The sequence below is a fragment of the Camelus bactrianus genome, chromosome 22, assembly GCF_048773025.1.
Source record: "Camelus bactrianus isolate YW-2024 breed Bactrian camel chromosome 22, ASM4877302v1, whole genome shotgun sequence".
In the NCBI taxonomy this organism is placed as follows: domain Eukaryota; kingdom Metazoa; phylum Chordata; class Mammalia; order Artiodactyla; family Camelidae; genus Camelus; species Camelus bactrianus.
Genome location: NC_133560.1, coordinates 442,229 through 503,176, shown reverse-complemented (window position 1 = coordinate 503,176; position 60,948 = coordinate 442,229). Strand labels below are relative to the sequence as shown.

Sequence of the window (60,948 nt, the reverse complement as noted above, 5' to 3'; positions counted from 1 at the left end):
GTTACCCAGGTGGTGGCATACTGCATACACCGTATCCTGTTTTTTTCTCATAACACTGCAATTTAGTGAAACTTCTGGATTCATACAAGAAGAACTTCTTTATCATTTTTCATGGCCTCATGCTGTTCCAGTGCATGGAGATGCCATGTGTATGTAAACACTTGCACTGTTTAGGTGTTGGTCCTGTTACCTGATATATTTATTTTCCCTTCCATCTTAGTGTCTTCTGCACATTTCTTGTGTTTTCTGTGTACACCTGAGTCAGGGTCCTGTGTAAGCTGAAGTGTGTTGGAGACAGGTGCTGGTGACTGAAGTCTTCATTTTATGACAAGTCATATGTATACTCCATAAGTATTTGGAGATACTCATTACAGCTGCTTTCGTAGACTTGGTTCTCCATCATGTTCACAAGGGCTCTTTGGTCCACAGCTTGCTTTTCATAGGTGTCAACAAAAGATTTTGGGTATAAGCTCTATATACCCTTATTCACTTTCATGGCTTTAGGTGCTTCCACATAACAGTTAACAGAATGTATGCACTTTGTTGTTGTTATTTCTAAGGGGCATGAAAACACAGGTCTACTATGATTTGGGGTCAGAGTACTTGTATCTACCTTTTGGGAAAGATGAGATTGATTTTGTTATCATTTAAATTTTTGAGCATGGTAGTTTCATTCTCACTAAATTAGCACTTTTTCTTTAAGGTGGTGATTTTTTTCTTTTGAGTAGAAATATTGCCCTCAAATTCTTGGTGAACTTGAGTAAAGTCATGAATTGAAGAACCTTTTTGCCTTTGTCTCTTGATAGTCTTTCATGTTCTCTTGGCAGTTTAATGCTAAATCCATGCATAATTAAGTTTGATCTTGCACAGAGGATGGAGTCTGGAACTTGCACTGATAGACTGGAACTTGCACTGACAGACTGTGTGAGGATTTTTTTTTAATTTCAATTTTTTAATTTGATATTTCCAAATATATAAAACATCAAGAATCTTACACCAGTTATCTCAAATGAGACCATACAAAGCAATTTTAAAGTGTATACAACAATCATTCCCCCCTTCAGTTTTGCTACTTTATACAACTATGGGATAGACAGAAAATTGAATGGCATGTGCCTAGTTGGAAAATTTCACCTGTTTACAAAAAAAAAAAGGAAGAAATTAAGAAAACTCAAAATCAAACATGTAGGATACTTGCTACTTTGTGTCTGCAAGTCAATTTACAAACTTTTTTTTTAAATTTAGTAGGCACTTGGGACTGAAAATTTTAGCTGCCCAGTTTTATCCAACTACCCAACAGAAAGCAGCACAAATGAAAGTCCCAACACTCTGTAAACTTTGAGGGACTGAGAGAGTAGACACTATTTTTTATCTGTAGTAGATTCAATTGTTGAGCCTGCAAATGTAGGCTTTTTTCTCTTAACAGAAATAAATATCCTCAGGGCCTTTCCTCTAGCTTCAGTGGGCTGAGTTCAAGAATAGTGAAGAACCCCTCATGTGAAATTTAAATTGTGACAACTCTGAAGTATTCTGATGCATTATACAAAATTTTGCTAGTTGCATAGACCAAAGACAGATGTTTTGCTAAATGGCACTAAAGAAAATCCTGACCCAAGTGGCACTACTTGGTCCAAATGTTACTGACCAAAGAAAATGATACAAAAATATTTATAGGCTCACCTTTAAGAAATGGTTGACATTAATACTGTACATATGTTACACATCAAATACATAGTCCAAGAGTTTATAAAAGAAATTCATGCATTATTACCTTTAAGAATATCAATGTACAACATACCCCAGTAATGTGACATTTCAGGTGGACACAGTGTTATGTACAAAAACAATTCAAAATATCTTCTGTGTTAAGTATATAATTTAAAGAAATTTCAGAGATTACTGAGGAAAAAACTTAGTCCACTGAAGATTGATAACAAGTGTCAATCTGTGGGATTTTTAAGTATTTCCTTTAAAAAAAAAAAACACCCAGAAAACATAACCTCTGTACAAAGAAAAATATAAAAATTCTTGAAGATCATGTCTTATCACACTACATAATTTAGAATGAAATGTCAGTGGTTTAAAGTTTTTCTGTCTTATTCCTTTGGCAGCCTTAATTTGTGAACTAATACTCGTATTTAGCTCAGCTGCTTTTATGGCACAAGAGCCCAGTTTCAAAATGGTGGCACTGATTTTCCTTATAACAGCACTATTTTCAGCAGCAATTATATTTTTAAAGGTTAACAATTTGTACAACAAATTTCTAACTATGCTTCTTCCTACTTTATACTCAACAGTTATGATCTTTACAAAAAGCTAATATCTACATAGAGAACCACCTTTTACTTGCCCCATCTCATCTCTGACTTGGTTGAGGAAGTACAGGCATTTCAGATTAGGTATTTATGTGTTTTAGATGGGATTCTTGGATTTATGTGAATATAAATATAAGACAAAATAATTCTTAGGTACATTCCAGTGTCCCAGTAATTAGTTACATGGTAAATAGTACCTACCTGCTGACCACCTATAAAAGATGAGACATTCCGAGGCACCCTAAAAACCTAGGTCAGTAACAGGTGAACAAGAAGGCCATTTTACTCAATTCTGATGCAATCACCACTGACTGGTATTTAAGGTGTTTACTGGTAACCAGCAAGTTTAACTGAAGAGATGTCACTAAATTCAAACTGAAAATATATATTTAAAAGCAGCAATTTACATTGAGGGATATATGGTTCTTGTGTGTTCTGTGTAAAGAGAGATTATGAATAAAGGGAATTGGCAACTGAGCACCCTAATTCAATTCCATGAATACAGGTTCCATGATAAGATATCTACTACATGCATTTTGCTTACAGTAACTGCCTAAAACTCACCAGCTCTACAGAGTTAAACTCTGTATTAAAGGACTATTGAGTTACAGGGGAATTGGCCATATCAGGTAGCTAGTGACATAGTACCAGTTGTGAAAATTGAGATAAATGAGTTGACAAATGGATTCATTGAATATGTTAATATTGTGAATGAGAAGACAATTCACCAGGATAATATACCCACATGTATGTTGATCTGACAAAAACCACAGACTGACATCAAATGGATAAAAAATACTGGGGAAAAAGTGAAAATGCCAACCAAAATAACAAGGTGGGTGGGCTGGGTGGGAGAGCACATTTAATGCATCTAAAAAAAAATTCCACATGGCTTTGGCTTATTAAAATATTTTACACTATCTTTTTTCTTTTTAAAGAAGATTTGAAAGCACCTAAAAATCAAGCAGATTGTTAAAAAAATCCCGCATGGCAAATTCAGTTTGTAAGCGTCATTCAGATATTTGTCAAGGAAAATAAAGAAGCCTCTGCCCATGAGATTGCACATGGTGGAAGAGGTCCTTCCAACCCTGTCTATCTTATGCTGGATGGCAGCCCAGAGGTTCGCTGTGCAGCAGCTACAAACAAGGAGTTACTCTCTGGAAGGGAAGGGACTGTGGAATTTCCACTGGTTGGCGAGCAACCCAGCTTTAATTTTTCCAGATACTCTGCATGTACAGGCTTATGACACTGGAGAACTTTGATGGCATCCTTTACTTTGAACCACTCTGTCTTCCTTCCTGTATTAACAGAATCTTCCCAGTCTTCTAATATTTCAGTGACAGTAAGGACATAGACATATGCCCTGTGCTTTCTGTCTTGGTTCTCAAATATGCCCAGGAGTCTGCCTGACTTTCCTTTGACTCCAGCCTCTTGGTAAGCCTCCCTCACGGCAGCACCGGCAGGCTCCTTCTGGGGCTCCAGTCCTCCTCCTGGGCCAGTCCACTGGTCAGGGACCGAAGCCTGCCCACCTGCAGCACCTCGTCCTCCTGCTCGCTCCGGAAGCACAGGGACGCCGCCCGCTTCTTGAAGCCCTCGCTGTCCTAGGTCCGCGGCCTAGGGGGGCTTGGACCTCATCGCAGAGGCGGGCTCTCGCTGCCGCGGCCCCTGCGGAGGCCGCCACCCCGCCGGGGCGCGGGGGCGAGGGCGAGTCGGGGCCCAGGGCGACGCGGCCGGTCAGTTCCGGAGCCGGCGGCCGCTCCGACGCGGGGCGGGGCGCGAGCGCAGGTCCCTGCAGCCCGGGCGCCGCGGAGGGAGCGCGGCCTCCGCCCGGGCGTCTGTGGCTTTACCCGGAGCCCGCCGCCCGCTCGCCCCGGTTCCCGCCGCTGCCGCCGCCGCCCAGGGCGGAGCGGGGCGCGAGGTGAGGGGAGACGGCTGCAGGGGCTCCCGCCGGCCCGGCAGCAGAGCCGCGGCCGCGCGAGGCGTTTGGTGTCGGCTGCGGGCCGTCCTGTCAGGGACCTCTGACGTGCTGCGTGTGCACAGGTGGCTGCGCGGTGCCCGTCAGTGCGCCGCCCGTGGCGGGGTCTGTGTTCGGGGACGGGTGTGTTTGTGGCTGCAGTTGCCGCAGTTCGTCCCGGCCCTCCAGACCTCCCCAGCCCCACTCTCGGCCTCGTGGTCCTGGCATGCCCGCTGCTTCTGCCCCGGATGCTTCCTCTGGGCTCCGCCCCCAGCACGTCCACTTCACGCCTGCTGCCTTAGTCCTGCAGAAATCCTGCGCTTTGGATTTGTGCCACCTTCTGTAATTTGAAAGCTTCTGGACCAAGTGCGGCAGTGAGATGGAGTCAGAAGAGGAGGTGAGCAAAGTGATTTCTGTCCTGTACCTCTTTTTTTTTCCCTACCTTTTCAAGCTATTATTTCAAGATGCCTTTCTGAGGGCAAGGTTTAAAATTCACTCCCTTAGCTTTGCTGTTATTCTTCATTTCTAATAAATTGGGAACTACAAATACTCTACTTTTAAAAATGGTTGTATATGTTTACTCATTTGTTTTGGAATAAATTTGATGAAGATGAGTTTATGGGAAAGCAAAGTGTGACCAGGGGTTAGGAATTTAAGTGGAAAATTGAATCTTCATGAAGCTTTCCACATTTCATTAGATGTTAAATTCTACAGTGAAGTTTCATATGATTATTAACTATAAGTATATTCCTAAATATCGTGGTTAAACTGTTATTAAAATAATATATCATAAAGCCATTAATATTTTTACATAATACAGTTGTTTGATTATTGAATTTTTCTTGTGAGATATTAGTCAGCAACCTCAGTTTTTTCTTTTAGTGATTTTGTAACAAGAATAAAAATATATTTTAAATCTGTGTGACACAGTTTTATTAAAATGACTTGAGAGTGTATGAGCATTTTTCAGTTTATTTTCTTCTTTCACATTATATTTTTAATTTTGTGTCCTTCTACATTGTATTCTAAAATTTGGAACCGATTGATATGTGCTTTTCACTTCACTATCATGAGGGATGTTTTTTCACATGAAACTGAAAAATTTAGTAATTCATCTTTTGTCAGTATTAAAAGCAGACCAGCTAGGCTCCTTTGTGCCGCACTAAAAATAATACCAGAACATAAGAAAGGTTTCTGTATTACTTTATGTGCTCTGTGATAGCGTCTATTCTGTGAACGCTCTCAATTCCAAATAAGACCCTGACATTGAAAATTTACTTGTACGTACACAGGGGTTATATTATGCTTCCTTGACCCTTGAAATGAGTATGGATGCAGACAGAAATCTTTGCGTTGTTCTCCCTAAGGTATTGCCATCAGAGAGTCAGCAAAAGTGGTTGACCAAGCCCAAAGGAGGGTGCTGAAGGGAGTTGATGACCTGGACTTTTTCATAGGGGATGAAGCCATAGATAAACCCACGTATGCCACAAAGGTAAACTCCCCACCGGGATTTGCTTCTGTAAGTGTATCACCAAGAACAGAGAATAGGATGAATCATGCAAAATGGTAGATTTCATAGCAATTGTACTTGTGAGCTGTGTATTTTATTCTTGTGTTGGAAAAGAGGTTTCGTTGTTGTTGGTTTTGAATGGGGTATTTTTCAAAATTGAAATATAGTTGATTTACAGTGTTGTGTTAGTTGAACAAGGTATTTTTCATGTGGGGAATCAAGTGAATTTAAGAAACCCCAGAATGCAGGATTGACTCTGGGAATGCTGGGCTTCATGTGAGAGCAAGATCTGCTTCTGTGGAAAATTGCAGGTTGACTCACTGACCTGTCCGATGTAGAAGAGCTGTAGACTGATTAATTAAAAAGAAGCACTAAAATTGTTTAACTAGGTATTTGTTCTAAAAACCTCCAAACTCCAAATGGAATGGTATGGCGGATTAGCTGTACTTTTGCATCTATTACTTCACTGTTAAGATGATACTTTGTACTTAGAGATGTGAAGTAGAATATAAATGATAATATAACTTAATATTTCTGGTAAAGTGCCTGTTATTTCTTTACATAAATTAACATTCACCCAGTGCAAAGGACCTGTTTTCTCTAATAACTCAGTCTCTCCTGGGCCAGTGTTTTTAAAACTGTTGCTCTTACTGACATGGACTGAAGCTTGACATAGTTTGATTTCTCTTGCTTTAGTGGCCAATAATACATGGAATAATTGAAGACTGGGATCTAATGGAGAGGTTCATGGAACAAGTTATTTTTAATTTTCCCTGAGCTGAACCTGAGGGCCATCACTTTTTGATGGTGAGTAACTGGGACTGAGAGAAGAGCCCTGTGGATTCTGGGTTGCTTAGATTTTAAACCCAGGATATTCTTCCCTGGGGAGTTTTTAATTCCCACTAAAGCTCTTTGTATGAGTTGGAGTGCTTTTTGGGCAAATAACAGAAGGCTCAACCAAAATGTCCAAAACCAAAGAGGGCTTATTATCCCACAAAACAGGATGCCAGTGTCAGGCCACTCAGGACTGGTTACTTGAGCAGCTCAGAGATGGAGGTGAGAACCCAGCCTAATTCATCTGTTTGGCCTCTTGTGCTGGTCCCCTCAGGCCCCAGGGTGGCTGCCCGAGTTCCTGTACTGACTTTTGGTGTATTTACTTTCAGAGTTTTAGAATTAAGACTCTCATCCTCAGAAACCTTCCTAGCAGATTTGCCCTGTCTGTCCGTGCCCAGTGTGGGCCTTAGAGGGGAACAAAATTACTTTGGCACATTTTGATGGGTCAAGATTCTCTCCTGTTGCTGGTGAGGGGACCACATCTCATCACTTGGCCCCAAGAGGTAAGTACCTAAACCGGCCTCCAGCAGCAAGGAATGAGGAGGGAGGAATGGGTTTGTGTAGGAAACCACCTGTGTAGTTAGGTGTCCTCCTGAAATAACTGGTTGGCTCTGACCTTTGCTTCTTACAGCAGAGGGAGCTGAGTCAAGGTGCTGTTTTGCCAAGGTTAAATCTCACACTAACACTGAGCTGAGTTACAGGCCCTGATATTGTGGATGTAATTGATCTTGTTCAGATGAAATAAAACAATACAGAGAAATGAAGAGAAGTGTATCTTGGTTGTGGAGCCTGTTTTCATTGTTTTATGTTCTTTTTAAGTTAAAATTAATTACATGTATAAAACACTTTAAGGAGAGCAATTGCATGTAACATAAGCTGCACATTAAAACCTACATAATTTAGCTTTGCATTTTTTCCATGCTAGTGCATTGTCAAATGGTCCCTGATCCAATTATATAATTCTTCCTAATGTTAAATATGGAATATTCTTTAGAATTATCTGGCTTAAAATATGTTAAGTACAAGGCTGTTATGGTAGTTAGTGGAATCTATATAATTTGTGTCAATTAAATCAAGTCCTTGAAAGTGCTCTAAGCTTTTTCCTGGCTGTATCTTTACAACTAGGAATTGCCACGTCCAAGTACTGTGTTTTACAGGCCACTGTGTATTTTCTCTCCTGTGTATCTACGATGGTTTATGTAAAATACATGGAGCCAGGAAACTGACAGTATGTCTGAGTGGCTTTCTCTTTACAGCAAAAACAGATTACAGACTCCCACCTGCCATGCTTGGCATGTTCCCTTCTCTCATACGTCACATAACTACCTGTTGATAGGACTCCAGGCATGGGCCTGGGGCCCAGCTTCCTCTCCCTGCCTGCCCCATCCCGCTCTGCTCAGAGGGAGTCTGGGTCTTAGGCCCGTGGAGCAAATGCAATCACCAGGACACAGCCCACAGGAAATTTTTCCTACCAGGAATTTTTCTGCTCTAGCTGGCATATACACCGCAGTACAATAAAACCAATTGCTGGGAACGAACTGGAGGTTTTTGGTATGAATATGGAAAAGCTTAAGTCCTTTGCCAAAAATGAGTATCTGAAGAGAATTTTCAAAAATAATTGTTTATTACATTAAACGTAAGAAAATATTGTGTTACATTTATTGTACTTTGAAGTTAGCAGGTGTGTTTGCTGCATGATGTGACAGAGGAAGTTATGAGAAGGGTGGTTTTATCTCAGGCTTATGTCCTTCCTCATCAGTTAATGGGATAATTGAAGGGGATTGAAGCAGGTACAGGGATTTGTGGCCATGTCCAGAAATTCATTGAAGACATTTACTGAATCACTACATCAGCTAATGGCTTCTTGGTGTAAAAGAGTCTAAAAGTTTTAAATTAAAGTTCCCTCAGTAGCCTATGAAATTGTCCCTTCTGACTGCCATGACAGACATCTGCACATCCATGGTGGGAATGAGCTCAGTAGGGCTCATGTTTTTCAAGAAGTTTCAGAGACTCAACTCATGTTGGTCACGTGGACTATACAGATAGCAAATGCGAACCACACTCTTTTCTCTAATACTGAATTGCCCAGAGTTCAAGACAGAATCATATATTCTAAAGAACTGCAGTGCTCTTGAAGGGAAATTGAATTGTAACTGTAGAGGAGATTTGCAAACCTTTTTGAATATGAATCAGGGGAGAAAGAGCAAGCAGCAGTGCTGCCCAAGGATGCTGGGAACCAGGAGCTTTGCCATCCACCTGAGAGCAGGAAAGATGTGTGTCCCAGCTCAGGGATGGAGGATCACCCTTCCTTCATCCTTTTGTTCCAATAAAGTCCTCAGTAGCCTGTGTGCTGCCCTCTCACATTGGCAAGGGCAAGTCTCCTTACTCAGTCTGCTGCATGCTAAGCTCTTCCAGAGACACCCTCTCAGGCACACCCCAGAAAGAATGGTTTACCAGCTCTCGGGGTACCCCTTAGCCCAGTCAAGCTGACACATAATAATCACCATGACATGTGGCTTGTCCTGGCTTACCGCAGTAACTCCCTTCCTGGTTCATGAGGGTGGCTCAGACCTGCTCTGTCCTGTACACTAGCACTGGCCGGTGTGGAGCTGGACATCCTTGGCGCTGCTGAGTCTGTTACTGCTGGCCCGTGTTCTTCCCATTTTCAGTATATTGTCATCTCCACTCCTACTTGCCCTTCATTGAGGATTTAGGTTTTTAAAAATGTTTCTTTACTGCAGTTATGGAGAGGTTTGGGACTGGAGCAATATTAGTTGCATGTGTTCAGCTTGCTTTCTTTATCCAGAAATATGGATTGATTTTTATAGTACTAATTATTCATTTTTGAATTAATACTTGATGACATTTTATCATTATTATGAATAAAATGCTTATGTAACTTGCATTCATGTGAAGTTTTAATCACATACTTCAGTATTTAAAAAATAAGAAAAACTTGATATCTCCAATTTAGATCTCGTTATATATAAATAATGGTTTTTGGAAGGTTTTATTTAAATTAGTCCTCTAAAAGAACAATCACTGGTGGTAAACATAGGAGAAAAGGAGGATTGAGGAAAACATAGATTTATGATTATGGTTCTGAGAACCCAGAAGAATGTGTCTTTAATAATGCTGAATTTGATTCAGGAGCCAGGAGAACCTAATTTTATTGTAAACATTCTCTTAATGGAAGTGTATAGATTTTAGTGTTAGTTCTTCACAGATGGTGAATTGTTTGGCAGCAAGTACTAAAGTGTAAAAATCAGTGATTTAAGCAAGTTAAAGGTTTTATTTTTCTTAAAGTCATTTGTAGCAGGGAGGGCAGTGCTGGTATGTCAGGTTTCTGGTGTCATTAGGGATCTGTGTGCTCTAGTATATTTAGCATATGGCTTCCATTCTAAGATTGCCTTAGATCACAAGTTAGCTGCTGCAGCTCCAGTCATCACCTCCATATTCCAGGAAAGAAGGGGTTAAGAGCAGAAGTGGGCCTACTACATGAGTCTACCTTCAACCTTGTAAGGAGCTTTCCCAGAAGACACATCCAATAACTTTTGCTTCTTATTGGCCAGAACTTACTTAGCCATCCCTGTACACCAGGAAGTCTGGGAAATGCTGTTTTCTGGGCCTGTGATTGATCAGTGGTCTGTCATTAAGGCAGAAGGCAGAATAGATACTGGGTAGGGAAATTGCAGTGCCTGCCAGAATGATGTGACTACAGGTATGAAGACAGTGGCAGATCAAGAATTCAGCTGTCTTCACAACTGTGGTTGGATATGGAAAGTGTTTTCCACGTTACAGAGCCAACAGGCTAGGGAAAAGCCACACCAGGATGTGCTGTGGCTTCTGCCCTGGGGTGAAGTCTTTCTTCTGTTAGCTTCTCCGCCTGTGGAGAAATAAACCAGGAAGTTGTATTGGGAGTTTCTGTGGCCTTCGCACACAGGCTGTAACTCAGGGTTTCACAACTCTTGTAATGAATTTTTTTTTTTCTTATTATAGAACTATAAGTGCGATTTAGAAAATTTGGAAGATTCTTGTGGGGCTTTTCACACTCCTATCCCATTATCATAAATATTAACATTTAGTATAGCTATACTTAATCTTTTCACTCATGTTTTTATATGATTTTGCATTCAATATTGTGTCCTCCATCCCTCTCCCCCATTTTCTTGCACGGTTTCCATAATCCTCGCTTTAATGGTCATGCAATCATGTATCCAGTGGTTGTTTCCTGTCTGTTTAGCAGCCCCACTATTTTTAGATGTTTACTTTTGTTTCCAGTTTCTTGGTTTTGTAAGACATAACATAAATTAATATTTGCACATTTTTTTCTATATTTAGAGCATTTTTATATTAAGAATATAAAAATTATATATATATATATAATTTGGAGGTCCAGATGTGTTAATAATTTTGAATCTCTGGTATACCATTTCACACTGAAATATTCAATGTACAAGAATCCACATTATTTGAACTCTTAGGATTGATTAATATCATTTTTGATTATTTGACTTTTTAATTTGCAGTTTGAATACCTTTGATCTTAAACAGTTTTTCATGTATTTATTAGTTGTATTTTCTCCTTTGTGAATTGCCTATTCATGTCCTGGGTTTTGTATATATCAGTGTTTTATTGCTTTTATTGTTGCTATGATTTCTTTGAACTTTATTCTACTTAAATTTTTCTTTTGTGATAAAATGCACATACCATAAAATTTATCATTTTAACCATTTCTGAATGTACAGTTTGGTGAGTTGCGTACATTGACATTGTTGTGCAACCATCACCAACATCCATCTCAGGAACTTCTTCATCTTCCAAACTGAAACTCTGTCCACATTAAAGAATAACTCTCTTTCCCCCTCTCCCAGCCCTAGCCCCCACCATCACCCCTCTGTCTCTATGACTGTAACTATACTGGGTCCTCATATAAGTGGAATCATCCAGTATTAGTCCTTTCATGACTGGCTTATTTCACTTGGTATAAGGTCTTCTGGGTTCAGCCACATTGTAGCATGTGTCAGAATTTCCTTCCTTTTTTAGGGCTGAATAATATTCTGTTGTATGTATGGCCACAATCTGTTTATGGTGTGAACTCTTTCATATAACAGATAAGAATTTTTTGTCATAAGCTGATACTTTTTCTCACTTGATTTTTTGTAGGTTATGTTTTTGAACATCTATAATTGTAAATTTTTATGTAAGTAAACCTACTTTCCTTTGATGTTTATATATATTTTTCATTCATCTGGGATTTACTTGGAACATCACTTGACACTGAAATTAAACCCAGGAAGAATCCAGAGCCAGGGTTAATCTACTTCTTGTTGGAATGCCTTCTATAGGCTCACATTTTTTTTAAACCAGGCAGGAAGGAAACATTGCATGATTATGCTCCCACTTTGCATACCTTTCTAGCCTTCCTCTCTTCATCCTATTCCCCCCTCTAATCAGTTTAAATGTTATGTTTATAAAATTAACTTATTAAGGTGCTTGGATTCCTCTTCAAGGTAAGAGAAGACTCTAGGTCTCTGGAGTTAATACATTCAATTTCTTCTGGCCTGAGATATATTCTTGATATTACAGTTGATTGTTGATATATTCAGCACTTGCTAAAGGCCCAGCCCTCTCCCCACCAAGCATTTGCATGAATTAACTCACTTATTTAATCCCACAGACAATTGTGGGGTAGGTAGTTATTAGGCCTGTTTTTCAGGTTGATAGGAGGTGCCATAAGGAGATATATTGTAACCTAAATATTGGAATCCACAGCTATTCTTCATGTGCTTTAAATGAAAGAAAACTAAAAAAAAAAAAAATCTGATATAGTAATCACTAACACAGTGCTAAATGTGTACTGGGAACATTAAGGTATTAACTAATTTGATCTCAGCCCCTTGAGGTAGGCACATTAAAATAAGTAATGTGTTGTTGAATAAAGTTTAGATCATTTACTTACAATCTGCTTTTGATGACTTTATTATTTCTTGTCTATGTCTTAAGATTGCTTTCTCTCTCCCATTCAGGGAGTGTATTGATTCTAATCAGAGTAATTAAAACTTACTTGGGGCATGATGTTTGAGCTTTGTATCAGACAGGAGTATAAACTAAAGCCCCCAGCTAGTTGATAGCCAGATTTGATTATTTGCTTGAAGAGTTAGCATACACACAGCACAGAATTCAAAAGGTGCAGTACGATTTCCAGTGCAAGAGTGTCTCTTTCCCACTTCTGTGTTGCCTTCCAGATCCCCTTCCTGGAGGAAACCAATTTTACTGGTGCTTAACCAGCAATAATTATGTGCAGGCACATGGATTATACATAAACTTGATTCATAAAATGGTAACAAAATTGACATACTATGGTACATTTTGATTTTTACTTTAAAAATTTTAGAAATTATAATTTGAAATATATGAAATTTACACACTTAACACAGTTTTAAATGTATCATTTGGTAACGTTACCTACATTGATATTGTGATGTAACAGAACTCTAGAACTTTTCCATCTTGCAAGATCAAAACTTTGTGCCCATAAACAGCTAATTTCTCTCCCTCATACACCTTGCTTTTTTAAAAAAATGTTGTAGATACAGAAGTATATTTAAGAATGTGTATGTATGGAGAGGCCTCTTTTCATGTAGCAAATTTATAGTAGATATTGTTTCATATCTGCAGACACACTGCCCATCCTTTTTAATTGCTGCAAAGTGTTACATTTTATGGATGTGACCTAATCTGTGTAATCAGTTCCTTGTTATGTGCAGTTATGTTTTTTCTGATCTTGGAAGCTGTGACAACTGTGCACCTCTCTGAGGCACCTTGTTTTAGATGTCCCTTGGCTTGACAATGGAATTTGATTTTGTCTCATAGTCTTTGTTCAGAGACTTTCTCTTCAGTAGGTGAGTTTCTCACTGGTACATGCTAATGATTTTAGTGATAATAATGCACTTTCACTGAGTACGTTCCCCATGCCAGGTGCTGCCATGAGCACTTTGTTTAGACTCCTGTGAAGTCAGTGCTAATTATGCATGGAGAGAGGAAATCACTTTCCAAACTTGGTAAAATCGAAGGTGGGGTGTAGCTGGGCTGATTGGAGTTGGAGCTCTCCCATTGCCCGTGCTGAAATGGCCTGGGCTGTGTGGCAGGTGTGTGTGGTCACAGCTGCTTTTCTGGTGCTGTGCTTTCTGGTTTTAGTGTGTTTTATTTATGTATGGATATTTTAAAACTCAGGCTTGGCTTTCTCTTTGGTTTCTATTGGGTGCATATTCGTTCTGATAATTGGTAAAACATATTTTAACATAACTGTACTTTTGTATAAGATATTTACCTGTATTTGTTTAGGGATGATTACTTCCTACTGTGCTTAGTGACCACGTTGGTACATGGCCACATTTCTTACCTCCTCCTCCTTTCTTCTATCACCTGCTTTTGATTGTTTATGTTAGTGAACTTACTCTGATATTTATGTTTGTGACTTTATGTTTACTGGTGTCTCTGCTGCTCTACCAAGAAAACAATATCTTTTGATTCCATGACACAAGGGCATCAGTGTCTTTATATTTTCCTCCTTTCCATCTGTGCCTGTCAACTTGATACTACTCCTGTTGTTTTAATTTATAATATTTACATTCTGTTCTATAGCTATAGATTCTCCCAGAAAAGAAAAACATTTATCCCTACATCTTAAATGGACTACTTGCTCACTGTAAGTCTTTGGCTGTACTTTGGGCATTCTTATTATTTGGCTAAAGCTTATTGTCTGATGGTTAATTCATGAAGGGTTCATAGAAACCAAATTCTCTCAAGTTGTTGTATGTTTAAAGATATTTTGTTTTTGCAACAGACTTGATTGGCAGTGTGGCCAGATATAGAATTCTGGGGTCATATTTTCCTGCCAGAAAAGTCTGTAAATGTGGCCCTGTGTGTCCCAGTGTCCTGCATGCAGCTGTGCCAATGGCCAAGACAGGCTGCCCTTTTCCTGCTTATAGAGTATGTTGCTCTGCTCAATAAGCCTAACAAAACACTATAGGCTGAGTGGCTTCAACAACAGACAGTTGTTTTCTCACAGCTCTGGGGCTTTAGGTCTGAGATCAAGGTGCCATCATGGTTGGTTTATGATCAAATCTCTCTTCCTGGCTTGCAGATGGCCTCCTTCTCACCAGGTCCTTGTGTGGCTCTTCCTCTGTGTGTGAGTGAGAGAGAGCTCCCTGATCTCTCTGCCTTATCCTGCAGAGATGTTAGTGCTGTCCTGTGACCTCACTGATCCTGGATTACCCCTCTAGGGGCTTCATCTCCAAACACAGTCACCTGAGTGTTGCAGCTTCAGCATAAGAGTTTTGGGACACACAGCTCAGTATATAACAAAGGGTAATGTGGATTTTTATTTATTTATTTTTTTGCCAAAAGGCCTAGATTTTTTTTCCTTTCTTTGTTTTTTTTTTTTCTCCTTTTCTCTCTCTTTTTTTCCCTAGCTTAAATATGTGATGTAAATCCATATTTATTAACATGGAAAAATGTTCAACATATTGCTGAATGACAAAAAGCAGTTTTATTTATTTTTATCTTTCTGTAATCCTGTTAATTTCCTCCTATTAGATAATAGTTATTATTTTAAATAGACATTTTAAAAAACTCGGATATCTATGTCATGATATTCATCTGCTTTATTTTTATATTTTTCTGGGTACATGTTTTTTATCTGCCATTTGTTTTTTCCTATTTTCTCTCTCCCTTCTCTTCTTCTTTGAGTGTTTTTATATGGTGTTTGGCTAGTCTCTTTGTGTTCTTTCCTCATCTTTGAGTGAGGGGATCTCTTTCTGAACTGGCTGTGTGTCGGGTTTAGGCTGGGTGGTGGGCAGTGTCTGGGTGAAGCAGCTTCTGTCCCAGGCTTGTCTTTCTCACAGCTGATGGTGGAGGTGTAACTTCTCACCTTGCTGCCTGTGCTCTGAGTGGAGCGACCTGGGGAGCGAGGCTCCTGCAGCTGTGCTGCTCAGACTGCTCTGACTCCAAGCAAGGGCTCTCTGCTTTTGCTCTTCTCTGGAGAACTGGATATTGCCTGGTATCTGAAGTCACTGGTGTTCTCTTTCCATGTCCTCACTCATCTGGTCTCAGTGGGGCTGTTATTGCCCTTGGCAGCTCAGTGCACATCTCTTCAGATTCACGGTGTTTGGGTGTTCTGTTATCCGAGGTGGAGTTTCCTTTTCTGTAGCTTGTTCTTGTTTTGGGGTGGATTAGTCAGAGCAGAAGTGTTTAGAGAGGCTTTACTCTCTCAAAGATTTTAAACCTCACAGCCAAAATATGTTTAATCAATCACTCTGGGTGTACTCTGTCTGTCAAATTAAGGAGTTGTACAGCATCTTAATGAACATGCTTTTAGATTAACATTTTGCTGTTCTGATGTAATTACATGAAATTTGGGTGAACACTAAATATAGTGAATATTTCCTTACAGACAGAACCTCCTCTGAATACACCAGAAAATAAAGAATATCTTGCAGAAATTATGTTCAAATTATTTAATGTACCGGGACTCTACATTGCAGTTCAGGTAAGGACAAGTGACTTTCATGATTCCCAAGTGACCTTAGTTGTCTAATGTGGAAGAAATGGTGATTCTAGAGGCCTCTGTAAGATTGTGTGGTGTGGTTTCTTTTCCCATGCTCTCAAGTGCACATGAACTCATCCCATTCAGGTCTGAGCTCAAACACTGTACAGAGCAATTTCTGTGATTTATGTTTTTACTGCTGGTGTAGAGTTTGTCCAGCTTTTGTCTGTTTACATTCATTAAAATCTAAGGTATCCTCAGGAAGACAAGATCAAGATGTAGGTGTGGTTCTTTGGCTTTTTTTACTTCTGATCATAAAAAAGAAAATATACTATAGAATCTGTTAAAACAAAACAAAATGAAACAAAGTAAATGTCTTTCAAGGGTTTCCCTTTGTGGATCTGAGCTCCTGTGGTTCCATGAGTTTGCAGAACTTCCCCTGAAGCTGCTTGTTCTTCGTGGGGGGGTTTGTTGTTTTTAGGTGTAATGTATCTGCCTCTATATAAGGGAATTGACTGAAATTTGGGGGAATAAATGATAAAATTGTTTTCCAAAATGCTTCCTGCATATTCTATTCCCTTACTTGTAGGAAAAAAGAGGAGGAGTTGCATAGATGTTTAACTTGGAAGATTCCACATGCTTTGTCCTCTGTGTGGTGATTCTCAGTAGACAGTGATGTCTTAAAGGCTGTGAAAATGCCTACATTAGAAAACTCTGTTTATTCCACCACTTCCAAATTTAACCAGAAATATTCCCCCACCCCTAAGCTGTTTCTGTTCCATGGAGTAGGAGACACTTCAGGAAACACTGGCTCAGTGGTTCTCAAAGTGATCTATGCAGCAAGGTCTCCTCAAAAGTGTTTTTTTCAAAATACACATTCTCAGAATTTATATCAGACCACGGGTTTCCAGCCTCAAAATTTTGGATCGGGCAGTCCTCAGGGGAGGGAAGGGTACTGAGCTGTGTGTTGGATGTCTAGCAGCATCTCTGGTCTTGACCCACCAGGGAAAGCACCACCACCAGCCTCCCCTCCCTCAAGTGTGACAGCGAGAAATGGCACCAGATATTGCCTGGTGCTCCTTGGGGGCAAAATTGCCCCTGGTTGAGAACCACTATCCTGGTTCTGCCAGATGAGAATTTCTGGGTGCCAGGCCCAGTATTTTGTCTTTCTAAAGTCCCCACAAGTAATCTTATTGCAATCCATCTGTGGACCCACACTGGGAACCAGTGGATTAGAAATTAAAACCTCCTGATTCCACAATAAAATTCCTTTGTCTCTGGCTTTTGTTTGCAAAGCTTTGATTTATCTTACTGAGAAGTTGACTCCTCCAGATTAAGTGCACAGAATTTACATGTTAGTTGTCCACTTTGAATTTGGATTTGGGAGGAAAATGGAAGGTAGGGAAGGGAAAGGTCATTCAGACTCAGTAAGAAAGAAAGGGCTTATTGCTCCAACCTGAAGATAAGCTTGTGGAACACTTGAGAAAGTCCCCATGCTGATGGTCTCTGTGGTATTTGTGAAGGCAGTGCTGGCCTTAGCTGTGTAGTGGACATCATGACAAGTTGGTGAACACACATTAACAGGAATCATCATTGACAGCAGGGATGGGGTCACTCACACTATCCCAATGGTCAGAAGGGCACCGAGTTCTGCTCTGTCTGTGGGCCTAACCTGATTTGAGGTGAAGGAAGCAGTGAAAGAAAAAACCCTTCTGTTAAAGCACCACTTTTGAAGACATACCTGTACTTAGCAAAGGTAACAAGAGCCTTTAAACACAGTTGTGTGAGAAAGTGGAAGATGCCTAGTGTCTGTGGCACTGGCAGTTAGAAATTTGCAGTAGCAGATTTGTGCAGTCTGGTGTCAGCAGTCGTCTGGTGTCCCTGGGCTCTGCTTGGCCCCGGTGTCACTTTGCCAGGAGGGTTTTCCTGGCTTTCATTCTGAACTGTAATCTGGATATCAGTGGGTGCGGCACATGAACATTTGGAGGATGATTTTGTGTTCTGTGACAATCCTCTTGAGAGGATTTGTTTCTTGCTTTTTAAAAATTTTTTAAGAGCCAAGAAGGAGAGATTGTTCACCTTGACTTGTAGGATGCTCTGCAATGTCACTTTTTGGTTTTAATTTTCAAAATATAACAGAAGTGATTTCTAATTCAGGCTTCAAGAGACTATATATATATATATATATATATATATATATATATATATACATATATTTGGTACAATGGACTAGTTAAATGAATTATTTAAAGTTTTTTTTTAATAAATTGAAGCTATCTGGAGGGGGTTACATTGGGAATTCAGACCTGCCTTTCCTTCTCCACGTCCCTTCTTGGAGGCAACCCCTGATACTAATGTTTGTTATTTTGTGTATTACAAGTATCTTTTGTGCAAATATAGGTTTGTGTGTTTATGTGCTAAGCTCCTTTTAAAAATGCAATAAATGAATCACTATGCTATACACTGGAAACTAACAGAATTTTGTAAATCAACTAAGACAAATTTAAAAAATGCAAACTAGTTTTTTTTTTAAAAACAATTCATTTATTTCACTTAAAAATAGTCACTGTTTTATTTCAGGACATTGCAGAGATGATGTACTAATATGCTGGTGCTTTAATACCTCAAAGTTCAGAAATCACTGCAGGGGGAGGCTGATGTGTCTACAGTCAGGAGGAAAAAGCCAAATCTTTCCCCTCTGTCATTGCACCCTGCCAGTGTCCCCTTTGCCCGGGGGTGAGGAGAGGCAGGAGGCCTGCAGAGCACGCTCTGTGCTCGCAGCCCCTTCATCCAGTCTCAGAACACTGCTCCCTCCTGGGTGTGAGGTGTTTATGTGCCACTTGCTGTGTGGTCCTGCCTGGCTCCTCTCTGAGGTCACGTCCTCAGAGGTCAGTGCAGGCCAAGGTCAGGGCCTGTGCCTGTGGGTCTGCTTCCTGGCTTCCCCTGTGCATCTGAAACAAGTTTCACACTACGTGCAGGCCCACAGAGAAAGTTGTTGTTCAAATTTTTCTCTGTTTCTTAATGCAGTTTTTCCCCCTATTTATAAAAATTACATTTATTGTACAAAATTTAGGTAAAATGGGGAAATGTAAAGAAGAAAATAGAATGACCCACAAACCTGCCCAGAGGACTGTGCCACACTTTTTTGGTATAGTCTACTGAGCTCTTTTTCTTAGACAAACAACACACATTTTAAGCACAGTTGGGATACCCTCCATCTGATTTCATGTTCTAATTGTACAATGTGCTCCTGAGGTTGTATTTTGCATATTGACTTATCCCTGATGTATCTTTATGGTTAAGTACTCTGTGGAAAGATATTTAGTAACTACCTGACAGCCCATCATGTGGGTGTAGCACAACTCACTTACTTGTTTTCCTACCATTGGCTGTGGTTTGTTTTAATATATTTAATCTGTGATGAAGCTGATACTCAACATGGGTTGAATTAATTTTAGAAAATGTTATATGTAATGTATTGAGTATAGAAATTGTGAATAGTTTCTGTTTGTGAGAGCTACTGTTCTTATGATTTTTTTATTTTAATAATGTGTACATATCTTTTATCTTGATCTTAAATATTTTACAATTGGCTTGGGCTCCTGAGAAAGGCTACACACTCTCTCACTTCTAGAAGTTGGGCACCTCAGAAGACATAAGAGGAATTCAGTCACCTGTTCTTGCAACTTCAGTGGTAACTGTGCTTGTACATAGTGGAACTGATCCATCTGTCAGATGGATGAGGATTTGCTCCAGCCTTCTGTCTCCATGAGTGTGTGACAAGCAGCCAGTGCCATCAGGGAGCTCAGAGTGCCTCCTCTACCTGGTGCAGGTGGGGACATTGTCCACTCTGCACAGCTACTCCCACCAGCATGAGCTGGACCTTCCCAGCCTGTTACCTGCATGTTGAGTGGCACCCCAGGGGGCTGGTGAGGACCTGGGACCACACAGCAGCTCCTGGCCCTTTCCTGCTGGTGATGGCTGACAGCCTGGTCACTGGTCCGGGAGGGCAGCTGGGTGAGCGGATCCAAACTCCCCCCAGCATGGATCTCACATAGCATAGGGTTGACGGGTACCTGCCAGACTGTTCCTTCCTACCAAGTGCAGCTCTTACTAGAGTGAGCAGATCGGTTATTGAGTCTATAATGCATGCTTAAACCATGCTGTGTACTTGACCCGCTGCCTGTCACTGGGTCTCTTCTGTGTACCCACTCACCGCATATGATGGGTGAAGGTGCCAAGGCTGAAACATATGTGTTAACAGAAGTGGCCATGGTTACTCTGCCCACAGATGTGGAACCAGGATCTGAGTCCAGGTTGTCACACTCTAAGTCCTGCATGCTAACCAGGTGGTTGACTTTTAAATGCAAGCCAATTTGTAGTTGGTTTAAAAATTAATAGTTAAACAGCAAAAAAAAAAATGTGACAATGAAAATGTGACAATGAATATATATATGTTCATGTATAACTGAAAAATTGTGCTCTACACTGGAATTTGACAAAACATTGTAAAATGCCTATAACTCAATAAAAATGTTTATAAAATTAATAGTTAAAACTTTTTCCTTTTTGTTAGAGGAACAATAAAATGACCCATTGTTCGGACAGACAGCAGCATTTTGGAAATTAACTGCCTTCTGTGGTTTTCTCTTCACATTCCTAATGGAAAGGCCACTTTGCTTACAGAGCATCTCAGGTTCTCCTAATGGAATTGCATGCATGGTCATTTTATTCCCCCTCCCCCAGTCCTGAGCTTTGCACAGAGTGGAGATTCAGTAAATGCTTGCATTGCCAGGGCAGGTGGGGGCAGGAGTCTAACTTACAGTCCAGGGAGGGCTTTCCTCCTGGAGTTACTCACATGGTGTTTTGCCTCTCTGTCTCCCCATGTGGAAGGTTAGGTAATTGGAAGCTGCATCAAACACATCCCTATTGCAGGTAGAGATATGTATTTCATTCAACAGCCGCCAAGTGAGAGGGAGGTGGGAATCCCTCCTGAGCAACCACTGGAGACCACAAAGGCCATTAAGGTAAAAACAGATGGGAAATGGGCCAGTTTGGTTGTGAGAGAGAAATAGTGTTTGCACACTTCCCCTTGTGACCACCACCCCTGCTCCCACTGTGCCTTCCCTCCCCTCCCCATGAATGTGGGTCTCCATCTGTTTACCACTTGAATTAAGGGGCTGAAAACTTAGCCTCTTCTCTGAACATGGATGCTTGTGGAGTTCTCCAGCTGTAAATGAGAGCAGCTTGATAACTGGTATTGAGCATCCTGCCTAGTACAACGTCATTTAATTGGAGCCTGATTAGACAGAACCTTCAATTAGCCAATGTGTCTTGCACCTCTCCCTCCAGGCTTCATTTCCCGAGTAAGGAGCAGACAGCAGCAGCAGTGACTGTGAGGAATCCTGTGCAGTCAGCCAGAATTCAAACTCATTTCCAGCTCTTGCTGTGTGTGGTTCTGTACCCTGAGAATTACCATTCAGAGTGATGCTGTTCTAGGGTGAATCATTGAACAGAGTCCACCTGTGTTTTCTAGACTCCGTTACCATGCTGGAGGAGTTACAGGAAGCTCTAAAATTAAATCAGTAAGATTCGGAGGAAAATGGCTCATTGGTCCTTATTTAAATTGCCCACTTGACTGATCCATCGGTTTGGTCTTTGTGTCACTCTGTAGGTAGCAGTTGACAGACCCCTTTCAAAGCAATTTTCTCTTCAGGTTGCAAAATCAGGACAAATTACTGTTTTGTTTTGTTTTAGTCAAAATGAAGAGATTCTTAGTAATACAAGGATAATTATTATATAAAGAGCAAAGATTTTGTTTTTGGAGAAAAATTTAAGCATGGAAGTGACATGTGACCTTGAACACACAGTTTCTGAGCTGCAGGGGAGTTTAAGGGAGGTTAGCCTCCCCCCTTCCCTCCCACTTTTGCACCCAGTAACAAGCTGGTTGAAGGAAATCTAGTGCCTGGGGGGAGTCCCACATTTTGCATGACACTCTTGGTGGATGGAGAGGTATTTTTAGGACAGGGTGCACAGGTGCGAGTCAGGGCCCATGTGAGTAGGGTGGCTGGGTGCCCGGGTGTGCCCAGGACTAGAGTTTCCAGGGATGGGTCACTTCACAGCTTGGGTGTGTGATCCTGGGCAGCCCATGGGAGTCAATCCTTTCCCCCTGGGGGAAGGTTTACAGAAGTAGCATAAGACTTTCTTTTTATGTTAAAATATTTCCTAGAACTTCCCCTAGTCCTTTCCTTGTGTTTCTTCAAGGAAATAAATTTGGATAGTTGACCCAAGTTCCCTCACCTCCCCATTCCTGTTACCAATATGTCTCACAGCCTCTGGCTCCTGACTGTCGGGGTGGCCATGCAGGTGAGAAGGGCCCTGAGTATGCTGACTGTGACAGAGGCTGCTCTCCTAGTCCTCGTGGTGGGCTTTACCTTCCTCACTGGCTCTCTGGGGTCCATCTCTGACCCTGAACCAGGTTTGGCCCATTTGGGCAGTGACAAGGTATCACTCAGCCATGAAGGTAGGCAGTGGAAGAGCTCCTTGTGTTCCCTGCAGGTCAGCCACCCCATCCCTGCTGTCAGTTAGTTCTTGCCCCACTTCCCTCTGTGGGAGTGGGTCAGAGTTACCCTGTGTCTTGTTGCCCCTGTGGGCAGGAGTGGGCCTGTGGATGCGTGGATTCTGTTGGTGGGGACAGTGGTGGTCCAGGACTTGGGGCTGACACACTGCACACCATCAACACTGTGGAGGCACTTCCTGCCTTCAGTTAAGCTTCTGAGTTGCTGCGAGACATTGACCTGGTGTCTTAGGACAACTTACTGTTTCTGCCCTCAGCCTGGTAGATATGAAGTTGTATGGGGTGACCCACTCACTCAGTTATCAGTGAGAACAGGGGTGTGTAGCAAGTCTGGCCCATCAGTCTTAGAGTTGTGCAGAGTATACCAAGGATGGTATTAGGTTTCATTTCAGTGATTCTAAGAAATTTTGAACTTAGTATCATGAAAATGACTTCAGAGGTCCTCCTGAGCACCAGCTTTGGGCCTGACAAAGTGCAGGCATTGAACAAAGCCCACCTGGCCCACAGGAAGCTGACTTTCAGAATCCGGTACCCAGGGGCCAACTGCTGTTCTTGTGAGGTTAGCTCTAAGGACAGATGATCAACCCAGAGACCCCCAGTCAGGCATCACCAGCTGAGGAAACACTTTGCACAGCACAGGCTGGGGCTGGCACTGAGCGGGTTCTCATGCCCCAATGTGTGGCAGCTCCATCATGTCAAAGTCGGGCTTTCCTTTGGTTCATGGTCCCAGCACCTTATAAAGTGCTCTGCCATTTACTTATTTATCACTGTCACTTGTTACTCTGACTCTCAGCCAGTGTATGGGCCAGTGGGCAGGGGTCTGTGTGTGTTTTATTCACTTGTGCATCCCACGTGCCTAGGCACTCACTAACTCTCTGTCATGGAGCCACTGAGTGTGCTGTGTCAGACCGCAGAGCAGGTTAACCACCTGCCAATCGGATGTGGTGACCACAGGGCCAGATCTGCTGCCTTCAGATCTGGGTTGGGCTGCGATGCGGGTCTGCTTGTCCCAGTGGGTGGCAGCGAGTGCCTGGGCAGGTGCCACGTGGGGGCATACAAGGAGTAAGAAGAGAGGAGATGGAGACTAGGGACTTGATAGGCACCGTCAGACATCATCTCAGATAGTAGGCAGCAACATGTGACACAGTGAGGCTGGGACTAATAGCAGAGCTGGAAAGAAAGCAGAGTACGTGGCCAGAGCATAGCTGTTAGACATCACTGAGCCCAGTAAGTGTCCCTTGGAGCTGTGGCATTGGGCAGGACTGATGTCGGGGGTTTGTGGTGCTGGAGTTACTGGGTGTTTGCCGGAGGGCAGACTGGGTGGCCGCTAATGCCTGGTGACATCTCTGTGTGTGTGTCTGCAGGAGAAGTACTGTCACATTTGCCCCAATATAGTCAAGAAGTTTGCCAAGTATGACGTGGATCAGCGGAAGTGGATCAAACAGCAAACAGGGAACAATGCCATAAGCCAGAAGAAATTCATTATCGATGTTGGCTAGGAAAGTTTCCCAGGCCCTGAAATTTTCTTTCACCCAGAGGTAAGACGTTTGCTTTCTGAGTGTGCAGAGAATGACGTGTGTGGAGCAATGCTGTCACCTCGTGTGTGCAAGAGTGGCTCCCCGTTGGGCTCCCAAGTGAGGTGGCCACCTTTCAGGGAGGACCTTGGGAGTGTAGGCTGCAGCTTCAGTGGCTGCTCTGGCTCCTGCATGGTCCACGCACTTGACTGGGTGTTTCCTCATGCTCCTCTTTGGGTCTGGCTATCTGTTAAACAGTTAATGGTTGGTTAAACCAAGAGTGGTTAGGAAGAAGCTTTAAGAGCAATAGAAGAGAATGGATTTGAAATTCATCTCCTACTGATAAGAAAACTAGTTAATCTCGAGGATTGATTGGAATTTGCCTCTGTATAAGAGTACGATAGCGTACATATAACCTTCCCATCACACATGACGATCCATCCCCAGTCCAACATTTAACCCAGTACAGCTGGTCCTGCTGTGTTCCCTGCTGCAAGTTAGATAAAGCTTCTGTCTGAGGACAGCCTTGGAAAGAAGAATTAAAGATATCATCAGTTTAGCAAGTAGTCACAAAGAATTATTACTGCGTTTGTAAAAGCAGTAACTAAGAGGCAATATTTTAAGGTTTAAGTAAAATGGACTTTATTTGTATTTTGGTATATTTTTCTGCCTCATTCAGTTTACATTTAATAGGTAAATACAAACCACTGCCTGTTCTTCGATGTGTATGACTGTTCAGGGAAATGGCACACAATGGATGTCTGACAGTACCTGATATCACGGCACTCATTCGCTCGTGATAGTCTTCAGTTAAAATAGACATAAACCAGCAAAGTCCAGTGAACAGCTGCATGGCACCTTCTTCTTCCCTCGAGCACATTGACACTTTTCATGATTTTTAAAGCATTTTTAAGAATTTTGTAATTGAATTACTTATACTTTAGCTTATTTCACTTATGGAATTGAATGTAAGATTTTTTAGTTAATAACATGGTTATTACCATATTGATTGTTTCACCTAGAAGCCACCACCATTCCCCATTCCCAGTCTTCTAGCTCAGATTTACAGTGTGAGTCACTGACTAGGTTTTTTCTTATATCCTGGCTAACTTTTTCATGACATTAGTGTCTATACATCACATGCTCATTATCTACAATATTTTTCATTACATGCCACATACACTGAGCACTTGCTTTTTACAATCTCATATAAAGTTTGAGTCACTGTGTATTCTAACGCAGGGCTGGTCTGTCTTCTTTACTGTTTGATTTCTTTTCCCTCTCTAAACCCACACATTTCATCTCTTGAAGGGACATGTCACCATCACTCCATGCACAGAGTCACTTGGGTTAATTTGACACATTCATTCCAATGTGATGGTTTAAAAGGCATAGTGAATTCTGTATTTGTTAAAGTTACATTTTAAAAAAGTTGTTGAGAGAAATGTGTATTGTTTCTTTTATATCTGTACAAAATTCTGTTCACCAACCTGGATTTTATGCAATCCATCTCAGATGTTGTTGACAAAGTAACACAGAACTGTCCCATTGATGTCCACCATCTGCTATATAAGGTATAAGCTGCTTGGGTAACATGCTTGGATTTCATTCTGAAATTAAAGGCCCAGCATTCTGAGAATAATAGACCCTTACCATCAGTCTGCAGATAGTCCTATTTGACTTCTGTTTTATAGGATTTTTAAGGGCCTGATTCCTGGTAAAATATTTTTCTTGGAGTGAGGGTGACTTAAATGCTTGGCAATATAACTCAGTTAGCCAGAAGCATTTGATTTAAATATTCTAGTATCTCTTATTCTTATCTGCCCAGCTGTATTTTTAAATTGGACAATTTTAACCCTCCATGTTGCCTGAAAGATCAAGGGGGTCCTTCCCCTCTTGCTTTCTGTGAGTTTGCTGGTCTTGCTTCATGAGTATTTAGATTAGTGCCAGATGTGTTGTTGTCAGAGAGAAGGAGGAATCTGAAATGAACAATCAGAAAATGCTCATGTAATGTTTCTCCAAAATTCTTTGAGTGCAGGGAATTTTGAAACTTGAAAGGAGAAAAAGGCAGTTCATGTAACTGTAGGATGAAGGAAGTGTTGCTGAAAGCCAGAGGGGAGGGGCAGAAAGTGGCAGTCAGCTGGCCCTGCTTCCCTGCCTGCTCACCTCTGTCTGCACATCCTGCTCTTCCCCCAAGACCACGTCTCCCCTTCACAGATGCAGGGGCCTGCACCTTAGGGGGGAGAGGACCAGGCTCAGTAGGGAGGGCTTAATACAGTTTATTTCATCTGGACAGTAGAATACTATTCAGCCTTTAAAAAGAATGAGGTAAAGCAATGTAAATTCAAATGAAAAGATGTCTACAGTATATATTGTCAAATGAAAAAGCAAGTTGTAAAATTTACACATAGTATTATTTCATTTTATTTAAAATATACTTTATGTATATATATATATAAGAAAAGGTATTGAATGATATGTGTTAAACTCCTTAAAGGAAATAAAATATATCTGGGCAAGAGATGGATAACTCTTAATTTCTACTCTTTGTGTTTTAAAATTATTTGAAATTTTATGGTTAATACATGTTATTTTTATTATTGGAAAACATTTTCTATATAGACAAATTTGATGGGTAAAAGCAAATAATAATTTGGTTTTTATTGGTATATAACCTTAATTAAACACATCTCACCTCCAGTAAATGTGCAAGGAATGGAAAGCAAAGGCAGATGAGAGTATTAAGTTTAGTGCAGTATGTGGCTTGTTCTCCCTACTTCTTAAATCTCACATAACATCAGCTGTGTCTTCCTTTCCATGAAAGCAAGGAACATGTGTGCACTATCTAGTCCTCATTTCATCATGGTGGAGATGGAACTTCTGCCAGCAGTAAGGATTGCTCATGCTGGGGTTGAGTTTTCTCATTTGATCATTATAGTTTGCTTTCAATAGATTTACAAAATTCTTGAAGTAGAGCTGGCCTTCTAGCCTGAGTACCTTATTTAACAGATGATGACACTGAGCCCTACAGATAGGAAAAGGAGGCAAAACTGGAGGGACCTGGGTCACATGGGGCAAACTGGTCTTCGACGTTATTCTAATTGAGGTACGGTTGATGTACAATATTATATAAGTTCCAGGTTGCAGTTTTTAGAGGTTATACTCCATTTAGAGTTATTATAAGATATCAGCTATATTCCCTGTGCTGTATAACATATCCTTGTAGCTTATTTATTGTATAAGTAGTAGTTTGTACCTCTTAATTCCCTATCCCAGTCTTGCCCTCCCCTCTTCCCTGTCTCCATGGATACCCATTAGTTTGTTCTCCATACCTGTGAGTCTGTTTTTTGTTGTTGTTGTTGTTGTTGTTATGTTCACTAGTTTTCTTTTTCAGAGTTCATATATAAGTGATATTCTACAGTATTTGTTTTTTCTGTCTGACTTATTTCACTCAGCATAATACTCCCCAAGTCCATCTATATTGTTGCAGATGGCAACATTTCATTCTTTTTTATGGCTCAGTAATATTCCATTTTATATATACCACAACTTCTTTATCCAGTCATCTGTTGATGGACACTTAGTTTGCTTCCATATCTTGGCAATTGTATATAAGGTTACCATGAACATTGGGGTTCATATATATTTTTAGGTTAATGTTTTCATTTTCTTTGGATGAATACCCAGAAGTGGAATTGCTACATCATATATTAGTTCTATTTTTAGTTTTTTGAGAAGCCACCGTCCTGTTTTCCATTGTGGTTGTAATAGTTTGCATTTCTATTGTTCCTTCTTTTCCTAGTTTGGGTGTATAAATTATACTGACTAAACCCAGAGTGAACTAGTTGCTCACAGTGTCTCTCAATGTGACTACACATTGAATCAAGTGGGAAGCTTTTCAAATCAGGATGCCTGGGCCAAATATATCAGAATCTCTGGGTGGGGGTTTGTGATTTTGGGGGACTCAGCTCCTGAGGAGACTGATGCACATGGACAGCCAGGGCTGAAAACTGGCTTCAAGCAGCCCATGCTGCCTGCAATGACTTGACCTCATGGATAAATCACAGGCCTCCAGGACTCAGCTCTCACACACTAGTCTCTGTATAAACTATACACCAACAGTGTATATGGGTTCAATTTTCTCCACATTGTTGCTGAATGTTTGTGGTTTTGTGGTCTTTTTGATGATAGCCATCCTGGTAGACACGAGGTAATATCTCACTGTGGTTTTAATTTGCATTTCTCTGATGATTAACAACACTGAATGTCTTTTCACTGCCTGTTTTCTTGGCTCAGTGGCAGGAACTATAGGTCGATTTTCTTTTGATGAAGCAAGTAGGAGGAGGCTTGCTTTAGGTCCTGCTGACAACACCTGAGATCTTCTTGGTCACTGAGTGAACACCTTACTCAGGCTCATTGACAAGAAAAAGGTGGTGGAGAATATAAAATGTGGCTTTGAAAATTCAGACATTTTAGAAAACTAAAACTATTTTTTTAAGAAGTAGTCATAATCTAATTTTTATTTCAGTCTCTTCTGTAGATAAGGGTGTTCACATGCTGCCTTTTTTAAATTAATTTTTTGTTCAGTTTCCAAGTGTGTTGGAGGTTGGGTCTGGGAATCGTTCTTCTTTTTCATTTTATTATAGCTCTCTATCTTTATGGGTTAAAGATTGTCAGTTATCTGTTGTAGACTTGAAGGGCTTTTTTTAAGTGGAAGATTTCCTATGTTGGCTGCGCACATTTCCATGATATTGCTGTGAGATCTGTTTTTGGTATGGTGTGGTGCCATGTCATTCTTGTGAGTGCATTGCCTGTTATTTCTATGATAGCCAATGTGGTTTTTGTTGTGGTGAACACAATCTACTTTTGTTGTTTAACAGAGCCTCATTTTGATTAGGTGTTTATCACAGATTGGAGAGTGGCTAGGGCTTCTCCTTTTATTGGAATTGAGACTTCCAAACCATTTCTGGGGTGCAGGCTGTGGTATGTGGTGTTGGAATGTTTCCAATACACACTCATAACAGTTCCTTTGCCCTTTCTATTGCCATGGGAATGTCCAAATTCTACACAGAAACACCAGTGGAAACAAATCTAAAGATGTCATGCACTAGGGCCTCCTGTAATGATCCTTCAGTCCCCCAGCTGGGTCCTCAGTGCAGTATCAGGTCAGTGCCATCCCTATTGTCACATTTTCATGTAGTAGACAAGGCTGATGGAAAGGCTTCAACTTCCCCTTCTGTGCACCCAGATCTCTGCTCTTGGCTCTCTCTTCCTTGTGGCATGCGACCACCAAGACAACCACAGAGCATATCCACACCCTCTGCCTTGGACCCAATAAAAATCACAGTTGTGCCTATGAAATATTCAGGTTCTTTGGCCATGGATTCTGATTTCAACCCGAACTTCCCCTGGGTCTCTCAGACCAAAATTATGATGATTCTGATAGAACCGTGCTTCTCTTCTATTGCAAAAATGCCAAATTGAGCCCTGGACCTGCAGAGATAGTGAATATGTCCATGAGATACCTAGATAATCCACACCATGTCCATCAGCAATGTTGCTTTTTGAATTCAGGTCCCAGGCAGTTCTGTTCCATAGACACTACCAATCACAGAAAACAACACACTCCAACCCCATGAGACTCAGTCTGTGCCATCAGCCTCAGCCCTCTCCCTCAGCTTCAGCAGACATTCCTAGCTCAGCATAAAAAGCTCAAGTCAAGGTCTGGGGATTTATTACAGGGATATTTTGTGCTGGTTTCTTTCAGTTCTGTCAGCCAGGCATCTGCTGTGCACTCCTTTCACCCTCATTGGATCTCCTTCAATCCCAACTGATCTCTCTGTGTGTGTCCCAGTAAAAGAGTTTTCCCCTTTTTGGCTCCCTCACCAAAAGTCAGGTCCTGCACTGATTTCCTTTTCTACTTTTCTTTTTCCTCCTTCCCAATTTTGTGAGGACCTTTTCTGTCTCTTGAAGTAAGAGACAGAAAAGGTGAAATTGATGTTCAACCAATGTCCAGCAGGTGTCCTGAGCCAAGGGATGGGTGTACATGGATGAGAGTGAGCTAAGAATGCACTTGTAATCAAGAAAATATATCAAACACAAGAATGTTATATGGGGATTAAGTTATATAGGAGAAGAGGAATGAAATGAGTTCTGCAAGGGAAACAACTATGTAAAATTCCTGGCTTTTCTAGAAGAGTTTGTTTATAATGTGTGGTTTTTTTTTTTTTTTTTATATGGATGACATGGTAGATACAAAATCACTTTGGTATTTAATTTAGCTTCCATTGTGTACATTAAAAAGAGTGGTTTTTGTAAATCAATATTTATAATGTAAGAAGCACCATCTTTTATAATGATTTAAAGTCAAGATAAAATTTTTACATATTATCTTTTTAAATGGATGAGGAAAGGACACAGTGTTTCAAAATCTTTTAAGAGGGTAGTGGATGAAAAAACATTCAGGCACTATGTTCTAAACTGCCTGGAAGCTGAGAACCTGTGCTGACCATTTAACATTTTGACCCAGTGAAATGATAAAGCCAGAGTCATTTCAGAAATGTCCAAAAGCTATTTCAAGCATCCCCTGCAATTGGCCACATCCAGAACTCTGAACACAGTAAATGTTCAGTTAACACTAGCTCATTGACAAAATATTTTGGCCATTCAACTGATATCTATTAACAGCATAAATACAATATCCCTTCTTCCTAACTCTAACCTTCAAGGAGATCTTTCAATTTTTCAAATATCAGTCAAAAGTATGTTATTGAATGAAGCCCTCTACTAGATAATAAGTACACTGAATTTGGTTGTTTTGTTCTTTTCCAGATACTGATTAACATGCCAAGTATAATGCCTGGCCCAGGAAGCTCAGGAGATGAATCAAATAACTTGACCATGAAGGAGCACTGAGGAGGAGGCAGAGATGATCTCTGGCATGGGTATTATAATAGGCATACTACAAGGCTCAGAGGCAGTGCAGAGGAAGAAATGAGGAGCTCTTGGAAGTGGTGGGCAGAGGGCAAGTGTTTGGAATGTTCTTTAAGAATAGGTACACTTGAACTGACTCTTAAAAGATGGGCAGGTGTTTGACAAGGCAATGTGAACACCACAGATAGAGGGGAGTGAAGCCACCTGGAATCCTTCCTCTCTGCACTGCAAACAGTTTGGGATGGTTGGTGCATATGGCACGTGACTGTGCACATTCTGTCCATGTTGTGTGCACTGATGATTTAGAAATGACAGAAGGGCAAGTGGTGAAGCTGGAGAGTTGCAGAAGCACACAGAGGAAGACTGCCTTACATGGTTCTTCAAGGTATTTGGACATGATCCTGTGGCAAAGCAAGTCATTACATGATTATTAAACTAAGCAGTATTGGTGTGGAATTTGCCTTCCACAACAATTATTTTCCTGCAGTGTGGATGACAAATTTGGGAGGTGGAAGAGGGGAAAGAATACAAACTGAACTGCTGGTTGGAAGACAATTATCAGTCGTCTGAGTTAAGTTAAGACTTTTGGGGTTATGTAATTGGGTAAATGGTATTGATATTTGCAATATATATATATATATATATGGAATCAAAAAATTGGTCACAAGTTTCTGGGAGAGAAAGTATCTTCGGCACACTAACTCCAGGTCCTCAGTTTTTCTATGAGGCAGGAAGCACAGGTGATGTTATCCCTATTTTATGTCCAAAGGGGTAAACTTTTTGCCTACTATCACATGCAGCAGGTTGGGAAGTTTACTCTCTACCAAGCTTAAGAACAGGTAAACAAGGGAGACAAGAACCATGCTTTCACAGAACTTATATTCTTGTGTTTGTGTTGGGGGGAACAGAATATGAACAAGTCAGCAAGCAATGAACCCAGGTCTGAAGGACTATGATGGTAGCAGGCAGTGATACTTTATCTAGATATTAGGGAAAGTATCCCTGAGGTCACTCTGGAGCTGACCTTCCATTGAGAAGGAAGCAGTCATTCAGATTCTTAGGGGAAGAATTTTCTAGTCAGAGAACAGCAATTGAGAAGTCCCTGAGGTCGAAACAAGTTTGCTGCATCCTGAGGGAGGAATTCCAATTACAGAGCAATTGAAGAGCTGGGGAAATTCCTATTTCCAGTGGCATTCCTGGGAAGGTGAAAGTGAAAGGCTTGTGATGCCTTAGGGTAAATACCTAGCACTCTTGGGGAGGGCTGGGAACCTGCCCACCGTGCACAACACTATGCCTCTAGAAACTGCATCATGACTCACAAATGCTTTTGGAAGACAAGCCCTTGCTCAGTTGCCTATTTTGGTACCTCATTTAACTAAAACTCATTTAGGTTTGCCTACAGAGATGAACTTAAAAATCTTTAGATGAATGGAATTCATCTTAAATTTATCAGCTCAGAACAAGAAACCACCTACAGTCCAATGGCAGGCAGCTCTTCCCCCGAGGCTCAGTCATGCCCTAACATGTTACATGGGAACAGAGCCTCCCAGCCAACTTCCAAACCCCTAAAAGAGACCAGAGAGGCAACATTTTCCCCAAAGGATGCCCCGTTAGCTCAGCTGAACAGGACAAGTAGAAATGGTACCCCACTGCCAAGGTGCCAAGCTGGGTTCTTGTCTATGTGAACCTGGAATGCCTTGGAGAGATGGGACATTGGGGCTGCCTGCTGGCTCTGAGATGGGCCATCCCAAGCACAGTACTGCCTGCTCTCTGGAACACACTGCTCACACCTCTCATCCTGTGGTCATCCTCCACTGCTACTTTGTGGGCTACCTATTCTGTCAAAAGTGTTTCTTATGCCACCCCATTCAGCCAAATGGCTTCAAATTCAAATTCTCACTACAGGTAATGCAGATCAACACTCTGACCCTCTCTGAAAAGATCCTACTTTACAGCCAATTTTCTCAGATATCTCTGCTTGGTGTATCAAAAAAAAAAGTATGTGAATTTAATATTTATCAATATAGCATGAATACATTATGAAATAATTAGATTATTCCTAAGTTATGTAGCCCCTTTCAGAGTATCACATTGAGAAGTTATATATATCGGGCACTTATTTTAAATACAGCCCCAAACCATGAAATGCATTCTTTGGAGTGGTGCTGGAGACTGTGGCATGTTTTGGTCCATGCCAAGGGTAGGCTCACCTTGTGTCTGAGCTCATTTCAAACCATATGCTCATAACAACTCTTCACTTCAATTGACTGGTAAATTTTTTGTTCCTAAAATCACCATTCAACTTGGATCATAAGATGTTCACACATACTTTCACAGCACCGGTATGTCTCCTACCTGACAACTTTAATAATGGCAATTTTTCATTTATTTTCAGTGATTGATTCACCTGTCTCCCTCAGTAACTGCGACTTCCACAGCAGCAGGGACCATGTGCATTTCTGCTTACCAATATGTCCCCAGAAACTAGCACAGTTTCTGGGACACAGTAGGGGCTTAACAACTAGCCACTGGGGGAAAGATGGTATGAAATATACTCATTGGTGGAAACGTTTTTGCTTCTAAGAGTGGATCTGCCAAAAATCATTCAAATCAAGGCTAAATAAGGTTAAGGCTCAGCTATGCTGTTTTTTTCTTTAAAAAAAATACAAGAAAGACTTTGCTGCTATTTGGGTTTAAACTGATTTTGGAGACAATTTTCAAAAGGTTTGACTAACAATTTAACAACACTCATTTGTATATGTATGGAGATGACCAATTTTAAAACTTTTTTTTTTTTAATGGAATAAGAGTTCATTTTCAAAAAGGTTCACCCAGATTAGGCCAAATTTAAAAAGATAAGAAAAACTACAACTTAATTTGTCAGGTGCTCTCTCTCTATTATTTTCATTTAATCCTCATATCTGAATCTTACCCCAGGTCACAGATGAGGAAATGGAGGCAGCAAGAGGCTGGGGTTAGACACTGACTAAGTGGCAGAGCCAGGATTCATATCTAGGTCTATTTGATTCCAAGAGCTATGTCTTAAATCTAAGCCAAACTTTAAGCTAAAAAATTAATGCTGACATTGAATAATAATGTATTTGTTGCTCCCTCTTATGAAAAGGTACAAGACTACAGATTAGTACCATCAACTGGGGCAAGTATTTAAAATAGAATTTGGATGCCAATGATGGGGTATCAGGGAAATGAGAAAATTCACAAAAAAGGAATAAGGAGGGATATTAACTAACATTAACCGAAAGCTTGTTTTATGCTAGATACTGTATTAGATGCTTTCATAGTAACATTTATTTTAATCCTAAGACTCCTGTGAGATGGGTAATAACAGTCAAGAAAAAAGTGGTATAGAGTAACTGGTATTTGGCTACTCCGATGCTCCTTTCCCCCTTTCTTTCTAAGGATGTGAACCGCCCACATTTCAGCTGAGTATTGTCTGGAATAAGGACAACATTCCCCAGTCTCTATTCCAGCTTAGTGAGGTCACAATACTAAATTCTGGTCAATGAAATATAACAGGAAGTGTATGACAGCCTCTGGGAAATTTCCTTAAGAGATCATAGATGCTTGCCTTCCTCTGTCTCCTTCCCTTCCTTCCTTCCTCCTTTCTACATTGCATGTGATGGATAAAGCTCCATCTAGGGCTATGAGATTGAGGACCTCATCTGATGTTTAGCAAACCTAAAAAGTGGAACCAGCCTAAGCCTCAGGAGATTTGTGAAATCATAATACCAGTTCTGGATTGTCTCTCTAGAAATTTTTTTAATGTGAAAGAGAAACAAACATCACTTTGTTTATGCCACTGTTCTTTGCAGTCTTTGTAACTGGCAGCTAATTTTAACTAATCCAGAAAATTATCCAAAGTGATCATGTAAGGTTCAAACCCAGGCCCACCAGTCTGCAAAGTCCACCCTCTTAGGCAGAAGCCTGAAGAACTCCTGATTATAATCTGCAAAAGATTGGTGGTGGGGGAAGAGTGTGTGTGTGTGTAAAACTGCTGACAAGAATTTGACAGAAGGAAAGAAGGAAAGTTCGAATATGCTCGCAATTCTGCATACCTAAGAGACAATCAAAGGGAATATGCTACTGGACAGTAAAGAATATAGTCTCCATCAGAGGTGGACAGAGAAAGATCTGTCACCTGCATGGATCTGGAAAGAGAAAGGAAAGAGAAGCTGTGTCTCTGAATGATGCGGCTGTATTTTATTTCCCATCTATATTTTATAAATTTCCTATATACATTTATTATTCTGTTCATAGAAAATTCTAAAAGACTCAGTCACTATTTCCACAGCCAAATTTTTCAAAGTGTAAATTTGTGTTTAGAAGTCTCATCACAATTATTAAGCACTCATTCTGTGCCCATCAGTATGCTAGATATCAAGAACAATGTCAAAAAGCATCAATATTGGTTTCTGACCTCAAGCAGCTCAGAACTTAGGTGAACACATAGAAAACAACCAAGTACTACTTACATGAAGAGATGGATCAGTGCAGGTGATAATAATCAGAAAGAGACTCATGAAAGAGAAGTAAAATTTAGAAAGACCTAAATTCTATATGTTTGCCTTATCTGCCCCAAATATTGTCTTAAAATGACCAATCCACCCTCAGGGATCAGTCAATCTCTTTCTGGTAACCTGAGAAAATCCAGAAGAAAAAGACATAGAAATACTCTGTTTTCTACAGCATCCCATTGGTTTGGGGACATATCTAGTGGTAGGCTCCTCACATTCATATGATAAAGGAGATGACTGTGAGCAGCAATGTGGCTGGTTCCTCTGACCAATGGCAAAAGCAGAGTCACAAATAACAGAAATGAAAGGATCACTACAAATTGTGTTATTGAACTGCATGACCTACATGGAGCAATCAACTCACTCCTAGGTTTGGCAGGGACTTTCTGAGTTGATTCCCTGAAAAACAAAACAAAACAATAAAACCCAAACCAAACCAAAAAATTAAAAAAAGAGAGACTCTGAGTGTCATCATCTCTGCTCCATGTGGCTGCCTTGATAAGAGTTCAGATTTCTCTGTGTCATGAGAAAATTTTTATGATTAATGGAAGACAGAATAATATCCAGTATTAACAGTTATTTTCCAATTCTGTATTATAAAATTATTTCTGATAATGGAAAATTCTCTATTTCTTTCAATTAATTAAAACATTGAAATTCTACAGTGTATAAAAGAAAGCACTGGGGTTCTGGAGAGGTGAGGCAGAATACGAAGGTAAACAGGAATCATTATTCCTTTTCTCAGAGGTATGTAATCTACAGGGGAAGCATGCAGCACCTGAAAGGGGAGGAGAGGTTGGTGGGCCACGCAGGGTTGAAGGAGGAGCATAGGAACATGGGTCTGGGAAAGTTTGGCTAGCTTTACAGTGCTCAATTGAAATACTACTTTGGAATATTTTCTCAACACCAGGGTTCAAGTTTGTTAGTCCTACTGAGACATCAGGTCAGAAGAAAAGAACAAAAGTGAGAAGGCATTCATGGCTTTGCATTCTCAGAAAGTCATCCTGCTGGTTCAACTCTGTATGATTGAGCATATTGTCATTGATGAAGAATTTTTATTTATTTTTGATCAAAGACTTCACCATGTTTTCCTGACCTTTTCAATCTCCTGATTGCAGAGTTTTAACATGAGCTCTCCTCGGGCCTGGGAGAAATTCTGAGAATGACCCCTGAGAATGAGCTCAGTGGTGAGAAGTCCAAGGACAGGATGAGGTCGACATTGCAAGTGTTTTTGGAATAAGGTAGGTTGACTAGAAACTGTAATTGTGCAAGGCCAGCTGTGCACTTCTGTGTGAGCTGATCCCTTATCATGGTCCCAGTCTTAAATATTCATGACCAATTACTCTGTGTTCTCAGCCCACTATGCTGATTGACCCTCTGCCTTAACTATATGACATCCCTTCCTTTTATGACAAGTGTTAGGAAGGTGATCTTCCAGGCTCTCCTTCAAGGGGAAAACACGATTTCCTGCAGCAGGATGCCCGCCATCTCCAGCTAATCTGTCATCTTGGAAGATGTCCAAATATTTCTTTGAAAGTTTCCCATGCATCCCATTTAAAGAATATGTACTGTCATCTGGGTCCCATATTGGATTCTGCCACACAGGAGCCAGCCAGTTATTGACTATTGTCTCTTTCCCATCCATAAAATGAAGACTTCTAAGAAAATATTTGCAAGTGAAGCCAGGCTGAAATCTTAGAATTAAAGCAGAGTTAGTGCTCCTTAGCTCCTGTGAAGTGATATAAAGAAAGCCCTGATGGGTTCTGCTAGTGACTGAGACAGTGCTTGCTGGGATCCCTGTAAGAATTCAATCTGTGTTCCCTGGACCATGTTGAAATCTGGGCAAAAGTTTTCCTGATACTGTGAAAACAGCTGGTTTCTGAGGTTCCTCATAGTCAACTTTTTCATTTCTTTGATTTGAAGTAACCCAGGTCTAATACCAGCTAGGCCTTGATTCCATGCCCCTCCCATCTTTATTTCCTCAATGACTGTGTGTGTATGTATTTGTGCATATGTGTTTCTTGGCCTAATATTAGGCTATCTGTTAATTGTAATACACATTTAATACTGAACTTCAATTCTAACCTTAACTGATTCTCTAAGACTAGGACATAATATGTATGCATATGTATGTGTGTGTGTGTGTGTATGTATGTATATATACACACATATATATAGTTTGTTAAGAATTTTTACGAATCAATATAAATTGTAAAAGAACAAGATTCAGAACATTTTAGAAATAGAGGAAAAGAGATATGAGTCAGAAAGTGTATGAGAATTGGTATCTTGGCTTCTGCTGGTGGCTCTTCTGGCAGTGAGATCTGGGGCAAGCCACTAACAGTCTAGGCAGGAGTTTCTGTTTTCTGTGTTTAATGTAACTATCCTGGACTATATCAGAAAAGAAGATAGGAATATTTCATGTTCCAGATATCTCAGACTTCGTTTCATCTTACCACTCATTTATCATCCAACAAATGTTTTTTCTATGCCTACTGTGGGCAAAACACTGGACTGGTTTCTGAGGATACATTGGTCCATTTGATGGATGTGGCCTTTGCCCTCCTGGGGTCCACAAGTCTCCAAGCATTCCTCCAGGGACCGTTAGGCTGGACATGATAAATCAGTGGGGACTAACTAACCAAACCCCAGTGTGTCCCCACACCACAGTTCTCTTTGTCTTTGTCTCCTGAATCCTATGTATCCAAATGCAGGCACACCTTCCAATTATCCACTTATTCTACTAATTTATCTCTGCTAACTTCTTTATCTCCAATTCAGTCTCTCCACCAAATTGTTTTTGGAGGATTTAAAAACAAATAAACATGTGCCCTCAAGAAACTTATAGTTTAAAAAAAAATAGAGGCAAATATGTAGCTGGATATATGAGCAAATTCAGGGCTGATTAAAATCTCCTAGTACAGGATATTGACATGTTTCAGAGCCTATGACTCAAATATGCTTTATAATAGCTGAATGTAACCAGGTCACCTTATGAAAAAGAGCAGTATGATAATAAATCAGGCGTCCTTTATCTCATTACAAAATTGAAGGGCAAAAGTAGTTGGGTCTTACATTGGTAGATGAAAGAGTGGGCTAAAGTGGAGAGGACTTCCCAGATTTCTCAGAGAAATTGAGACCTAAAGGGCAAATTAAAAAAAAAAAAAAACTTAAGGCTTAAGGAAGCCTGTTGTTTTTGTGAGCAGAATAGCTTTTTGTGTCTGGTAAAGGCCTCTGTGTAACTGGGGGAGTTACAGACAGATTGATTACAAGTAAAAATGAGGGGAGAAGCATACTAAAGGATGAAACAAATATGTAAGTGGGTGTAAATTTTATAATTTTACCTTCATCTTTGAGTGAACTTGATTATCAAATAAAATGCCTGGATTTGCTTAATTTACTTAACCAATTCAATAATCAGATACAAAATTTTGTTCTTCAGGGTCCTCAAGGACACAAACACACAAAAAAAGATGTGTGCATTCTGACAAAACATAATCATAATGCAAATAATTTCTATTTATAAACTATTTTATAGTTCATGCATATCACTCAAACAGTGTATTACTGTCATTTCAAAATAACATGCTCACTCCTCTGTAGTCTGCACACCTGAGAGTGACAGCATCTCTTAGCAGTCCCCAGTCTTGCTGAGTCATTCTGTTCATCCTCCTGTAGCTCAGGCATCATTCAGAGGCCCAACAGGTTGAGAATTGACAAGTGCTTAACTATGGATCCCTAACTTACTCTGGAGGAATGCTGTAAGACTGTGGACCTCAGGAGGGTAAAGGTCACATCCATCACATAGACTAGCACATCCCCAGAACCCAGTGCATTGTTGTGCATATGGCAGGCAGCCAATAAATATCTGTTAGATAATAAATGAATGGGTGAAGTGAAGTCTGAGGCTTCTGAAATGCACATTTTCTCTATCTTGTATAGTGCAGGGTCCTCTCAAGATTTAATCCCTAGCTCTGTCTACATTAACATGTTCTTATTTGATTGAAGAATCAACACACTTAAAGACTGGGATTTGGAAGTGAGAAGGAGTACATGGAAGTGATTCAGGAAGACAAGGAAATGAGACACAAGTGGCAACATTTGTCAAAGTAAGATAAAAGAATACTTATAAGATTACTTACTATATTTCTCATGTCTGTGCATGTCTTCATCTTCACCTTCTGGTAACATATACATCCACGTTGAATTGAGCCATTTTCCCCAAATTGAGGATCTTGTGACTTTGAAGTACCATAATATCTTGACATTTCTTTGATAATTTTTGACCAATGGTTTCTAGAGATGCTGGAATCCCTGACAGTATAAAATAACAAGACAGTGTAAAAACATGAGTCAGAAAATCATGACTGTCTTTAGACATAGCTACTTAAATATAGCATGGTGACTAAAAGTATGGATTCTTGAGCAAGACTACTTAAATTCAAATCCTGACTTTGCCTTTGTGAGCTGTTTGATTTTTGTTGTTAATTAATTTCTCTGTGCCTTAGTTTTGTATTTCAAAAATGATTTGTGGTGAGGATTAAATAAACAATACTGTTAGAGCAGTTCTAGGCGTATAGGAAGTGCCATATTAATCTTAGCTTTTATCGTGATCGTGGGTAAGTCACTTATCCACTCTGGGTTTAAAGTTTCCAGGTATAAAATGAGAGATTTTGACTAGATTTTCTCTAAGGCCCTCCTGAACCTACTGTTTGCAAATGCTTACAGTCCATGTGCTTTTCTACATATATGTATGTAGTTTGTGATAGGAAAGTGCATGATTAGTAAATGCTTTCCTTGATTGATGCAAGGAGATGTTATTAGGGGATTGAGACAGTCTTCTTCACTAGGCCAAATTCCTTGAGGTTAAGAGTGTATCTTTTCCTCCTCAGGATCCCAAGGCCTAATGTGGTGCCTGGGGACAGTGGGTGCTCTGTAAACTGTTAATAGATATGGAATAAATGCCTATGTCTTGTGTACCCAGATATATGGGAAAGGGAAATGGTTGTAACTCCTTCCTAGGCCTTATCTCAATTAAAGCTACTTATACCGAATATTCAAAAAACATTAGTGCTCTCTACTGGAGACATTCCTAGTACAGGAATTCAAGTTTGAGTTTTTGATGGCAAATTCTGATTTGAGTTCATAAGTCCTGGATTTGAGAAGTAGGGTATAGCAGATACACATAGTTTACTGTGTTGCAAGCACAAATTTGGTGTTATGGCACTGAGGATGGCATGATCAGCATTAAAATGCCAAGTCTCATTTCTTTGCCATGTATTTATGCATTTTTTCCAGAGCAGCTTTATCTATAGATTTGTACACATGTTGTGTTTGCTCTGATTCATTTTAAGTAAAAAAAAAAAAAAAGAGAGAGAGAGACATAGCATTAATTGAAAAAGTAATGTTAAGAAAATGAAAAGACAACCCACAAAATGGTAGAAAATATTCACAAATAATATATCTGATAAGGGACTTGTATCCAGAGTTCATAAAAACAAAACTAAGCAAAACAATAGGATTTACATTTCTCATTTAAGTTATTATTTTCTCTACACCACAAGTCTTTTTTTGGCATTACTGTTTTCTTTTTTCATTAATTGAATATTTTCTAATATTACTTTTTAACTTCTTTAATGATTTTCTTGCTATATATTTTTAGTTATTTACTTAGTGATTGCTTTAGGCCTTACCATATATGTCTTATCAAAAACAGTTTCACAATTACACCAGCAATTTCAGAGAATGTAGAAACAGCATTCCCATATAGCTCTACTCTCTTTTCTTTCTTACTGTGGTATTCTTGTCATAGGTATTATCTCTATGCATGTTATAAGCCCAACAGTACATCATTATAATTATTATTCCTTTATGTAATTTTATGTCTTTTAAAGAAGCTGAGAGGAGAAAAGAGAGCAAGTTTATACGTATAATTTTTTTTTTAAATTGGGTTATAGTCAGTTTCCAGTGTTGTGTCAGTTTCCAGTGTAGAACACAATTTTTATGTTATATGTATAATTTTTCTCATATTAGCCTTCTTTCCATTTCAGGTTCTATGCATTTGTTCTTTGGATTCAAGTGAAACATCTGGAGTCAATTCTTAACCCAATGTTGGTTTGTTCTCACCAACCTCTTTGCCCTGCTATTGGAAAATATATTACATTTCTGTATGTTATATGCCCACAAATACAATTAAATGTATACTGCTTTATGATTTTTAAACAAGATAAGAAAGGATAAGAAATAGGCAATTATACTCCTTTATAATTGCATAATTACCTTTATCAGTGTTCTTTGTTTTGTGTGTGTGTGTATTCAAATTACTGTCTTGGGTCACTTGCTTTCAGCCTGAAGAACTAACTTTAGTACGTCTTGTAACGTAGGTCTACTGGCAGCAGATTCTTTCAGATTTTGTTTTCCAAATGTCTTTTTATTTCATCTTCACTTTAAATGATAATTTTGCTGGATATATGATTCTTGATTAAGACCTTTTAAAATTTGAGGGCTGAGAATAGGTTATCCTATTGCCTTCAGCCCTCTATTGTTTCTGATGATAAGTCAACTGTTAATCTTATACGAGTTTTCTTAAGCAAGATGTCATTTTCCTCTTGCTGCCTTCAAGATTTTCTTTGGCATTTTTACTATGTGTCTATTCATGGGTCTTTGAGTTTATCCTACTTGCAGTTTGTTGAAACTCCTGGATATGTAGATTTAAATTTTTTAGGAAATGGGAATTTTTTAGCCACTAATTTTTCAAATATTTTTCTGCTCCTTTCCTTCTCTGTTCTTCTGGTGCTGCCTTTACATGTCTGTTGGTATACATTAGTGTCCCACATTTCTCTGAGACTTTGCTCAATTTTTCTTCATTCTTTTTTCACTCTGTTCTTGGATTGCATAATTTCTATTGATCTATTCTTAAGTACTTTTACTTTCTGCCCATTTAAGTGTATTATTGATTCCATATAGTGAATTTTTAAATTTCAGATATTGATCCTTTCAGTTCCAAAATTTCCATTTGGTTATTTTTAATAATTTCTGTCTCTTTATTAATGTTCTCTATGTGATGTGACACTGTCATCATGCTTTACTTCTAAAATCATGGTTTTCTTTGTTTCTTTGAACATATTTATAATGGCTTCTTTTCTCACATCTGGTCTCTCCTGCAGGTGGCTTTATTGCCTGCTATTCTTCTGGTATCTAGGCCATAATTTCCTGCTTATTTTGCATGTCTCATATTTTTTGGAAAATGAACATTTTAGATATTGCAGCAACTTTGGGGACTGGCTTCATCTCTCCCCTCTTTCAGTGCTTGTCATTGTTGTTAGCTTGTTTACTTGTTTAAAGACTAACTGGATTATTTTAGTGTTGTCCATTCCCTTCTCTTCCTCCTCTATCCCCTAAACAGACACAGGGTAAAGCCTCTGATGTTTTTCCTCAGGGATTCATCCTTGGACATGCCTGCCACTTTGGGATAACAAGGTTTTAGCAGGACTTAGGCAGTGTTTGTCTAGTTACCTGACCACACTAACCTATGAAACTCCACTAACTGCTGGTTAAAAGCTCTATTGTTCATAACAATGCCCTGGAGAATAAATTATTTACACCCTAATCCAGTCAAATTCAGGCTGCTATGAAGGGACAGTTCCTGATGGTCAAAGTTTGAAATTTATTCAGACTCTAGTTCTTACAGCTGGTTTCTTCTTTTTCTCCAGCAACTAGTTGGCTTATCATTTAGCCTGTATCTTCAATGAATTTATCAGTCTCCTCCCCATTGCCTCTCACCAACACTTCTACTGTTTTTGAAAGCAAACTTAGATTTGAACTTCATATGCTGTTGCAAATAAAGTTGGCTCCTTTGGGGAGATAATTTGAGCTCTCTGTTCTATGGTCTGCCTTTCCTCCCAGGGAAAATCTCTGAGCCACAACTCTGGTGCTGGAGTAAGGAACAATAGGTCAATTCTAAGTGACAGCCCAGTTTGAAGAAGTAAGTGCTCAGTGGATATATGGGCAAGAGCCCCAGGTGTCCTTGGCTTGTCTCCCTTGGCACAAGCCCCTGTCATATGAGCTGAGTCAATAGCAATTGGGACTTCAATATCCTACCATGCCCAAGGTAGAACCTTTGTCTCATGAGAGGAAACGTGGTGGAAGAATGGGGCCCCCACCTGTTGGCTGCAGTAGTACAGAACTTTGCCTCAGCAACAAGTATCTAGGGGCAGTATGAGAAATGCTAATGTCATGTCCTTCCCAGGAAGACAACCCTCCAACCAGGACCTGGGGGGAGTCAAAAACTTGTGTTCTTGGTTGTACAATTCTGGGTGGATTTCCCAGCTCAATGAGTGGAGAGGGGAAAAGTGTGGATCTTCAAATACTAAAGACTCATCATTTTATGGAGCTTCAGTAAATATTCTTGAGTAAATGTGTCCTCATTTGCTGTATATCTGTAGTGGCATTTCCATTTGTGTATGCTCATAAGGCCAACTATTTTTAAATGTGTTTTAAAAATAGTTTTCATCAGTTTTTTTTGAGGAGTGATTCTGAGTTGCACACCATCGTGCCAGAAGTGGAGCCAGGAAGGGGAAACTGATACAGTATAGATTAGCATTCTCTTTAAATGAGGGCTTGCTGTATCTTTGGTTGCTAGTGGAAGGCCTAAGATATATTTGTAGTATTAAAAATAAAAATTAAAAAATAATTTTCTAATGTTAGTATGTTAGAAGCAAAGCATAAGATGGCAATTCCTGTAGATGATTTGTTGCTTGAATCCTCTGAGAAGAAATCTTTAGAGAAGTGGAGACATAGGAGGATGCAAGTTCCCAGGCATTTCTCAAGGGAGATCATGTAAGCATTTCTAGAAGCCAGCACTCAAAGCATCTTGGGATGGATACTCTGCTGTAAAGAGACTAAGAGAGTTCAATATCAGCTATCAAAATCAACCTCATAAAAATAATCATATTAAAGAGTATGTAGAGTAAAGAAACTCAGTGTAGAGTTTACTAACAGCTGCTCCAAGAACCCAAATCAACCACATAAACAAAATTGTAGCAACAGTAATAAAAACAATATAACAGCCACTCTTATTGGACACTTTCTACCGTTAAGGAAGTACACTTACTATCTCTAATCCTCATGATCACACAGTAAATTAGATATTATTCCTACATTTATGCAAGTGAAGAGATTAGACTTAACATATTCTAGGTCACTTAGCTTGGTTCTAGAGCTTAGTCTCAGATGCAAGCTCTCTGACTCCAAGGCCTGTCCTCTGTCCATTACTTACACAAAACTGTCCAAAAAGGGGTGAAGAAATGAGAAAAGAAACAAAAACAAAGGGTAAAAACAGATAAGAGAATAAAATGGTAAGGAAAATTGTATGAAAGTATAGTCATGCATGGGAGTACCAGGGCAGGATCAACAGGTTCCCCTGTAGCTCTTCATTAGCACAAATACCCTCCAATTTTTTCTAAGCCTTCTGAGGTGAGCTTCATCAAGGCTCAACAATGTTAAACCCACAAATCCTTTCAATGTAGCCCTATTTCTACGTTGGGTTTTTGCTGAGAAGTGTGAGGAAAAACTCCCTTAAATTTTCCAGAAGCCCAATTGTTTGAGAGCATCTATGATACATACTGTATTTCCTCAGAGAGTCTTTTTCTGATTATGTCATACTCCAAGGATGCAACCATAATGATTCTGAGGTTTAAGGAAAAGAATCTTCAGTCATGTCCTTCATTTCATATTTGACCCCTCCATCTTTTTTCTTTTCTTTTCTGGCAACACCCTGGATTTGTTCTTTGCTTGGAAACCATTTATGAATTTAATTTTAGGATCATTTCCCTTCCTGGGAACTGCTGCTTTGTGTCTTCCTATTCCGCTTCCCAAAATTGAGTTTATGGTCTCCATAAGATTATATATCATGAAAAAAGTATCTTACAAGTCTCCTTCAACTTTCACTGCATTTTGCAAATTTTGTTGAGTTGTATTTTTATTTTTATTTCATTGAATACATTTTAAAATCCCTCTTGAGACTTATTTGACCTATGTATAACGTAGAAGTGTGTTGTTTACTATCCAGGTATTTTAGGACTTTCCAGCTATCTCTCCATTGTTGATTTCTAGTTTAATTTCACTCTAGTCTGAGACATACATTATAATATTTCTGTTCCTTTCAATTTTTAAGGTGTGTTTAATGATACATAATAAGGTCTATCTTGGTGAATGTTTCATGTTAGCTTGAGGAAAATATGTATTCTGATGTTTTTGGTATTCTATAAATGTTGATTACATCCTGTAGATTCCAAATAGAAAAATCAGTCAATATAATATACCACATTAATAGAGCAAAGAAAAAAAGTGGTCATCCAATTGATTCACAAAAATCCTTTGATCAAATTTAATAAATTTTCTGTTAAAAAAATACTAAAAAATTAGGAATAGAAGAAAACTTCCTCAACATGATAAAAACCATGCATGAAAAATCCACAGCTACATCCTACTCAATGATGAAAGACTGAAATCTTCTCCCCTAAGATAACAAAAAAGACAGTAATGCCCATTTTTCCCTCCTCTTTTTAACATAGTATTAGAGGTACTAGCCAGTGTAATAAAACAAGGGAAAGAAATAAAGAGATTTAAATTTGGAAATGAAGAAATAAATTCTCTCAACACAAGACAAGATATTAAATATAGAAATATCAAAGATTTCACCAAAAAATAGAAAAAATAAACGAATTCAGCAAATTTGGAGGATACAAAATCAACAATTAAAAATCAGTTGCATTTCTATACACTAACATGACAATTCAAAAAATTAAGAAAGCAATCCCATTTAAAATAGGATCAAAGTGATTAATTAAAAATAAATTTAGCCGAGAAGAAGAAAGATTTGCATACTGAAAACATTGCCAAAAGACATTAAATAAGACATAAAGAAATAGACATCCATGTTCATAGGTGGGAAGTTTTAATATTGTTAAGCTGTCAGTACTACTCAACAGATTCTACAGATCTCATGCAATTCTTATCAACATTCCAATATTTTTTCCAGAAAATAAAAAGTCCTAAAATTCATAGGGAATTTCAAGAGATTCCAAATAAACAAAAAAAAAAAAATCTTGAAACAGAAGAACAAAGTGGGAGATATCATACTTCCTGATTTCAAAACTTAGTACAAACTATTGTAATCCAAATAGACATATAGACGAATACAGTAAATAAATCTTCTCATATGCGGTCAAATGATTTGGTAAAGGTGTCAAGACCATTCAGTGGGAAAAGCACAATATTTTCAACAAGTGATACTGAGGAAATTCGATATTCACATGCAAAAGGATGAAGTTATACCGTTACCTTCCTCCATATTCAAAATTTACTCAAAATAGAACAAAGATCTAAATGTAAAAGCTAAACAAAATCTCTTAGAAGAAAACGTAGGGGAAACTCTTCATTCTATTGGGTTTGGCAGTGATTTCTTGGATATACACCAAAAGTGTTTGTAGACAACAAATGAAAAAATAGATAAATTGGTTTTTACAAAAATTTAAAACTTTTGTGCATATCAAAGGACAATATCAAAAGAATAAAGGGTAACTCACAGGATGGGAGAAAATGTTTACAAATCATACATTTGATAAGAAATTAATATACAGAATATATAAAGAACCCTTTAACTCAGCAACAACAAAAACAAAAACAAAGAGCTCATTTCAAAAATAGTCAAGGACTTGAAGACACCTTCCCCAAATAACAAAGATAATTAGCCAACAAGTACCTGAAAAGGTGCTCATCATCATTATTCATTAAGGGAATGAGATACATTTCACACACATTAATATGGTTGCCATTTCTTTAGAAACAGAAAACAAATTTTGGTAAGGATGTAGAGAAATTGAGAATCCTGTACATCATTGGTAGGAACAAATTGAACAGCTAATGTAGAAAACAGTATAATTATTCCTCAGAAAATTAAACGTAAGATTACCATTTGATTCAACAGTTCAACTTCTAGTTATATACCTCAAAAGAACTGAAAGTAAGAACTCAAATATATAGTTGTACACCAATGTTTATAATAGCATTATTCAAAACAGTACAAAAAAATGGAAACAATCTCTTTATCCACTAACATATGAATGGGTAAATAAATTGTAGTGTATTTGCTGGTCAGAATGGCTGTCATCAAAAGAACACAATCAACAAATATTGGCAATGATGTGGATAAAAGAAACCCTTGGTGGGCTCTTGGTAGGAAAGTAAATTCATGCAGCCACTGTGGAAAATAGTATGGAGATTTCTCCAAAAATCTCAAAATATAATTACTATATGACCCAGATTCCACCCCTGGGTATATAAAAGCAAAACCAAAACCAAAACCAAAAACACTAATTTGAAAATATACATGCATGTCAATGTTCATAGCATCATTATGTACAATTGCCAAGGTATGGAAGCAACCTAAGTGTCCATGAACAGGTGAATGGATAAAGAAGATATGATATACACACACACACAGATAGATAGATAGATATAGTATGTATAGATATTTACTGTACACTACACACACACACACACACACACGCACACACACACAATGGAATACTACTCAGCCATAAAAAATGAAATTTTGCCATTAAGAGCAACATGGATGGACTTGGATGGCATTATGCTAAGTGAAATTAGTCAGACAGAGAAAGACAAATACTATATGATATCACTTATATGTAGAATGTATAAAATACAACAAACTATTGAATATAACAAAAACAACAACAAAAAAAGAAGCAGGCTGACAAATATAGAGAAGAAACCAGTGGTTACCAGTGGGAAGTGGGGCGGGCAATAAAGGTATGGAGGAGTGGGAGGAGTGGGAGGAGTGGGAGTAACACACTATTGAGTATAAGACAGGCTAAAAAGATGTACTGCACAACACAGGGAACATAGCCAGTATTTTGTAATAACTGCAAATTAAGTGGAAATGTAAAAGTTCTATAATAATTAAAAATTAAAAAAATAAAATAGAGTGTAGTACATTCTTACCATGGAATGTTATTCAGCCTTAAAAAGAAGGATATTCTAACACATGTTACAGTCTAAATAAACCTGAGGACATTATGCTAACTGAAATAAGACAGTCACAAAAAGAAAAATACTATATGATGTCATTTTTATGAGTTATCCAGGGTAGTTAAATTCATAGAAACAGAAAGTTTACTCACACTTACCAGGAGCTTGGGGAGAGGGAAATGGAGACTTGTTTATTGGATACAGAGTTTCAGCTGAGCATGATGCAATGGGTTGGAGGTAGATAGTGATGATGATTGTAACATCTATGTGAATATACTTAATTCCACTATATTGTACACTTTAAGTAGTTAAAATAGTAAATAGTTCTGCATATTTCATCAAAATAAAATAATTAGGTACATTAAGTGGGAGGGAAATAGAACTTGATTGTCTGCATTTTCTATATTAATGGACAGTCAGCAGGGGCAGAGATAGATTGGGGCCTTAGACCAAATATATCAGGGGAGGAATTCATTACTCATGTTTTTTCAGGGACTGTTTCCTGGGCTAAGAGTGAGCACCATATTCAATGCAGCCTGGGACCACTGTCCACAGAACAGTGGTTAAGGAATAAGATCACATTATCTGAAGTAAAAGGAATTCCATCCAAATAACACTGATGAGTGGCACAACCACACTTCCATGGAAAAAGAGACACAAGGAAGAATATTCCAGAGTTGTCATATCAGTCCTAGTACAGTCATAGAAACAGAATCCACTTTAGTTTGTTTAAACATAATAATTTGTACAGGTGATAAAGGAATAGAGATCAAAAAACACAAAATTCTTCACCAAAGCCTTTACTTTTTGGCCTATAGGTAATAAGAGGGATATTTATTACCCTTTGAAATAATAAACAAATGTCACACTTATTCATACATCCAAACATTAATCTATTTATTCATTGTTTCAATCACCATGCACTCTAGGTTTTACCTTACTTTAAAGTTACCATATTTGGTCCTTAGGGCTCTATAATACACAATTATATCTCCAGGCAAGATGCACTAGTTTGAAACCAAACTTAAAAAATGACTATTTGGTTGCAACTTAGATTCTTGATCACTACACATAAAATATTTATATATATACACACACACATACACATATATACACATACACATATCTATATACACACACACATCTATATACACACACATATAAATATATATACATGTATATAATTACAATGTTTATTTCTGCCTAAATAACATTATGTAAGGCCCATACACAGTGTAAGCTGCATGAGGACAAGATCTTTGCTTTTCTCTCTTTACATAATCCAGAACAATGGCAGGGAGGACATAAGAATTTAACAAACAATGTAAATAATTAGAACCAAGCATTCCTTAATGAGGATTAGAATAGATGTGTGAATAAATTGTTAACTACTCTTTAAAGCCTTTTTATTTTTCTAAGTGACCATTGTCAGTTTTATTATTTTTTATTGAAAGAAAATAGAAACAGTATTTCAAAGAGATATCTGCACTCAAGTTTATTGCAGCATTAACCACAGTAGCCAAGAAATGAAAGCAACCTAAATGCCAACACATGAATGGATACAAAAGATGTGGCACATATACATATACACAAGGGAATATTATTCAGTCACAAGGAAGGAGGATATCCTGCCATTTGCAACATCAATGGACCTTGAGCACATTATGCTAAGTGAGATAGGTCAGAGAAAGACAAGTACAGTGTGATATCACTTGTATGTCGAATCTAAAAAAGACAAGGCTTCTCTTTGCTCTTCAATGCAGGGTGTGTCTAGTCCAAGGGATTAGAACATCTGCTTAAGTCAAGCTCTCAGTGGGAACAGATATACAGATATTTCTGTAGAATAGTTTACTTTTCCATTAAACCCCATGATACATTGGTCACATATTCATTACTATATGGTTTCTTCTTTAAAAGGCAAAGCCATTCATTCTTCCTTCTGAACACTTGAAGCCACGACTAGACGGAGTCATTTAAATTCTCCAGTGGAGATGAGTTAACATCCTCGCAGAGATACTGAGACTGTGGTGAATAAGGTCACAGAGGGGGAAACTGTACCAAAAGAGTTTCTTCTGCTCCTCTGGTCCTTAAGTCAAATTAGAGACCTTAATCTAATATCTAAAATCCAAACAATCTATTATCTCAGAGGTTTGGTGTGATCATGGAATTCTGGCAATTGAAAACAATCACACATATGTCAGCTTTTTTTTTTACAGAAGTTTCTTACTAAGTACCCTCTGTGCCTAAACATACACTATGAAGATGTAAAGAAAATACATATATATATATATATATATATATATATATATATATATATATATATATATATATAATGGTGTCTGTCTTCAGACGAACTATACTTTTATTTGAAAAAAATACTAGACCAAGTTAGTTGCACCTGGGCCAAGACTGTGTTCATACCAGGATGTCATGTACCTCTAACAGGGAGACTGTGATGTCTTTTCAGGATCTGAGCATCACTCCTAGCTTGGATCCTGATTCTGAGAGTCCTTGAAGTGTTTGGGCATTCTCATTTCCCAGCATATGGATCCAAGTACATTTCCAGAGGTCCCCTAGGAGAGGCACTGTGAAAATCATTATCATTTATCCTCATCCCAGAGTTGCAAGGTCCTCTCTCCTGGGATCCTGCCCTCCCCTCCAGGTGATAGTTCCATCATCTGAAATTGGTTTAGACCAAGTCTATGGATTATAACCGTTTATCAATGTTACCTCTCAGCTTCCTATAAATATCCTTGATTACAATGGTTTCCTCCCCATTCTTTTTTTCTCTACAGACACCTTGTTTTATTTGCCACCTTCAGAATTTCCTCTGGGCAGGTCTGCTGGCTGCCACTCCAACCAAATTATAGACTGAATGTTTGAATGTGTTCTTCAAAATCCATTTGAGGAAACCCCAAATACCAATGTCCCAATGTGCTTGGAAATGGGGTTTGCGAGGGATTAGATAATGAGTGTGGGGCCTTCATGAATCTAATTAGTGCCTGTATAACAAAGAATCATGAGATTCATTCTCTCTGTCTCTCTCTCTCTCTCTGTCTCTCTCTCTTCACCATGCTAGGACACAGTAAGAACCTTGTCATCTGTAAAGCTGTAAGAGGAAACTTACCAAGAAAATAACAGTGCTGGCACAGTGCTTTTGGACTTACAGTCTCCAGAACTGGGAGAAATAAATGTTTGTTTTGTATGCCACACAGTCTATGGTAATTTGTTATAGCAGCCTGAGCTAAGACAAACCACGATGCTCATTACTCTTATTGTATGTACTTGAATTCTGATGTTTAAATGCCAACACCTGGCCTCTGTGTGTCTGGGTTTTTCATTCCCCATTACTATCAAGGCATCCATTTCTGCAGTGGTGCATCACCCCTTCTGTACTTGCCTACAGCAGAGAAGCCACCACTGAACTTAAGGATGATGGGAATTCCTCTCACCAGTGAATATTCTTAGTGTTTAGTAATTTGTTTCTAAACACTGTAAAAGTGTAATTGAAACCTATGAAGTAAAGTTTACTGTTGTTGATATTTCAAGGGGTAACAGGAAAGTTCATACCTTATTTTTGAAGCAAATATAAGGGATTAAAAACCAAGGCCAAAGCAAAAACAAGATTAGGATGCAAACGTTATTTTCTAGTATTCTGATCTTAGTCTTATACCCCTCATTAAGCAGGCTAATGTCATTTCTGGAAGCAATGAGCAATTCCATTTATTCACATTCCATTTACTATTTTAATTATTAGTATTGTAGTTTGTTTTCTTTGTTATTCAAGAAATAACACAAGCTAACTTTGCAAAATTGAAAATATAGAGTATATAATGAAAAGCATGTGTCCTTTCCATCCCTGATGCCAAGCTGTCTTCTCCAGGAAGAACCAATGATACCAATTTCTAATGAATCTCTCAGAAATGTACTATACATACATGTGTATGAGTGCCCAAAATAATTGCCTTTTTTTTTTATGGTGAACACATTATACAAACTGATTTGTGCCTCATTTTTTCACTCTACATTCTATCTTCCAGATTGTTCTATATTTATACAAATAGAGCTCCACTATCTATTTACTAGCAACATAGAATTCTAGTATAAATACATGCAAAATCTATATTACCAAATTACATAAATGAGCATTAAGTGGTTTCCAATCTTTTGCCATTAGAAGTGAAGCCTCAGTGAAACTCTTGTATATATGTACATACACATATATATGATTTTGCACACATATATATTTCCTAAAACTGAACACACTATATCAAATTGTCCATGCATTTATTCTATCTAATGTGGGCCAGGCATCAGTATTGTCTAGAAATCACTTTTTATATTTAAAGCATTGCTGGATGAAAGTGAAAAGCATGCATATCAGAAATAGGCCAGAGAACATACATGTATATTATATTATATATCTGATTTCTTTACAAGGAGAGCTACTTCTTTTTAAATAGTGAGCTCTCTACTTTCATAACATTACCAAGAATGTTTGCTGGGGCAGGCAATAACAAAGCAATTCTTTTGCCAAGGTTGTCCAAGGCTTGTGCAAGCAAGGAACTATCATCATTTTTAGTATCAACAATTCTCTCTCCCAAATTATTTATCTCTGTTCTCATCTCCTCACATTTCTTTCTAAATCCTTCAGTACACAGATCTTCTTGGACCTAAAAAAAAAAAATGAGGAAGGAAGTAAAACTTTTTAAATCCCCCATTTTTTCAAGGATTACATTTTGTCAAACTTTGAAACTTTGTCAGACTATCTTTGTTTTATTCCTAAAATTGTTCTCTCTTAATCATGAAAGGAGACTCTTGTAAAAAGGAATATTTCCTGGTTTGGACTGAAATATTAAGAAGAAGTGTAGTTTACAGCCTTAATAATATTCATATACCTTAGGGTTTTGCCAGGAGGCTAAGCCTGGCATGAGGACAAATGTAATATTTTCCAGTCAAAAAATGCAAATGAGAGGTAGCCTTGGTCTGACTGCACTAATTCTCAGTCCCACTCAGGATGACACTGTCACCCATATTATAGAAATCTGTTATAAACACATGGCCCCTAAATTATAGAAATCTCTTATAAATCATGTTCAGATGAACAATGAGAGAAATCCCTCCAAGCCACATGATAGCTTGGGGATCTGTCCACACCTGGAGGCAATGCAGCAAGTGTAAAATCTATCATTTCTATGTGTTTTTAAGTCTGGACATTTCTGGTAGTTTTATGTCAGAACAGATCTACCTCAGGGCCTTGGGCTGAGCAGGTCTCCTGGTAAAAGGTAGTGACTTTGGTAGAGCATACTAGTTGTTGTTCATATTAAACACAAATAATTGGAATATCTGTTCAATCAAGCCCTGTGAGATCATTTTAAAATTCTCTAAATGGCTACTCAGCCCTATTTATATTCTCTGAGGGCTTGGAGTAGAGGGGGGAATACTCATCCTGAACTCTCCAAAGTCTACTTACAGAGCCAAATTTAAAGGTTTTGGAAGGATTCAAAGGCTTCAGGGTTTTAATAAATCACAAGCAGTAGATGCACTTGTGATCTCTGCATGACCATGCTGTAACCTTCACCCATCCCTTCCTGGGGTACCAGGGCAAAGCTATAAAGCTCTACTACTGCCACAGCCTGATTCACCTTCAGCTGATGCTCCAATATCTTGTTTGGCTCTCTCAGCAGGTTTTCTCTTTCTCTCACCATCTTCTCCATCATCTGAACTATGTGTTTCTGGAGACTTCTCTTCTGAGCCTCCACCTGCTGCTGCTGCTCCTGCAGTTTCTGTTTCAGCAGCTCCTGTTCCTTCTCAGCTGTCTCCTTCCAGGTCCACTCTTCTGCCCCAGGAAGGTATTAGAGAGGGAAAAAATAGGCAAGGATTGACCTCCACCCTCCTGAGCTCAGAGGCCAAACCAAATTAAAGAGAGAGGTAGGAAATCTCTGAAGTCCTCCCCCAAAACCCCATGTCCACACCATTGAGAACACACTTCAGAATGTGAGAGAAAAGGCTCTGCCTGTCTGGCGTCCAACCACAGTTCCCTTTGCTGTTTCCAGATGCAGCAGGGTTGTTCCACAGAAAGGAAGGAAGCTCCGGTATTGGGAAAGTTTTGCTCTCACACCTGTCAGGGGGCACTGCAAGAACATACACATCCCACTGTGAGCCCAGCCCTACCCTGTACCTGCTATGGGCTTCTCCCCATCAGTGAGGGCTTTATCTGCCTGCAGGATTTCTCTAGTGCCATCTGGGACTGCAGAAACCTCTGGAGGAACTCATTTGCCTGAGGAACCAAGGAGGAGCACAGAAATTAGATTTCCAATAGGGAAATTATTGATGCAAAGACAACTAAGTCCATGTAACTTTTGCTTCAAGTTTAAAGTTCCACAGTGGTTCTTTTCAATGAGTCCAAGCTCCTTAGAGTGACCTGTCTCTCTCCAGTCTCTTGCCCAGGGCTACTTCCTTCTCCCCACTCTAGAATCCAGCCAGTCAGAATCATGTTCAGTTCTACAAACCCCAAATCTCTGGTGCTTTTACATATCTGCTTTACCAGTGTGAAATAGTGCTTCTAAATTGTGCTGCTGTTCTCCTCTGCCACTAGCTGGTTATAACTTTAGACAACTTATTTTAACCTGCCTATGCTTCTCAGTTCAGATCTTTAAAATGTTGATAATGTAGATGCTTCTTAATGCTATTTGAAAGATTAAGTTAAAGAGTCTAGGGAAAGAGCTTAACATTTTGGCTATAGGAAACAACAGTTCAAGATATATTAGTTGCATTTTTATTGTTGTTTTTTATTATTATTATTATTATTATTATTATTATTATTATTATTATTATTATTATTAATTATTATTATATTTGTTTCTAACACCTAAGTAGCTCTTTCCTGAGTGTTATAACTTGTCTATGTAGTTGACTTCCTGTCTCACTTGTGATCATCCTTGTGTACAAAGGCTGACTTGTAAATTATCAGTGCTCAACACTTCAAATATGTTATTGAGTAAAAAAAAAATGAATAATTTCTGTTCTGTCTCTTGTGGATTTAAGAAATCTGTACTCATGGTTGGGAGTTGACATTTGTACTCTCTTCAGGAATAAATAGCATGCAGTGAACCTTAAAAGCCACAGCTGTTTGAATGGCCCCATACTCTCTCTTTATGCATGCATGGAGCTGCACTCTCAGATTTTCAGGAGACCCCTTTGACTATTCTGTAGGTTCCCCATGTTTCCCTTATTCCTCACCTTCACTCCTTTCATGGGCACTTGGTGATATTCCTTTTCAATAATTTCCTTTGCTTTCCTGTAGAGTTCATGACCTCCAGGAACAGAGAAAGTTCCTGCTGAGATACTTTTTATTAGTGTCTTTGAAAGCTGATCAAGTTTAGTCTGGCAGTATTTGATTGATGTCTCTTCATTCTGCATCAAGAAATCCTCTTTCTTATTCTTTATGATTTCCTAGAGGGAAGAAAGTTAGAGGGCTGTCACCAGAAGCAAGGAACAGAGGAAGTAAATTTCCAAAGGATCTGGTAAAAGAATTGGTCTAACTGTGTTCCTCATGAGAAAAGTATTCTGTTGGAGGACATGTAATAAAACAGCAGTCACAAGATTTGATTTATTCACAGCTCTGAAAACTCTGGAAGACCATGGGGAAGTTCCCTAACCTCCTTTGGGTATTTCATCTGAGCTGTTGGAGTTGCATTACCTAATCTCTGTGGTTCCTTGAAGCTGCCACATTCAGTGATTCTCTCTGTCTTCAATGATAGATACAACAAGGAGCAACCTAAGCTGAAAGTGGCCAGAGATGTGGATCTGAAAAGAGAAATTTTGGTTCCCAGCCATAGGAGTGTGTTCACAGAAAAAGAAGCCAGCTAAAGAATGTCTTGGGTGTTCTGGACAGGCTTGGAATCCACAGAAGTATTTATTTCAAGAGGATATCCATTCTGATTTTTCATTGAAGGTCAAAGAGAGTTCCAGATAAACTGCCTGAGTTCTGGCAGTCAAAAAAGAAGGAAATGTAGTCCTTTGAAACTCTGTCCCTCATGAGAACATGGACTACTTTATCCTTGAGTGAGAGATGAGCCATGGGACCGGTAACAACATTTCTAGGTTTCGTTCTTCAAGGGGAGGCGACATACGGTAAATACTAAAACAGATTACAACAAGATTCCTCTGTAACTCCTGCTTGTCTTCCTTGAAGGAGTGCTCCATGAAGACTGCAGGGGCTTCCCTCTCACAGGCAGCGTGCGCCTCCAGCAGCTCCTGCAGCATGTCTGTGGGGAAGCTCACTCGCTGGGCCATCTGCTCGCTGTAGTGGTTGTCTGCCTTCTGAATGGCAGCTGAGTTCTCCAGCTGGGCCAGAGTTGTCACTGCATTCTCCAAGCGAGGTACTGCTCCGCTATTGATATTATCCACGTAGGTCACAACCAGAGTCCTCAGCCCTGAAGAAGCCAGGAAATTTAGGGGCTAAATATCAAGTTATCAGTCAATGGCTCCAGGATTCTGAGACTATGCTTCTAGGGTCATATACACATGCACACACACAAACACACACACGCACCCCTACCTCCTTCTACTATTATCACCTTCATTTTTTTACTGACTCTTCATTTTTATGGTTTTCCAGGCCACAGGACTAAAAAAGTTAATATCTACTTCTATCTAACATACTAGGGGCTACCTGGAAAATACAGTTCCCCATTTTAAAAATTGAAAGCAATATAGATTACATAGATAGACAGATGAGGCAAAGTGTACCATGTTTAATTTATTCCTAATTCTGAGGCTTTGAATGGATTTTCAGTGATTTATGGGCTAATATTTATTTTTGGACCACTCTAAATTCTCAAAATATCTTTTGAATTCTCCTTGTGAAGAACACTTGTTGTATAGGACTTCCTTTGAAAACATGCAGTATTCTGTCTTTACACCAAGAGAGTGATTATATTCTAAGTGGAGGATGTTTTCAGATAAGTGGGAGCCACAGATATCATTCACAAAAGTTGCAATTTGGGGAAGGAATTTGTAAAGCCCCCAAAGTGAGATAATTATAAAGTATACAGATTTCTTCATGGAGTATAAATGTCTGTAAAATCAGAATTCTTTATAGAATCAAACAAAAATACTAGAAAGCACATTATATAAAATATTCAACACATAGCAGTCCCCATGGAAATGGGAAAAAGAGACTCACCTTTCCCAGTGACCATGATTCCTTCTGTGAGGGTCTTGGTCCTTGCATCAGCGAAGATGTAAGAACAGAAATTTTTTGTTTGCTCCTGGAATTTAGGATCCAGTTGGTCTTGAGATACCATCCCAATATTGGCTAGAATTTTTTTTTTCCTATGTTGGCCAGTCAAAGACAAAACACTTCCATCTTAGAAATAAATGCCTGATGCAGTCTCTGGGTAGATTGGATGTTTGGGCTTTGGGATTCTTCCCTGAGGGACAGAAAAACAGGGATTAGAGTGTGTAGAGTCTTGAGGCGAGGGGGTTACAGGTGTTCATGGCAGGGATTTGTGTGTCTTTGCCATTTCTACACACAGAACTCTTTTAACATAGACATTCCATACTTCTTTGCACATCAGACTTATACCAATGATATAACTGCAGAGAAATTTAGGGAGACATCTGATCCAGTAAAGGAAACCTATGGCTGGTCTCTCCAGACATGCACATAGTAGAGTGGTTGTCTATGATGTGTTTGCTTAACTAGCAGCTAAAAAGATGAAAGGTCACATGAAACTTTCTGCTCAACTCAACCTCATGTAGGAATTGAGCTTTGGAACCAAAAAGGAGAGCTACAAACAAGGGATCATGGACAGTAATTGGAATATTAGGAATGACATCCTCATTATTTAAGGAAAACTGTTTTGATGCTAAAAATAATTGATGCAGTGTTATCTATTTTTTAGTAAAAACCTCTGAAGTATAAATGTACCTGAAATGTAATTTTAAGGTATCACCACTAATCTATAAACTCTTTGAGGTAAATGATTATATCTGATCCTCTCCTGCCAGCCAATTTCTTAATAGCTGTTTTGAGAAATCATAAATAGAAACATGAATGTAAGAATGAATAAATTGGGATTGATATTTCTCTCAAGGATTCAATAGACACACATCCTTGGAAATGTAACCCATGAAAATAATTTTTTACCTTGTAATTAATTCATGGTTAAACATGTGGGAGTTAGGAGAAAGCTATGATGTGGAAGGTAAAATGAATGTTCTAATAATTGTCAGTATTATTGAAAAGGCATAGATTGTAAAGACAGTCACTTCTTCAGGTTCATTTAGAACATATAATCATTTTGTAGATGATATAATTATACAGGATTAGAAAGTTTTATATCCCTCTTTGAAAAGAATAATATGTGAAATCTATATTTTGTTCATTAGATAAGCTTTTCACTGCAGTTTCATGTCTAACAATTAGCTGATTAGTTGTTTTCTTCAACAGAGACAAATTGAAGGAATAGGAAACACAGTGTCCAGTCTTTAGAATGTTTCAGCACCCATTTAAATCTGGATGCTAAATTTAAAGATGTATAAAAAACATATTTGTTTTGAGAAATTTCAATTTACACTTTACTTTTCTTGAGTAAACTTCAACTGTAGCCCCTAGATCTTTGCAACCCACTTTCCAGCCACCATTTCCACAGGCTTTGATTTAGTCTCAAATACAAATGCAATCACAGAGATGAGGGATATTGTTTAGTAGATCCCACACTCTATTGGACTGTACACTGCCCAGGCCATACTCTGATACCTGGAATCAGCTTCAGGGCATTCTCCAAGTACTCATCTTCTGTGATAGGCTGACCACATAACTGCAGCTCCAGGGTGAAATCCCATACAGTCCAGATAAAGTCTGGAAAGAAATTCACAAATTCTGTGGAATCTTCTACTCTATCAGGTGTTTGAGAGGACTTTGCCCTGATGTTTTGCAAGCTCTGTCACATAACTAAGATTTGATTAGGGAAAAGAAACTCACTACCAACAATTCCCACATTTCTCTAGTATAAAAATATTATAAACACACTCTTTTGCCATGGGTCCCCTCTGCTCCACCCAAGAAAACTAAATGACAGGAAAGGAGAGACCGACTCTATCCTCATTCCCATGAATTCAGTGAAACATGGTGGTTCAGGACCTGGAAGGATACTGCAGATGCTCCAGGGCCTGGTGGTTGATGGTGCTCATGCTGTTCTAGACAAAGCTACTGCACAGAATCACGGCCAGGGCAAAGATCCATGAATCCTTCTTAGACTCATCCTAGAAAGCACATTAGAACAAGAGAGTTAGAAGTTTACCCCTACATTAGAAATTCATCTGTACACTTCTTCAATCATGGTTTCATTTATTATTTCAGCTAACATACTCACCATGCAAAGAAATTGCTTGAAGACAGATGTAAATGCAGATATCAACTTTGACAATTACAGAGACACTTCTTGTGTTTGCAAATTTTTCATATATAAAAGGATTCTAATGTTCACAGTGCTTTCTTTTTCCTCAATTGGATAAAGTAAAATAACATATACAGAAAAACTAATACAGTACCTGTTGTGTAATTAGGAATTCAGTGATGAGTGTGGGCACTTATTCATTCTGCATATATTTATTAATCAGAGTCCATATAAAATATACCATAGTTGGCATAACTGGATATTTAAATTATATCCAATCAATAAATACTTGCAGGAAGCTACTAAATATCCCCCACTGTTCTTAGATTTTAAAAAAGCAATGCTAAAATTGAAAATTTTCTTTCAACATGATTATTTCAAAGCAGTGGACAAACATCCATAACAGTAAGTGCAAAAAAGATAGAAGTATCTGTAAAAGGCTTACTCTCAGTAATGTATATAAGCAGTGAAACCTATAGCTATAACACTAAACTAAAATTTAGAAGTCTATCAAGGAAGAACAGAGCTATGAAATTTGGAGAAAGAATATGTGATCTGAAAGCTTCCTCAAAGTCTTGAGCTGAATATTAAAGAACTGGTAAATGTGGAACTGAAGAAATGAAGGTGAACCCTTTAGACAGGAAAACCCAGAGAAACAAAATTAGAGATGGGAGAAGACAGGGATCTTGTAGTTAGAACAGAGTCATTTGAGGGCAGAGGGCAAGTGGAGAAGTTAAGGTGAGATTTCATGCAGCCTAATC

At 39.0% G+C, this 60,948-nt stretch overlaps 1 long non-coding RNA gene and 1 pseudogene across 1 annotated transcript; one reads left to right on the top strand and one right to left on the bottom strand.

The window, feature by feature from the left end:
• Positions 1-1,000: 1,000 nt before the first annotated feature.
• LOC141574699 (diphosphoinositol polyphosphate phosphohydrolase 2 pseudogene) lies at positions 1,001-9,230 on the bottom strand (annotated as a pseudogene).
• An 11,833-nt stretch (positions 9,231-21,063) lies between these two features.
• On the top strand, positions 21,064-31,742 carry LOC141574711 (uncharacterized). Its single transcript, XR_012501728.1, has 3 exons — positions 21,064-21,191; positions 24,106-24,279; positions 31,087-31,742. It is a non-coding gene; the product is annotated as an uncharacterized LOC141574711 (long non-coding RNA).
• Positions 31,743-60,948: the final 29,206 nt, after the last annotated feature.